Source organism: Hordeum vulgare, chromosome 3H (assembly GCF_904849725.1).
Source record: "Hordeum vulgare subsp. vulgare chromosome 3H, MorexV3_pseudomolecules_assembly, whole genome shotgun sequence".
Taxonomy (NCBI): Eukaryota; Viridiplantae; Streptophyta; class Magnoliopsida; order Poales; family Poaceae; genus Hordeum; species Hordeum vulgare.
Window position 1 is genome coordinate 194198403 of NC_058520.1, and position 72089 is coordinate 194270491.

Genomic DNA, 72089 nt, shown 5'->3' on the forward strand with positions numbered 1-72089 from the left:
TAATCGTCGAAGACTCGATCAAATGATCGACAAGCCAAGACTTCTCACATCACTTCACACCACTCCCCCTTGTTGTACGACGCTGCAGAGCTACTATCAAGTACCAAGGGTGACACCTCGTTATGTACTCCTGATGTTAGCTCCGACATGTAGTCAACTAGTGGTGGTTCACGGGGGGTGATTCCTCCTTTGCCGCGTGTGATAACGACTCTATCGTGCAACCCCTAAAGCGTGGACCATCAAGGGTGATTCCTCCCAGGTTACCTTGACGGTTACATCGTTCGGAAACCATCGAGGGTAATACTTGAGATCCCTCTGATGTTACAGCCACACAGTTACTTGACCTTACTACTAGGAACATGATGAAAGGTTTGTTTCGGGTGAAAACTCGTGCGGATGTGACGAGGCGTGGCCGGGGATTCTTGGCCCTTGCCACAGATCCTCGAGACGGGGTGATGGGAACACATATCATGGATTGTTGAATGTTGCCATAGTGTTAATTTAAATGCTAATGGGATTTGGGTATTTGGTCTGTGTTGGTCGTTGACCTTTTCGCACTAACCTTCACGTGGGAGAAGTTATGGGTACTCGACGTCATAGGATCTGTCGAAGCTCTTCAGACGTCAGCAATGGAGCAGCGCACGTCCGAGTGGTCCGCGTAAGCACTGATCTTGTATTAGAGGTGCGAGGACTGACCTCAACCGCCCACACATCATGCACGAGTGCAAAGGGTGATGGGCCCATGACCCTTGCGCGCTTAGGATTTAGACCGACGGGTTGGCCTCTTTGTTGAGCCTAGGTAGGGCTGCGACATGTTGATTTTTTTAGGCCGGGCATGATCCAATAAAGTGTGTCTGGCGAGAGTTTATCAAGCGTGCTGGGGAATTTGGTGCACCCGTGCAGGGATGAAAATTAACTATCCGAATAGCTGTGTCCACGGTTACAAGACGACTTGGAATTGTATCCCGATCTAATAGAACTAGAACTAATACTTAACTCGAATGTTTGACTCTGAGATTCCTTTCTCGCAAGGAGTCGACGAAGAATCTTTGAACGTGACTTAATTAAATATGATGCAAAAATATGAATATATATTTGCCTTATTGCTCTACACTCTTCTGATGCTGCAAGACACTGAAGATGCTAGTCTTTGATAGGACTAGTCCCTTCTCTCTATTGTCACATTGTTGCAGTCAGTCCACATATAACCCCCATTCCTTTGATAATGTTGCATTCATAGCATAGCTCTGATGTGTGTATTGCGAGTAATTTGGATGAGTACTCACTGTTGCTTTGCTCCCTCTTTTCCCCTTGATATGATTCCTGCGACGAGATGATGGAGCCCAGGAGATGGTGTATCCCGCCGACAATGACCACTACCCCCTGACAGTGCCTACTACTATGTCGAGGCTGCTCACGACCTAAAGTAGTTCAGGAGGTTCCTACGCATGAGGCCTAGCCTTGTTCGATCTATGTATCTTTTGTGCTAGCCTTCTCTAAGGAAAAACCTGTTTCTATGTGCCTACTCAGATATTTTTGCTTCCGCTAACTCATGTGTTTCCGAGCTTATGTATTCGAGCCCTCGAGGCCCCTCGCTTGTGATATGAAGCTTGTATGACTATTGTTTGTGTCCAGAGTTGTGTTGTGATATCTTCTCGTGAGTCCCTAATCTTGGTCCTACGCATTGCGTGTATATTTAGCATACGATCAAAATCGGGGGAGTCATAGTGGCCATCTGAGCAAAGGACAGTATGGCAGAGTGAGTGCTTTAGGATCTTCAAAGCTTATCTCGGACAGGTTGTCCAAGGTCAATGAAGGAGTGTCTACTCAACATGACTCTCAGGTTGATGTTCTTCGCAATCTCTTCAACCGCTTCAAAAGACTCGATAATGCGAGCTGTCAGCAAACCTTCAATTGCCTCACTAATATCTCCAATGAGCTACAGGCTCTCGGAGCCACACACATCACTGACCATGAGGTGGTGAAGAAACTGCGGAGATCTTTTGATTCTTTAGTGGATACACTAGTTCTGATGATTCAAGAGTGAAGAGACTACAAGTTACTAGATCCTACATATATTCTTGAGAGACTAAATACTCACGAATTCCAGTAAGCTGAGAAGAGAGATCTATATGGACCAAGCTATGGTAGACCTCATGCACTGAAGGCAAAGGTTGTTTCCTCATCTGAAGAAGAACAATCTAATTGTAGTCTTGGTGACCCTGAAGAACTTGGTCCGGAACTTGCTATGCTCGTGAGGAAATTTCAGAAGTTCCCCAGATGAGGCCAGTTCAGAGAATCTTCAAGAAGAGACATGAGAAAATCAGAATCTTCATCTAAGGACTACAAGAAAAGAACCTGACATAAATGCAAGAAGTCTCATCATTACATTGTTGAATGTCCTCGCTGGGTGAAGGAATCAAAGAAGAAGAAATACAAGGATGACAGTTTTGATGACTCAAAGAAAAAGAAGAAATCTTCAAAATCATCATCATCAAAGTCCTCATCACACAAGAAGAACAGTTTCAAAAAGGCTCAGACTCTTATTGGCAAGGAAATGGATTCTGAGGAAGAATATGAAGAGTGTGATGAAGAGGAAAGATGTAGGAGGAGTCAGAGTCTGGTGTGGCAGGCCTTGCCCTTGCTACCACATTTGTGAGCAAGTTCATCCTCGACCTCGAAGAAAATGACAACGTCAACAACACTGATGACTGCGACAACGACTTTTCTCCCACCTATTGCTTCATGGCAAAAGGTTCCAAGGTACCCAAACACACTTCCTCTTTCGACTCAAGTGACTGTGAACCTGATGACTATAAAAAACTGAGTTACTACAAGCTTGCTAATATTGCCACTAAGCAACAAAGTGATCTTGAAAAGATTCAGAAACTTATAGAAAAAAGTGATGGCCTGTTGAATGAGGAAATGAACCGGACTCAAACGCTGACTGATAATGTTCAAAGTCTTCAGTCTAAGTTTCATAGTCTTCAGTAATGTCATGGCACTCTCTTGGCTGATCATGAGAATATTTGTTATGAATTTATTCAAAGAAAGCAAGATCTTGAGAAACTAAGGGCGTCTCATGAGGATATTCGAAGTGAAAATAATTATTTGCTTGCTCAACAAATCAGTACCGCTCAGGAAGAATTCATTCCACCATGCATGAAATGCATCGAACGTGAATCTACTAATTCTTCACCTGAAAGTTCAAATGCTTCTATTGCTACAAATTCTTCAACTGTATCTATGGTTACAAATTTCTCACTTGAGGAAACCACAAATGTCACTCACAAAAATGCAGGGTTGAAGGAATTGTATGTGACAGGCATATACACAAGCCTAAAGGGAATCAAACCCTTTGCAGTGTGCTCAAAAGCAGATTCTGAACAGAAACCCTAGGAAAGAGGGCATTGCATTTGAGAGCAAATTGAATGTTGATGAACCATACTGGAAACCTAAGAAGTATCCCAAAACCGAGTGGGTTACTGTTGTCGGGCCTCTAGGGCCGAGGGTACCCAGGCCCATCGGCTTGCGGCCCCAGGCACGATGCGGCTTGGCGAGCCCGGTCCAGCCCATCGGCAAGCTCGGCAAGGAAGACCCTCGCGAGGGCCCCTTCCTCGCGAGGCAAGTGTTTAGGGATCATTGCCGAGGATCACTATGGGTTGCCTGCTGTAAGGACGCGTCCCAAGGCCACCCTTGAGGCTCTTGCGAGGAGGACTCGTCGAGGGCGACATGGCCTACGCCTCCGCGTGGGTGATGCAGGCTGCATTTGCGGCACCGGAGTGGTGCCAGCGGGCATGGCTAAGGAAGAGGGGCCATCTGGCGGGCTCCTAAAGCAACTCCCATAGGTTTCTCGATTGGTGCAAGAACACTAAGGATGGGGGCTTGGCGGGACGGAGGTCACCCCCGAGCCCACCATCGCGCCGTGAAGAGAGGCTTTTGCAGGCGAAGACCACCTTTGTCAGGGCAGACCGCGGTCCTATCCCCTTTCAAAATGTCCATTGTGGCAACCCCTCCCGCCAATGTTTTTGAGGGAAGAGGACCACGGCCTGTATAAAAGAGAGGCCTAGCCTCCGTAGTAAGGGTGTGATCCCCACCATATCCACTAGGGCAAGAACCCACTTTTGTACTCGTCTTCCACCTTCAAGCAATCCAGACAAGAAGGGGTAGAATTTTACACCACAAGGTGGCCCGAGCCTGGGTAAACTGCCGTCTAATCTAGTTCGCTTTCCTTAGCTCAAGCCACTTGAGAGTCACTATGAAGTTGACAGATAGAACATGGTAGGAGAGAGAGCGCACCCGAGAGTTCGAACCTCTTTGGGTCCGTGGAGCCCATGACATTTGGCACGCCAGGTAGGGGTGTGCAGACGCTCTTTGGCTCCAGTTTCGCTCCAGCTTCATCGACGTCATGGCCAATGCTCACTGCATGCGCCCTGCTGCGTACGTTGCTCACCCGCAAACGTTATGGCCACCACCATCTTCGCCCCTGCCGCTCACGGACAACACGGCTTCCTATGGCCACTGGCACAGCAAGGCGTCCGCCCTGCTGCGTACCCCGTGGTGTCTGTCTCAGCCTGCGTTCATGTGGGGGACCTGATCGCGTAGGACAAACTGCTCATGGCAAGCGAGCTGCTTCGCCACCGCCCGACGGACGAAGGGTACGACGCATGGGCGGACCACATTGCCAAACTCGTCACCGTCGCCAGGAAGGTTTTGGCGCCCTGCGCCCCGCTTCGGCCCCCACCACTGAAGGTAGGGGGCTCGACCAGCGAGACGCCCGCTCTCCCGCGTGGTGGCTCGCTCGGTCCGCAGCCCGAGGGTCCCAAGCACGGTCCGCCTCTCGGTGTACTCCTGCCCCTTCGGGTCCTGATAGCCGGCTTTGGGCCGCCGTCGGGCCCATGCACAGGCGCGCCCGAAAGAGTCGACGAGATGTTCTGCGCCTACCACAACGTGCACACTCACAATACGGAGGACTGTCGGGCGGTCGGGTCTTCGCCCAACGAGCATGCCACCCGGCGTTCGGCCCACGTCCACACCAACAAGACAGGGGGTGTTGCGGTTGGCGCCGATACCACAGGCCTCGCGCCCCCAGCCAGCACTCGCCTCCCTCCACCATAGGAGGCCACTCCAGGCGGTCGGGTCAGGCCAGCCTCGGGGGCTCCCACTTGTAAGCCACCTGGCCTGGTCGGGAGGATGAGTGGGCTCTCGACAACCAAGTGGTGCATCTCAAGCGTAGCGCCAGACGCAAGGGACATAGGAGTTCGCCACTCAGGATGCGTGCAAGTTGCATGAGATACGGGCCGGGCATGCCTCGCGAGGTGTCGGGACCTCGCGGGCCCTTGAAGCTTGAGGAGCTGGCCTTCACCCCTCCCGCGGGGATAGACCACTACAGCATGCATCGTCAAGCGGCTTGATGCTCTCGCGACAGCATGGCCGCCAGGTGACTTCTTGAGTAGTTCGAATCAAGTCCTGGTATTTTGTATCGCCCAAGCGAATGTTTCCTCAATATGTAATGAACTTGATTGACCTTCAGCTGAGATGGTGTCGTTTGCCTTAATCCTAAGCTTTAGTGTCAAGCCACCGTCATGCAACCGGACTCTTCAGGCCATATGGGGCGTGATGGCACTCACGCTTGGGCCATGAGAGCGATGCACTGACGTATGCGCTTCCTCGCCGAGGGGCGAAGAAGTGCCAGAGACGAATCCTCGGGGGGAGGGCCCCCACAAGAGCGCCCCTGTCTCCAGACCCCGCGTCACTCGCCTGGAGATGGGGGGTGGGAGTCGAACGCCCAGAAGAAGACCGTGACACTCTCACGTAATAATGAGTGTGATGTATACACCTCGGGCCCCCAAAGTGGAAGCCCACGACGAGTCGCATCGTGGCCACAAAGGAGGGTCCCCTCCCACGCCTAGTGGCAGTCCCCATGCTTCACACTAGGAAAGAAAACCATGACACTCTCACATAATAATGAGTGGGTTGTATATGCCCGGCCCCCCGAAGTGGAAGCCCACGATGAGCAGCATCGTGGCCGCGGAGGACGGTCCCCTACCACGCCTAGTGGCAGTCCCAATGCTCCGCCCTGGGGAAGAAGACGAAGGAGACACCCTCTGGTCTGCAACTAACACTTCTTTTAGGTTGACCCTTGCTGGATACGGCAACCGCATTTCTTCTTAGGTTGATTTGTGTTGGGCACGACGGACGCTTTTATTCTTTCCTTATTTCGACTTGTGAACGAGCTCACCGGGTTGGCCCGTGTTGGGTGCGGCAGCCGCACCTCTCCTTTTTTGGGCTCGCGAACAAGTTAGCTTAGGATTTTCTGGGGAAGGTCTTGGTTTTCTAGTTTTCGTGGAGCTTCCTTGGTTTTCTACCCTCTTACCATGCCCAAATGCAAGCGGGGGCGCCCAAATGTAGTCGAGCAAGCACGTGCCATTGAAACAAGGTGTTTTCTCTAGAGGACTTCCCTAAAGGGGCCTCGCGAGGCTGACCTTGCAAGCAGCAGCCTCTTGCGCAAGCCACCCACGCAAAGAAGGCGAGCCCCTAAGTGCTTTGCTTCGGGAGCCCTCGCACCCATGCTCGGGGGTTGGGCCCTAGCACCATGAGGCATCGGAGCAACCACGAAGGGAGTGCAAGCTCGACAGGGAGTACCAGGGGGAGTTTATTTTTGCCCCAGAATAGCCTTCAAATCAGTTTGGGGTGCGAAGGACATAACTCCTTTTGCTCCACCCCCCCCCCCACAGAGCCATCATGTTGCATTGGAGGGAAAGGAGGGCGGCACGAAAGAGAGGAAGCCAAAATCCCAAAGCACCACCGTGAGGCGGCCCGGGTTGAGCCCTCGCGAGGGTACCAACCTCTTGAGATTCGCACGGGTGATACGTCTCCAACGTATCTATAATTTTTGATGGTTCCATGCTATTATCTGGTCAAACTTTGGATGTTTTGTATGCATTTTATATATTTTTTGGGACTAACCTATTAACTCAGTGCCAAGTGCCAGTTCCTGTTTTTTCGGTGTTTTTAACCTTTTTCACAAGAGAATATTAAACGGAGTCCAAACGGAATATAACTTCCGAAAAGATTTTTTTCGGAACAGAAGATACGTAGGGAGCTTGAGAACCAAGGCAAAGGCTCCCGGGGGAGGCCACAAGCCCCCTAGCCGCAGCCTGGGGGGCACCTAGCGGGCTTATGGGCCCCCGTGGCTCCTTTGCCCTACTTCTTCCGCCTATAAATCCCCGAAAAATCTGAAACCACGGGAGAGAGCCACGAAAATACTTTTCCGCCGCCGCAAGCTTCTGTTTCCGCAAGATCCCATTTGGGGCACGTTCTGGTGCCCTAACGGAGGGGGATTCGGACACGGAGGGCTTCTTCATCAACACCATTGCCTCTCCGATGATGCGTGAGTAGTTCACCATAGACCTTCGGGTCCATAGCTAGTAGCTAGATGGCTTCTTCTCTCTCTTAGATCTTCAATACAAAGTTCACCATGATCTTCATGGAGATCTATCCGATGTAATCTTCTTTTGTGGTGTGTTTGTCGAGATCCGATGAATTGTGGATTTTTGATCAGATTATCTATGAATCTTATTTAAGTTTCTTCTGATCTCTTATATGCATGATTTCATATCCTTGTAATTCTCTTCGAGTTGTGGGTTTCGTTTGGCCAACTTGATTTATAATTCTTGCAATGGGAGAAGTGCTTGGTTTTGGGTTCATACCGTGCGGTGACCTCACCCAGTGATAGAAGGGGTAGCGAGGCACGCATCGTGTTGTTGCCATCAAGGGTAAAAAGATGGGGTTTATATCTATTGGATGAATTTATCCCTCTACATCATGTCATCTTGCTTAAGGCGTTACTCTGTTTGTTATGAACTCAATACACTAGATGCATGCTGGATAGCGGTTGATGTGTGGAGTAATAGTAGTAGATGCAGAAAGTATCGGTCTAGTTGTCTCGGACGTGATGCCTATATGTATGATCATTGCCTTAGATATCGTCATGACTTTGCGCGGTTCTGTCAATTGCTCGACAATAATTCGTTCACCCACCGTAATATTTGCTATCATGAGAGAAGCCTCTAGTGAACACTATGGCCCCCGGGTCTACTTCACATCATATTTTCACCTCCACACTTTTACTTTGTTGCACTTTCCACCTTCAGATCTCACCTTGCAATCAATCGTGAAGGGATTGACAACACCTTTGTAGCGTTGGGTGCAAGTTTGCTGTTTTGCGCAGGTACTTTAGATACATCCCTTGATACTCCTACTGGATTCATACCTTGGTTCTCAAACTGAGGGAAATACTTACTGCTACTATGCTGCATCACCCTTTCCTCTTCAAGGTAAAAACCAACGCAAGCTCAAGAGGTAGCAAGAAGAATTTCTCGCGTCATTGCCGGGGAGCATCAAGTCCAGAATAGTCTTCCTCCAACGTGTCAATTTCTAGCACTGTGGACTGTTCTAAGTGAAGCTTATCCAAGTAACTGTCGCAAACTCATCTCTTGCATCTACTTTTTTTGCCTCTCGTTTTCCTCTCCCCCACTTCTGAAAAACAAAAAATTACAAAAATATTTGCCTTTTTCGTTCACCCTTTTCTTTTGCTTGCTTTCTGCTTGCTTGTGTGGGATAGTCTACCTGTTCTCATGGCTAGACCTACCGCTTCGAAAGAAACTCCTGAGAGCGAGGTTCTCAATTTCAAACAAAATGAGGGAGAAAACTCGAAAGAAACTCGTAAGCAATCTACTACTGTCCTACTTCGCAGCTTTTATGTGGGTATTTCCCCTTGGAATAGGTATGTTCTTGACACCATAGTAGGCGGAAATTTCTTGGGTAGCCATCCGTTGATTCTTACGGTGCTTTAATAAAATTGCTAGGCCCACCCCCACTCATGGTTAAGGGAACTACCTTAACTTTGGAACATGTGATGCATAGGCTGGATAACATTGAAAATAAAGTTGCTACGATTGAACTCATTGAAAATTTGGATAAAAAGATCCACAATCAAATCACTCAGTACAGATCTAAGGTGGGAATGACTTTGAAAAATTAAAGGAGAGGGAACCCATAGTTAACGAAAAACTAGGTCATGATTCCGCTAGGATTGGCAAACTAGAGGATGTTATAACCAACTTGGGTTCCGCTTTTGCCACTCTGCAGAACACTCCAAATTTTGCCCACAATAAGGCCACCAAGTCTGTTTTTGTTCCTAAAAATAGTGGTGAACCATCTAGTAAGAGAGATGAAGATCTTAAGATGATGAGTGTTCACCCTACTTATGGTTTGAGCACCAAAGACGACGATACGTGATTCTATCGCCTTATGCCTAGCTAAGGGCGTTAAACAATAGCGCTTGTTGGGAGGCAACCCAATGAATTTATCTTTGCTTTTTGCTTTCTGTTTTATTGCGTCCACACCATAATAATTCTGTTATGATTGTGTTTTTTTTGTGTTTCTTTTTGTGTTTGAGCTAAGTAAAACCTTTATGACTAGTTTTAGTGATGGTTGTTTGATCGTGTTGAAAAAGACAGAAACTTTTCGCTCACGAAATTATTTTTCATTTTTATCCAGAAAGATATTTTGAGTTGATTCTTTTTGCTGCTGGTTGATATGCCAATTTCCCAAATTGTCGTAATTGTTCAGAATTTTTGAGATACCATAAGTATACGAAGTATACAGATTGCTACAGACTGGTCTGTTTTTGACAGATTCTGTTTTTCTTGTGTTGATTGCTTATTTTGATGAAACTATGGATAGTATCGGGGGTACTAGCCATGGAAAAGTGATAATACAGTAATACAACACCAATCTAAATATAAATCAAGTTCGCTACAGTACCTAAAGAGTTGGTAGTTTGTTTTCTTGTGCTAACGATATCACGAGTTTCTGTTTAAGTTTTGTGTTGTGAAGTTTTCAAGTTTTGGGTGATGTTCTCATGGACAATGGGATGAAGAGTGGAAAGAGCTCAAGCTTGCATATGCCCAAGGCATACCAAGCCAAATTCAAGGACACCAAAAAGCCTAAGCTTGGGGATGCCCCGGGAAGGCATCCCCTGTTTCGTCTTCAATCCATCGGTAACGTTACTTGGAGCTATATTTTTATTCACCACATGATATGTGTTTTGCTTGGAGCGTCGTGTATTATAGGATTCTTTTATTTTTTTTTCTGTCACAATCATCCTTGTTGCACACCTTTTTGAGAGAGACATGTACTCATCGTGAATTTGCTAGAATACTCATTGAGCTTTGCTTATATCTTTTGAGTTAGGCAATTTAGCTCGCATGTGCTTCACTTATATCTTTTGAGCTAGATAACTTTGCTCTAAGTGCTTCACTTAGATCTTTTTAGAGCACAACAGTGTCATATTTTGGAGAAATAAGAACTCTCGATCTTCACTTATATATTTTTGAGAGTGCTCTCTCTGAGTAACTTGGTAATTGGCTTGTGCTATGAAAGTAATCCTAAAGATGATAGGCATCCAAAGAGGATATAATAGAACTTCCATATTCATGTGCATTGATTAGTAAAGAGAAGTTTGATTCCTCTCAATTAGTTTTGAGACTTGGATGTGGTAATATTAGAGTTATGTTAGTAGGGTGTTGTGAATCTAGAAATACTTGTGTTGAAGTTAGTGATTCCCGTAACATGCACGGATGGTGAACCGCTATGTTAGGAAGTCGGAGCATAATTGATTTATTGATTGTCATCCTTTGTGTGGCGGTCGGGATCGCGCGATGGTTAACACCTACCAACCCTTCCCCTAGGAGTATGCATTTAGCACTTTGCTTTGATTGCTAATAAAAACTTTCGCAATAAGTATATGAGTTCTTCATGACTAATGTAAGTCCATGGTATAGATGCACTTTCACCTTCCACCATTGCTAGCCTCTCTAGTGTCGCGCAACTTTCGCCGGTGCACAAACCCACCATATACCTTCCTCAAAACAGCCACCATCCCTATCTATTTTGGCATTTTCATAGCCATTCCGAGATATATTGCCATGCAACTCCCACTGTTCCATCTCATGACATGTGCCGTCACTTTCATATTGCCATTGCATGATTGTAAGATAGCTAGCGAGATGTTTCAACGTCATACGCTAAGCTAGATCATTGCACATCCCGGTACACTGTCGGAGGCATTTCCTATAAGAGTCATCATTGTTCTAAGAATTGAGCTATGAGTAAATAAAAGTGTGATGATCATCATTATTAGAGCATTGTCCCATGTGAGGAAATAAAATAAAATGAAAAAGAGGCCATAGATGCCCACAAAAAATATGGAAAGAGGCCAAAGAGCCCAAACAAAAAAAAAGAGAAAAAGAGAGAAGGGACAATGCTACTATCTTTTTCCACACTTGTGCTTCACAATAGCACCATGTTCTTCATGATAGAGTGTCTCTTGTTTTGACACTTCCATATACTAGTGGGAATCTTCATTATATAACTTGGCTTGTATATTCCAATGATGGGCTTCCTCAAGATTTACCTAGGTCTTCGTGAGCAAGCAAGTTGGATGCACACCCACTAGTTCTCCTTTTGAGCTTTCACATACTTATAGCTCTAAGTGCATCTGTTGCATGGTAATCCCTACTCATTCACATTGATATCTATTGATGGGCATCTCCATAGCCCTTTGATACGCCGAGTCGATGTGACCATCTCCTCCTTTTTGACTCACAACCTCCACCACACTCTATTCCACCTACAGTGCTATATCCATGGCTCACGCTCAAACATTGCGTCATTGTTGAAAAAAGTTTGAGAAAGTAAGAGTGCGAAAAGAATTACTTGGCCAATACCGGGTTGTGCATGATTTAAATTCGTTGTGTGGGGATGATGGAGCATAGCCAGACTATATGATTTTGTAGGGATAACTTTCTTTGGCCTTGATATTTCAAAAGTTCATGATTACCTTGCTAGTTTGCTTGAAGTATTATTGTTTTCACGTCAATAGCAAACTATTGTTTTGAATCTTACGGATCTGAACATTCATGTCACATGAAAGAAGTTGCAAAGTACAAATATGTTAGGTAGCATTCCACATCAAAAATTCAGTCTTTATCACTTCCCTACTCGAGGACGAGCAGGAGTTACGCTTGGGGATGCTTGATACGTCTCCAACGTATCTATAATTTTTTATGGTTCCATTCTATTATCTTGTCAAACTTTGGATGTTTTGTATGCATTTTATATCTTTTTTGGGACTAACCTATTAACTCAATGCCAAGTGCCAGTTCCTGTTTTTCCGTGTTTTTGACCTTTTCAGATGAGAATATTAAACGGAGTCCAAACGGAATAAAACTTCCGGAAAGTATTTTTCCGGAACAGAAGATACGCAGGGAGGTTGAGAACCAAGGCAAAGGCTCCCAGGGGAGGCCACAAGCCCCCTAGTCGCGGCCTGGGGGTGCGCACCTAGCAGGCTTGTGGGCCCCTGTGTCTCCTTTGCCCTACTTCTTCCGCCTATAAATCCCGAAAAATCAGAAACCACGGGAGAGAGCCACGAAAATACTTTTCCGCCACCGCAAGCTTCTGTCTCCGCAAGATCCCATATGGGGCACATTCTGGTGCCCTGCCAGAGGGGGGATTCAGACACGGAGGGCTTCTTCATCAACACCATTGCCTCTCCGATGATGCGTGAGTAGTTCACCATAGACCTTCAGGTCCATAGCTAGTAGCTAGATGGCTTCTTCTCTCTCTTGGATCTTCAATACAAAGTTCTCCATGATCTTCATGGAGATCTATCCGATGTAATCTTCTTTTGCGGTGCGTTTGTCGAGATCCGATGAATTGTGGATTTATGATCAGATTATCTATGAATCTTATTTGAGTTTCTTCTGATCTCTTATATGCATGATTTCATATCCTTGTAATTCTCATCGAGTTGTGGGTTTCGTTTGGCCAACTTGATCTATAATTCTTGCAATGGGAGAAGTGCTTGGTTTTGGGTTCATACCGTGCGGTGACCTCACCCAGTGACAGAAGGGGTAGCGAGGCACGCATCATGTTGTTGCCATCAAGCGTAAAAAGATGTGGTTTATATCTATTGCATGAATTTATCCCTCTACATCATGTCATCTTGCTTAAGGCGTTACTCTGTTTGTTATGAACTCAATACACTAGATGCATGCTGGATAGCGGTCGATGTGTGGAGTAATAGTAGTAGATGCAGAAAGTATCAGTCTACTTGTCTCGGACGTGATGCCTATATGTATGATCATTGCCTTAGATATCGTCTTGACTTTGCGCGGTTCTATCAATTGCTCGACAGTAATTCGTTCACCCACCGTAATATTTGCTATCATGAGAGAAGCCTCTAGTGAACACTATGGCCCTCGGGTCTACTTCACATCATATTTTGAGCTCCACACTTTTACTTTGTTGCACTTTCCACCTTCAGATGTCACGTTGCAATCAATTGTGAAGGGATTGACAACCCCTTTGTAGCGTTGGGTGCAAGTTTGCTGTTTTTGCGCAGGTACTTTGGAGACTTGCCTTGATACTCCTACTGGATTGATACATTGGTTCTCAAACTGAGGGAAATACTTACTGCTACTGTGCTGCATCACCCTTTCCCCTTCAAGGGTAAAACCAACGTAAGCTCAAGAGGTAGCAATGGGCAACTGTTGTTGGGGGCTTCGCGACACGTCCGCCGGGCCGCGGCAAGGGGTTGCCCCCAGGGACTTCGCGGGAGACTCTGGTCATGGAAACGCGAAGCTGGGCTCCACACCTCCTCCCTGAGGGGGTTGCTGGACCGCGACCCAGACGCACGTCAGGAATAGGTCCTCAGGAGCTGCGTGATGTGGGCCCTCGTCAGCAATAATGCCAGAAGCGCATGAAGAAACAAAGACACCCCAAGCATAATAGGCAGCCATTACTAGACAGAAAAATAAGTTACAAATGCCTAACACCCCCACAGGCTAGCATATTGCACTACATGAAAAAGAAGACGATGCGAAAGAAGGAAGATCGGGCTCCCGAGGCACCACCACGAGGCGGCTTGGACGGGGCCCTCGCGAGGGCATCAGCTTCGCGGGGCTCACACAAGCAACCATCATCGGGGGCTTCGTGGCGCCTTTGTGGGGCCGCGTCATGAGGCTGCCCCCGGGGACTTTGCAAGGTGGAAGGCCAAGGGAATGTGAGGCTAGACGGCGCTCGAAATTGGGCGGATCCAAGGAGCGGGTCATGGCCCGCGGGCCTGCCCTCACACGCGACATCTTACTAGGGCCTCCGGCCACATCACCAAGACCCCCGGTGGTGGGCCCCTCGTGCGGGGCCTGGGCGCAAGCTGACAAGCATGCGAAGTCTGGAACACGACGCCTCGCAGCAGGACTCCGTGAGCAAGGCACGGTGCGGAAAAACAGCCTAGCCATGCGGGGGGTCTTACGCAAGAAGGAAGGTGTAGAAGGACGGCACAGGTCAAGGAGAGCAATGATGGTCGGCACTGCAAGCAGGCTTCAAGTCAACTCGCTCGGTGTGATCCCCGAGGCATTACGAGAAAAGGGACAATCCCTCGGTCTGCCATGCACCGTGCATCGAGCCTGGCCCATAGATGATTGGGCCCCGCGTCACTTCACCACTCTAATACGTCTCCAACGTATCTATAATTTTTTATGGTTCCATGCTATTATCTTGTCAAACTTTGGATGTTTTGTATGCCTTTTATATATTTTTTGGGACTAACTTATTAACTCAGTGCAAAATGCCAGTTCCTGTTTTTCCATGTTTTTGACCCCTTTCAGAGGAGGATTTTGAACGGATTCCAAACAGAACGAAACTGCCAAAAAGATTTTTTCCGAAACAGAAAAAGATCGGGAAGCGTGAGAATCAGGGCAGGGGGCCTGCACGGACCCCACAAGCCCCCTAGCTGCAGCCAGGGGACCCACGCCTCCCAGGCTTGTGGGCTCCCTAGGCCACCTCTACCCTAGGACTTTTGCCTATAAATTCCCTAAAATCCCAGAAAAAATCAGGAGATCATCGAAAGTACTTTTTCGCCGCCTCAAGCTTCTGTCTCCGCAAGATCCCATCTGGGGCATGTTCTAGAGCCCTGCCGGAGGGGGGATTCGGATACGGAGGGCTTCTTCATCAACACCATGACCTCTCCGATGATGCGTGAGTAGTTCACCATAGACCTACGGGTCCATAGCTAGTAGCTAGATGACTTCTTCTCTCTTTTGGATCTTCAATACAAAGTTCTCCATGATATTCATGCAGATCTATCCAATGTAGTCTTCTTTTGCGGTGTGTTTGTCGAGATACGATGAATTGTGGATTTATGATCAGATTATCTATGAATCTTATTTGAGTTTCTTCTGATCTCTCTTATGCATGATTTCATATCCCTGTAATTCTCTTCGAGTTGTGGGTTTTGTTTAGCCAACTAGATCTATGATTCTTGCAATGGGAGAAGTGCTTGGTTTTGGGTTCATACCATGCGATGACCTCACCCAGTGACAGAAGGGGTAGCAAGGCACGCATCGTGTTGTTGCCACCAAGGGTAAAAAGAAGGGGTTTTCATCATTGGTTTGAGATTATCCCTGTACATCATGTCATCTTGCTTAAGGCGTTACTCTGTTCGTCATGAACTCAATACACTAGATGCATGCTGGATAGCGATCGATGTGTGGAGTAATAGTAGTAGATGCAGAAGGTATCGGTCTACTTGTCTCGGACGTGATGCATATATGTATGATCATTGCCTTAGATATCGTCATGACTTTGCACGGTTCTATCAATTGCTCGACGGTAATTTGTTCACCCACCGTAATATTTGCTATTTTGAGAGAAGCCTCTAGTGAACACTATGGCCCCCGCGTCTACTCCACACCATATTTTCAGCCTTACTCTTTTTCTTCGTTGCACTTTCCGCCTTCAGATCTCACTTTGCAATCAATCTTGAAGGGATTGACAACCCCTTTATAGTGTTGGGTGCAAGCTCTTTTGTGTTTGCGCAGGTACTCTGGACTTGACTAGATTCTCCTACTAGATTGATACCTTGGTTCTCAAACTGAGGGAAATACTTACTCCTCGTGTGCTGCATCGCCCTTTCCTCTTCAAGGGAAAAACCAAAACAAGCTCAAGAGACAACAGAAGATCTCTGTCACCGTAGCACCCTCCCATCAGGCGAAGCTGTGCACAATGTGGGCCCAGGGGCTACTGTCGGGCCTTTGGTACCGGGGGTACCCAGGCCCGTCGGCTTGCGGCTCTGAGCGCGATGTGGCTTGGCGAGCCGGGTCCATCCCATCAACAAGCTCAGCAAGGAAGACCATCGCGAGGGGTTGTGCCTCGCAAGGCAAGTGTCTAGGGATCATCGCCGAGGATCACGAGGGGTTGCACGCTGCAAGGACGCGTCTCAAGGCCACCCCCGAGGCTTTCACGAGGCAGGCTCATCGAGGGTGACATGGCAGGGGCCCACGGCCCTCTGCCTCCGCTTGGGTGATGCGGGCTACGCAGGCGGTGCCGGAGCGGTGCCAGCGGGCATGGATAGGTAAGATTTCCACTTTTGTTCTAAGGAAGCAGGGCCAGCTAGTGGGCTCCCAAAGCAACTCCCAAAGGTTTCCCAATGTGTGCAAGAAGACTATGGTTGGGGGCTCGGCACGACGGAGGTCACACCTGAGCCCACCAGGCGCGCATGGAGAGGCTTTTGCAAGCAAAAACCACCTTTGTCAGGGCAGAACGCACTCGTGTCTCCTTTCAAAATGATCGTTGTGGCAACCCTTCCCACCAATGTTTTCGGGGGGGAGAGGACAAGGGCCTGTATAAAAGGGAGACATGGCCTCCATAGTAAGGGTCTGATCCCCACCATATCCACCGGGGTAAGAACCCACCTTTGTACTCATCTTCCACCTTCAAGCAATCCAGACAAGCAGGAGTAGGGTTTTCTACCGCAAGGTGGCCCGAACGTGGGTAAACTGTCGTGTGATCTAGTTCGCTTCCCTTAGCTCAAGCCACGGGAGAGTCGCTGTGAAGTTGAGAGATAGAATTGGGTAGGAGAGCGATCACACCCCAGAGTTTGAACCTCTTTGGGTCCGCGGAGCCCCGATTCCGACAACTACAAAAGTACCTATTGTTGATCCATCTACATTATCAGGCTTTGCATGTGAAACTTCATATTCCTCTGATGAGTAATTTGACTCTAACTATAAACTATTCAAAAATCAGAATGGTGAAGTATTTGTTAGATATGTTGGAACTAACTGCAGGAATGGACCATCCTTGAGGAAAATGTGGGTTCCCAAAAGAAGCTTGGAAAGTCTTCTGGTGAATGTCCTCATGACACCACCCGTGAAGAATAGGAACCCCAGATCAAATTCATCAAGTGTAGCAAAGTCTTCACGAGGATCAAATTCCGCATATGGTCAAAGTTCTCCTCGTACTCGTGCTAATGCTTCTAATATGTAGGGAAACTACAAAGGGACATGAATATGTGCTCTATGCCTCAAATCACTATGTTCATAAGTCCTCAAAGATTTTTTGTGCTTATTCATTTGAGTACACTAACCCCCTCCCCCTCCTATGAAACAAAGCGCATTAGCTTCAATGCCAAAATTCTCTTATGGTGCTCGGAGGATGATGAAATCTTTGCCACCCCTTTAGATGTGGGTGGTGAAGAAATTGAACTAATCACTTCCGCAGGTTAGGTCTCCACATGAACATCATCATCTGAAGCATTTGTAGAAGACCTGAAGAAATGTTTGAAAGGACGCAAGCTAATCATGATGAAATGATTATCATTTCACACATCCTCATATTGTCTTAACTCTACTATGTGATTAAATTGAAGTCTGATGAATTTGATATCATATTCTTCACTCTGAAGCATATGAGGTGGTAAGTTGTGCTAATTCATCTGTAGGATGACAACCCCAAAACCACTGAGTGGGTTCTTGATAGTGGATGTACAAATGACATGACTGGTGACAAGAGTTTATTGATGAACATCCCACTGACTCCATCACCACTGAAGCATATCACCTACGCACACAAAGGAAAAAAAGCAAGGTATTGGGCCTCGGTAAGGTGGCTATATCCAAGGACCGGCACATGGACAAAGTCATGCTTGTCGAATCCCTTGGGTTTAACCTTATGTCTATCTCAATACTTTTTGAGCTTGATATGATTGCCTTTGGCAAGTATCGATGCGTAGTCATCATGAAATATGACAAATCCAAAGTCTTTGAAAGCTTTAGGAGAGGAGACTTGTACATTTTTGATTTGTCTATGGGTCCACAGCCGGCTAGGTATCTACTTGTAAAAGCCTCACAGGGCTAGCTATGGCATCGATGACTTGCTCATGCAGGCATGAGGAATTTGCACACACTGGCGAAGAATAAGCATGACATTGGCATTGAAAGTGTCAAATTCCTCAAGGATCATCTTGTGTGGGGCTTGTGAGTCTGGAAAGATGACAAGATCCAAGCACCCCTCGAAGACTATCATGACCACCACTCGTTCTTTTGAATTGCTTCACACGGACCTCTTTGGACCTACTCATTATGCTACTCTAACCAATGCAACATCTCTATATGGCTTTGTCATTGTTCATGATTATTCATGTTACACTTGAGTGCATATTATCTAATACAAAACTAAAGTTCAGGAAGTCTTCAAATGATTTTCCTCAAGGGCCTTGACAAACTTTGACATCAAGATCAAGCACATCAGGAGTGATAGTGGGACGGAATTTAAGAATACTCGTCTTAATGACTATCTTGAGGAACTTGGTATTACTCATGAGTTGTCTACCCCTTATACTCATCAACAGAATGGTGTCCTGAGGAAAAGTCCAAACACTTGTCAAAGCTTCAGAAGCAAGCAGAAGCTGCTGTGAAGAAGTTCAATGAAGAATCTACTGCTGCTGCAACTGCCGGCACTTCCTCTGCAGCTGAGACTTCTGGTACGGTCATTCCTCAAATGAAGTCTGTGCCACCAAAACCAAAGGCTCCAAAGCCTCAAGAGAAAATGCCTCACAAAACTGCACTGGCATCAGCACCAAAACCCTCAGCACCCCAAAGGCTTCAAAGCCTGAACAGAAGCCGATAGTGAAGCAACTGCCCACCGTCTCCAGCTCCTCAGTCCCGTCTGCAACAAGCTCGAAGACAAAGTCTTCACCGACTCCTCTGAAGACTAAGGTGACTGCTGGGAGAGGAACAAGACCAAGCCCAAGCAAAATCATCAAGGTTCCTTCTGCATCCGAAGGTAGTGATGAATTTGATGATGACACTCTGCAAGCCATCATCACAAACAAGCAAGAGAGGGTAGCTCAAGCTTCTGGCAGCCCCATTCCTCTCGCCATGGACCCAAAAGTCTTCCTCGATTACATCAACATTTGGTATGAGGACCCCAACACTCCAATAGATGATTTGAAGCTTCCCCCAGGCATCAGCCACATGGTGGACACATTCATCAACGAGGCCAAGTGGAAGGAGCAGCAAGCCAAACAGGCCAAGGTTGCCAAGCTCAAAAAGGAGAAATTCCTCAGGCAGAATCTCCTCAACCTGACGCCTGATGCACTTGTGTCAATGCAGGCTGAATTGAAGACTTTGACTGACAAGTACTCTAAGCTTTCTGATCGTCAAAGTCTCAAACACGCCTTCATCAAATTTGCCACTGACGCAATTGATGATTACAACAAGAAGGCTGCCCCTCCAGTACCAACTCCTCAGCCTCTCATTGAAGAGCCAGCTGATGATACTGCTCATGCTGAGGAAATCCCTCAAGAAAGTCGTGCTGATGAACCGGCTATTGAGGAAATTACCAAGGAAAATCCAGTTGATGACTCTGCTACAGCTCGTGAGACTAACCCTGCTCCAGCTGCTGCTTCTAAGCCAGCTGATGACTCTGCTCCAGCTGGTGCTTCTAAGCCAGCTGATGCCTCTGCACCAGCTGATGAAATTGTCTCTGCTGAGAAAACACCTTCACCAAAAGCTTCAAAGGTGAAGAAAATGACTCCGTCTGCATCAGACGTGAAAAAGACCAGGGCTGCTGAAAAGGAAGCCAAGAAAGAAAAGCTTCATCAGCAAAAGAATCCACTAAGGCCAAGAACCTCAAAGCACTTGAAGAAAATGCACCTCTGGATCCTGTGCCTCTCAATAGCGCTCCATCATATGAGATGATCCCCTTTGCAAGCGAAGACAAGGAGCAAGGGGCAGATGAGGAAATGAAGAATGCTGAATCTGAGGAACATGTTGATGAGGAAATTCGCATTGATGACAGTCCTCAGCCCTCCATTCCTCCTGAAGAAACTGCACAACGATCAGCTGCACCAGCTGATGAATCTGCCTTCTCCACCAAGCAAGCTCCTCATGCTGACGAAGAACAACGTGAAAATCCTCAGCCTGATGAAAGTCACAATCCTGAGCAAAATCCTCAACCCGAGGCTCAGGCTGACCCAACTTCTCCTCCTGAGCAAAACCCTCAAGATGAGGCTCAGGATGAACCAATTTCTCCTCCAGAGCAAAACCCTCAACAGGAAGCTCCGGTTGACGACATTCCTCAACCAGAGCATGCTCCTCAGCCTGAAGCACAAGCTGATGAAATTCATCACCCTGAGGACCATGCTGAGGAAAATGCACTAGATCCAGAAAATGCCTTTGTCGTCCTCAACCCAGAATCTGCAATAGTTGTCTCTCCTCAAGTCAAGCCGCAAAATCTTCAGCCAATGCAGCGTCAGCCGTTCTCCAAGCGACCAAAGTTTCAAAAGGATTCCTTCTTTGAAGAACACATGTTCTTCATCGGAGAAAATCCCTATGACAAGCCTCGCATCATGCATATGAAGTTTTGGACAAGGACACAGCTCAACTACTATGCCTCTGTGTTGTGTGGAAGAAACAAGATTTTCTAGCACACGCACATTCCTCACGTTGAGCTTGAAGAAATTCCATGCTTTGCTACAGTCCTCAACGTCCTTTTTGAAGCTGGACTCCTCCCAATGTGCTCGGATATCTGTGATTGGAATAGTGAGCTCATTCTTCAATTCTATGCAACTCTTCACATCTTAGGAGATCCAACAGACATCAACACATGGGTGCTGGATTGGATGACGCAAACCACATACTTCAAGGCTCCTGCCAATGAGCTGCTGCGTGAACTACCAGTATCAATTCCCTCAGAGCAGGAAGTAAAGCTATATGATGAACGTGAGCTGGCTAACAAGATGATGGATGTCCTCATGAAGCCTTTGGCTAAGGGGCAACCACCAAGAACAACCTTCCTGGTCCATGAGCTGAAATATGAACCTAGGACGGTTTACAGAATCCTCTGCAGCGTTCTTGCGCCAATCAAGGGCCATGGTGATGAAGAAGACGTCGTAGGCATCATGAAGAATGTCCTCTTCAACATCATACATGGCATTCCCATCAACATTCATGATTTATTCTTGAGGACTTTGGCCGAAAATGCTATGGCTCCTTTTGACCACAATATATATGCTCCATGGATCATGAGATTCATCAGAACCAGGTCAGGCATCAACTATCACGCTGATTTCAACTACCTTATCGGTTATATGCCTCCTATAAGGGTCAACAAGAAGACTTTCGAGCCTATTGAAGGAAAAGGCAAGTCTGTCATAGATGAAGGCAGACGGCCCCTTGATGGCCAGTTCAGAGAGCCCGAAGCTTATTCTTCATGGGATGACACTGAAACCCATCCTCCAAGTCATGTTGCTCCTAGGGTGCTGAATACCAGAGAGCTTCTTCTCAGCCTTCACCAAATGGTGGATCGGAATCACAAGTGGGTCAAACGCCAATTCGGCGCCATTGTGAAAACCCTCAATGAAACGCAGAATGTTGTGAAGCTTAACCATCACTATCTTCATGAGGTTTTTGATCGCACCTGGGCCACCCTGGCTCATTTGAAGACTCCAGGAGAACTTGAAGAATTGGAGTTTGTGCGGGATTTCGACTGGTCGTGGCCACCAAAGAAGAAATTCAGGCCAATCCCAGTTCCAGACCTTGAGGACAGTTCGTTTTCTTCATTCCCCACTGCTAAATCAGATGAAGAACAACAAGACACTACCACCGGTCCAAGGAGGAAGTCTGCTCCCAAGAATCCTCACGCGTCTTCCTCAACTGCCAAGGAGTGAAAGTATTCACGGGCGTTAGTCCTCAGTTTGTCCCTTTTTTGTCACTTGATGACAAAGGGGAGAAACTTGAGAGTTAGTCTTCACGCGGGATATTTTGGGGGCTTATAAACTTTATTTAAGGTACAAACTCTCAGCTCTTCTGAAGTGTTTTATGTAATGAGTTGTAACTTAAGCCCGATGGTACTCTCGCACTTTTGAACGTTTTTCTTCGCATGCTTATTCCTCAAAAAATTAATGCATGCGCATTGGAATTCATCAGATACCATTTGTCATCATGCATCCTCAATTTCTTCATACTACATGTCGTATGTATGCATGATTTACAAGACTCGGGGGGAGATCTCCATGATATAAATCATCAATGTGCATTTGCTGTGAAAAGCAAAATCCTCAAGATATGCACATCTTCAGGGGGAGTCTCTCTAAATCTTGATTTCAAATTCCTCAAATGAGTATTTACACTTCATACGTTTATTCCCGTTGAAGACTTAACCTAATTGTCATCAACCACCAAAAAGGGGGGAGATTGTAAGTGCATCTAGTGCCCCTTAGTGATTTTGGTGGTTTGAAGACTTATATGTTAAGTATCTAATGTGTTCTTGAGTGTACACAGGATCTATAAGTAGCTGAGGAGTTTGATATATTTGATGAATATCGACCCCTAAAAACGTATATCTTCGGTTGAAGAAATTGGTCTGAAGCTGAAGAAATGAATCGCGAAGAATTTGCGATGAAATTGATATTCCTCATGAAGATATTGAAATTGAGGAATTCGGTGTGTCCTGAAGAAAATCAATCTGAAGACTTTGAAGCATGAAGATTTATCCTTTCTGTTTTATTTTCTTCACACTTGAGTAATAGGAACACCGTACTGTTAAAGGGGGTCGAGGTAACACACTGGAATGAATTTCCTCATGATGCTCAACCCAAGCCTAATCCTACCAAAAGCCTCAAGTGAGGAATATGAGAGACATGAGAACTCTCACAGTTGAGGGTCCCGACCGTTATCGATAGCCACGCCACATCATTGGTCTTATCCACACCAACAGTCATATTATTTAAGGGCATTAATGTCAAATCATGTCGGGATGCTCCCAGGCTATAAATAGCCGCCCCCCACAACCATTAGCTGGTTGGATGCTCTGTTAGAAACTGACACTTGTCATAAGAGCAACCCAAATTCCTCAGAGTCTTCAAGAGTAATTCATCAGTGAGGAAATACCCTAAACACCAAACCACAAACCGAGAACCAAGTGATTGAGCATCACTGAAGAAGTTGTTCTTGTGTGGGACTGAAGCCTTTTACCTTTGAGGACTGTGCATTGATACGTCTCCATCGTATCTACTTTTCCAAACTCTTTTGCCCTTGTTTTGGACTCTAATTTGCATGATTTGAATGGCACTAACCTGGACTGATGCTATTTTCAGTAGAATTGCCTTGGTGTTATTTTTGTGCAGAAATCAAAGTTCTCCAAACGTCCTGAAAATCTACGGGGAGCAGTTTTGGAAAATATAAAAAATATTTGCGCCAAGTTCCACCTGAGGGGGTGGGCCAGTGGGCCACAAGCCCTGGCTCCGCCACCACCCCCCTGGTGGCGGTGGGCAGGCTTGTGGGGCCCACACGGCTCTGCCGGCCCCAACCTTAGGTCTATAAGTTCACTTTCGTCCCAGAAAAAATAAAAAGAGAAGTTTTCGTCGCGTTTGCGATACGGAGGCGCCACCACCACCTGTTCTTCATCTGGAGGGCAGATCTGGAGTCCGTCTTGGGCTCCGGGAGGGTAAATCATCGCCATCGTCATCATCAACCTTCTTCCCTCTCCAATTCCATGAAGCTCTGCATCGTTCGTGAGTAATCTATTCGTATGCTCGCTAGGCGGTGATGAGTACGATGAGATCTATCATGTAATTGAGTTAGTTTTGATGGGGATTGATCCCTAGTATCCACTATGTTATGAGATTGATGTTGCTACTACTTTGCCATGCTTAATGCTTGTCACCTGGGCCCGAGTGCCATGATTTCAGATCTGAAATTATTATGTCGTCACCAATATATGTGTGTTTTAGATCCGATCTTGCAAGTTGTAGTTACCTACTATGTGTTATGATCCGGCAACCCCGGAGTGACAATAACCGGAACCACTCCCGGTGATGACCATAGTTTGAGGAGTTCATGTGTTCACCAAGTGCTAATGCGTTGGTCCGGTTCTTTATTAAAAGGAGAACCTTAATATCATGTAGTTTCCTTTTGGACCCCGCTACCACGGGAGGGATGGACAATAGATGTCATGCAAGTTCTTTTCCCTAAGCACGTATGACGACACACGGAATGCATGCCTACATCACATTGACGAACGGGAGCTAGCCACATATCTCTCCGTGTTATAACTGTTGCATGATGATGTGGGGACCCCGACTAGCAATTCGAGTTCGCCGTGCCCAGTGACCCCAAGGATCAATGTTCACTGAACACAGATACTGAGTGATAGAGTCTTACATCCAAGTACCAAATTATTACATCAAATGACCAGAAGGTCGGGTTCAAGAGCAAGGCCTAAAGCCAAATAAAGGGATACATCGAGTAGCGGAAACTCGTAAGGGCTAAGCGGTGCCCATGCCATCAAGCCTACACCGACAGGCATTCTGACTCGGAAGCGTCCTAGATCGCAGGTCCGTCTCCGACGGCGTACTCATCGCGAAACTCCGGTCCTTCCATGTCTGGTCAATAACATAACCAGTGGCAAGCCAATGAGTACTTTGAATGTACTCGCAAACAGCCCATGACATAAATGGTAATGAATGGCAGTAACATGCATCTTTAGTGGAATGCGATGAGGTGGTATGATCATGTATATGCATCAGGCTAAAGAATTACTTTTGAAGAACAGGTTACAGATATCATCATCTCTGCCAAGGGTTGAACACACCGGGTTCACCCTATATGCCAAGTCATCGGACTTGTCATAATCTCAAGGTATTAATGAGGGCTAAACCATCCGGGTTTACCCTATATGTCAAGTCACCGAACTTGATCATATTATTGTGATTATCATGATTATAACAACACCTTTTTAACACCACACACACACACTTGGTTTATGCGGAAACTCAGGACGTAGTTTAAGCAGCACCACCCAACTGTCCTTGACCGTGGACACGGCTATTCGAATAGTTTACACTCTGCAGAGGTAGTACGCTGGACCCACGAGAAACGGAATACTTCTGTGTCATCCACGACTCGCGGTATATCACATATACCCGAGGTAAGTATCCGATCATCATCTTTCCCCTGACGATACTAGACAAAGAGATCCACTCAATTGGTACCCAGCCCACATGTTGTACGTCTTACGAGCACCGACTCTGGACTATATCAACCATGCAGGGACCAACGGTGTACCTAGAACTCATAATAATGGCATAGTCATCCTACCTCGCACGACCCCATCACAAGAGTGACACCGATCACTCCCGCCACTAGTAATGTGGCTCTTTGCTAGCACCGACCAGAGTAATCAACAAAGCCTCGTCCCATAAAGGGGTATCGTGGTCGTACTGGGTAAGGTTGGGACGGTCGACACATCATAAATCTAATCCATTTCCAAAACCATACTCACACCAAAATCACCGGTGCATCACTTCGCCAAAAGTGATCACCAACTCATCATCACCTTCGGGCATTAGTGGCACCCGATGGGGTTTTCATAAACTCTTTATTTAACTCATCATCATGCTCATGATAAAATGCTCTATTATTACTTGTCAACTTGATGTGCCTTAACATTACTTGTCAACATGATAGTATCATGACCCTCACGGGGTCAAGCTCAATGCAGTGATTCTACTCTACTAGCCAACATGACAGTAGCATGATCCTCGTAGATGGTAGGCATGCTGATGCTCCGAGGAGCCATGTGAAATCACTACTATAATGCAAGGGCTTCGAAGAAGCCTTCGGTACCATCACATCAATGATGAACCGACATCGTGATTACATGCAACGGAAAATACTTACTATTCTAGCATGCATCATTTTATTTACTTAAGTCATGGAAAAAGGGCATGCTTGCCTTGGTTAGCTAGGTATCCGGGGTCTTCGAGGTCTTCCGCTCCGGATCCTCCGTCACTCGGTAATTCTACCGTCGAGAAAGGAATAAATAAATACTAGCTTTTACTAAAACAGTTCACAAAGTGCTTTTAAAAATGTTGCAAGGCTTGAATAAATCCAGGTTATTATTTTGAAAATTGTTCCCTACTGTTTTATTAGCTAAGCATATTTATTTAAAAGCAAACAGAAGCAAACAAGTGCTTTTTAATATCATTTTATTATACCAAAATAGTTTCTGTTATTGATAAATGTCAACTATTACAAAATCAAATACTACTCATTTTTAGAAAAATACTGGTGGAAGAATTATATTTTTCTACTGGCTAAATCTTTTTATAAAAATCATTTAGTTTGCTGGATTAAAACAAAACAAAAAAGGCCAGGGAAACAAATCCAGTCGGCCCAGCCAGCAGGCCTGGCCACCAGGCGCGCGCGGGCCAGGTTCAAACTTGACCTGCGGGCCCCTGGGGTCAGCGTCAGCGGCTGCGCGCGGTGGCTGCCCCAGGACACCGACAGGTGGGCTCCACCTGTCGGGTCCTTCTCCTACCTCTGGCCAGAGAGGTGGAGATGGACACCGGCGAGGCTTCCGTTGTTCTCAGGCCTAGCTAGGAACGGGAACGGGTTCCACGTGCCTCCGCCTACCTGCTCGTGGTCGGGACGTCACCGGAGGTGGTCTGGGTCGCCGGTGACGAGGTGCTCGTGGCGGAAGGGTTTCGGGTTCGAGTTGAACTAGGGGCTAGAGGTATGGATTTGCTCGAGAGAGTTAGGGTAAATGTTCCAGGTGTCGAGGGGAGTGTAATGAGAGGTCGGGCAGCGCAGGAGCCGGCGTGTAGCCGGAGATCGACCGGAGATCCGAGGCGGAGGGGCCTTGGTCGATCTCGAGCACCGGGGCTCTACGAGCTCGATTGGGCGGCTAGAAGTGTCTACTGGTTGTGCTGAAGCTGCTTGGAGGGTGCTGGAGAGCCGGGGGGTCTATTTATAGGCCAACGGCGGTGACCCGACTCGGGCACGCCGGTGACTCACCGTGGCACACGTGCAAGCACAGTGAGGTGCTGGCCGCAAAACCACGGGTTCGGGACGTGGTTTAGGGCCTCCTGATGCAACGGTCGCAGAGGGAAAGTGAGTGGGGACGAGCTGCAGCGACCGTGCATGCTCGGCCGCGTCGGGCGCGCACGGGCACGCGTCGCCTGAGCTCTTGTGCGAGGGGGAGAGGGTCCCTGGGGTAGCTTTGCACTGAGGGGCTGTCGGGGGAGTGCTTGGACACTACTGGGGAGGCTGGGACCGGCCGGAGCGTCGGCCCCTTGCGGGTGGCTCTCTGCAGCGCGCCCAGAGTGCAGTTTTGGCATGCCACGGCATGCTGGCTCGCTTTGGGGCACTTGGGACGTATCCTCCATGTCCTGAGTGTTGTTGGGAGTGTGCCTAGCCGTTGTGGTTTAGTGGGAGCTCGAGCTGGTCAAGGGAGCAAGGAACACTAGTGTTGCCAGTACTGTCCTACAGCTCAAATTGGAGTTCTTGTCACTTGTGCTTGGAATTGGGGAGGGGCTGGTTGACTGGGTGCTCAGGGTGTTCTGGTGCTCTAACCCACCAAGTTTGGGGCCTTGACATTGGGTAAAACAGTGGCTAGGAAGGTTTTTACCTTCCTGTCAATAGGTGTTCGACAGTGACTTGGGGTGCTTCCACTCCCCCACTGTAAATGAAACTTAACAGGTTTGGTCTTGGGGTAAAAACATGGGGTTCCACCAAATATGAGCTCCATTGAACAAGTTTGGCTTTGCAAACTTGAAAATGTCTCAAAGTGACCAGTACTGTCCCTTACAAAGGAAGTGTGGTCAAACAGAGTCTCACAAACCCCATTTTTTGTGTGGAGTCCTCATTTGGGGTGTTAAACACCTCTGCAAAGTTTCAGCTCTATTGGAGAAACTTTACAATGTAGAGTTGTTCCAACTTTACTCTGGACAGAGAGGGTTTTGGGCTCTCTAAGTGCACTTACCCACCTTGGATCAAGGTGAGATTTTTGGTGAGCACCTAATATGGTTTGGGAGGGCTCCTGTAATTTTATGGGAATTTACTGAGATACTTTCCTTTGGAAACATCTCAAAAATCTAAAACAGACATAAATGGTTTTCAGGGTTTTACTCAAATAATATTAATATAAAATAGGATTGAAAATCTTATGTATGGAAAATATATGTCCTTCTGAGCTTCCATGAATTTACTCAGAATTTCCTAAGGCAGGAAAGTAATTTTCCTTGTGGAAATATCATTACTGGCCTTAGAAATAGACATAGATATAAAATAGAAAAATAATATTTTAAATCACTAATAGTGTTTTTAATGAATGAAAATGATATTAGGATCAGATCACCAACTTTATTTGAGAGTGCCACTTGGCTTCATGAGCTAGTAGTGTATCCCAACATGATGAAGGTGATCTTGATGTAAAGGAAAAAGGGTTTTTGATGAGAGCAAAATAATAAGTTTTTCATGGGTTGAGTCATCAAACAAGCAAGCATACACTCAAACAAGGGTTGACATTGCACTCACAACATTGTTTGGAAAAGTTTTAACAAGCTCTGATTTTTGCAATACAGAAAACTTGGGGTGGAAAACAGGGTGTGACAGACCTATCCCCCTTACAAGAATCTCGTCCCCGAGATTCCTAAGCTAAGCGTTAAACTGCTCGGGAAATTCTGATCGGAGATAGTCTTCACGCTCCCACGTGGCTTCTGCTTCAGTATGGTTGCTCCACTGAACCTTTAAAAACTTGATGGTGCGGCTTCTGGTGCAACGCTCTGCTTCGTCCAAAATGCGGATCGGTCTCTCGTGGTAGGAAGATCTGGTTGAAGGTCAATAGCTTGATGATCAATTACCTTGTAAAGATCGGGACGGTTCGGCACTTGCAAACACTTCCTGAGCTATGACACGTGAAACACGTTGTGCACACCCGAAAGTTCAGGAGGTAGCTCCAACTAATAAGCTACTTCCCCGCGCCTTGTCGTGATCTTGAAGGGTCCAATGAACCTTGGAGCTAGCTTCCCCTTGACATGGAAACGCTTGGTCCCCTTGAGAGGCGTGACTCGCAAGTACACTTGGTCTCCGGGAACAAACTCCACGTTTCTGCGGCGAGGGTCCGCATAGCTCTTCTGCCTTGACTTAGCTGCCTCCAAGTTCTCTCGGATAAGCTGAACCTTGTCCCCTGCTTCCTGCAGTGCTTCTGTCCCGAAAACTAAACCTTCACCGGTTTCGGACCAATTGAGCGGGGTGCGGCATTTCCGCCCATATAATGCTTCGAATGGGGCCATTTGAAGACTGGACTGGTAGCTGTTGTTGTAAGAGAACTCAGCAAATGGTAGACAGTCTTCCCACTTGGCACCATGGGCCAAAACACAAGCGCGCAGCATGTCCTCAAGTATCTGATTTACCCTCTCGGTCTGTCCGCCCGTCTGCGGGTGGAAAGCCGTACTGAATGAGAGTTTGGTTCCGAGAGCTTCTTGAAACTTCTTCCAAAATCTTGAGGTGAACTGCGTGCCGCAGTCGGACACAATCTCTTTGGGGACTCCATGGAGACTCACCACTCGATGAATGTACAGACTGGCCAGCTGGCTGCCGTCGTAAGTGGTGTTAACGGGGATGAAATGGGCCACCTTGGTCAAATGATCAACTATGACCCAAATGGATTTATGACCCTTATTCGACCGGGGCAACCCGGTGATGAAGTCCATGCCGACTATATCCCACTTCCATTCTGGCACTTGAAGAGGTTGTAGCAATCCAGCGGGTCATTGGTGTTCAGCCTTGACTCGCTGACATACATCGCATTTAGCGACATAGGAGCCAATTTCCCTCTTCATGCCATGCCACCAGAATCGTTCTCGGATGTCTTGGTACATCTTGGTACCACCTGGATGGATAGAGTATGGTGTGTCATGTGCCTCTTGCAGGATCAAGTCCGTAAGTTCGGCCCTGTTGGGTACGCATAAGCGTTTCCCGTACCACAATACTCCTTGCTCATCAATCGAGAATCCTGGGGCTTTGCCTTCTCGCACCTTCCTCTTGAGGCCTTCGATACTCTTGTGCCCCTTCTGGGCTTCCTTGATGTCGTCTGCCAGAGTAGGCTTGACTTCGAGGTTGGCCAGGTACCCTGGTTCGACTATCTCAAGTCCTAAGCCCTCCATCTCTTCATACAAGGCGGGTAGCCTTTCCTTGAGCGCGACGTTCAAGGAGCCTGCCTTCCGGCTCAGGGCATCGGCTACCACGTTCGCCTTGCCGGGATGGTACTGAATGCTGAGGTCGCAATCCTTGATTAACTCAAGCCATCTCCGCTGTCTCATGTTCAGCTCTCTCTGGGTGAAGATATACTTCAGAATTTTGTGGTCTGTATATATCTCGCATCGCTTTCCCAGAAGGTAATGTCGCCACGTCTTCAGAGCATGCACTACCGCTGCTAGCTCGAGATCATGGGTGGCGTAGTTCTCCTCATGCAATCGCAGTTGCCGTGACAAGTACGCCACGACCCTGCCATCTTGCATCAGGACTCCACCGAGCCTGGTTCCCGAGGCATCACAATATATCACGAATTCCTTGTTGATGTCTGGGGTAGCCAATACCGGAGCGGTAGTTAGCCTCTTCTTCAACTCCTGGAAGCTTGCTTCACACGCCGGTGTCCACTCGAACTTCCGGCCTTTCTTCAAGAGCTGAGTCATAGGTCGAGCGATGCTGGAGAATCCCTCGACAAACTTGTGGTAGTATCCCGCGAGCCCGAGGAAACTCCTGACATCCTTCACGTCCTTGGGTGATTCCCAGTTGGCCACTGTAGAAATCTTGGACTGATCCACGGCTAAACCGCGTGCCATCAGGGTATGACCCAAAAACCCAACTTCGTTCAGCCAGAACTGACACTTGCTGAATTTGGCGTAAAGTTGGTGCTCTTGAAGCTTTCCCAGAACTAGCCTCAGGTGTTGCTCATGCTCTTCTTCGGACTTGGAGAAGATTAGTATGTCATCGATGAACACGACGACAAACTTGTCCAAATATTCGATGAAGACCTTGTTCATGAGGTACATGAAGTAGGCTGGGGCATTTGTCAAACCGAAGGGCATGACCGTGCATTCATACGGACCGTACCGGGTCACGAATGCAGTCTTGGGTATATCTTCTGGTCGGATCTTCAACTGGTAGTATCCTGATCGGAGATCGATCTTGGAAAATACCCTCGCCCCGTTTAACTGGTCAAACAGGTCTTCGATCTTGGGGAGCGGGTACTTGTTCTTAATTGTTACTTCATTAAGGGAACGGTAGTCGACACAGAGTCGAATGGTTCCATCCTTCTTTGAAACAAACAGAACAGGTGTCCCCAAGGTGACGCACTCGGACGAATGAACCATTTCCTGAGTTGCTCATCCAGTTGTTTCTTCAGCTCTGCCAACTCCTCGGAACCCATCCTGTAAGGCTTTTTATAAATAGGCCTCGATCCGGGCATAAGCTCAATGATGAACTCAATGTCTCGGTCAGGAGGCATTTCGGGTAGCTCGTCAGGAAAGACGTCCGGGTATTCACAGACTATAGGCACTCGATCAAGCTCTACCTCGGAGAGACTGTTGACTCGAGGTGCGTGAGCCGATACTGGTTCGGAGACGAACTTGACCTTGACCCCTTGGTTGCTTATCATGGTGATGGCTCTGTTGGCACAGTCCAAAAGACTCTGGTGCTTGGCCAACCAATCCATACCGAGGATTACTTCCACACCTTGTGATTTAAGCACAATGAGGTCTGCCAAGAAACTCGTCCCATTGATAACTATCTCGACCCTTCTACACCCTAGGTTGGTCCTTAATACTGCTCCTGGGGTTTGAATTGCCATCTGTCCACGGAGTAAAGTGGGTTTTAAACCACATTTCTCCGCAAACCCTTGAGTAACAAAAGAATGCGAAGCACCACAATCAAACAACACTCTTGCTGGAGTTGAGTTGACGAGGAACGTACCCAGAATGCAGTCCGGGTCTTCCTGTGCTTCTTCTGCAGTGATGTGATTGATCCGGCCCCTACCATTGAACTGTTGGTTGCGGGGGGCCTGGTTCCTCCCTGGTGCACCTTGACCGGGGCTGGGTGCATTGGGACGCGGTGCATCGGGCTTCTTGTTGGGGCACTGCCTGGAATAGTGCCCAGTCTGACCACACCCAAAGCCGGTGACTTGCCCTGGAGGGTTGGTCTTGACTCCGCCGTTGTTTGGCGGTTTGACTACTGGCTTGACTTGCTGTTGAGGCTGAAAATTCTGGCGGAACACCGGGTACTTGTACTGTTGCTGCTGAAAGTTGGGTCTTGCAGGTGCTGACTGCCACGGTCTTGGTCTTGCATTACCGGGTCCTCCACTGCCTATCAGCTTGCGCTTGCGGGTGTCGTCCATTGCATGACGCTTGTCTTCCAGCATAAGCGCTTTGTTAACCAACTCACTGAAAGTCTGGCAGTCGCAAACCACCAGCTGGTATTGCAGGGACTGTTGTAACCCTTCCATGAAGCGTTCCACCTTAGCGGCCTCAGTGTTAACATCTTCAGGTGCGTACCTTGACAAGAGATTAAACTTCGCAGGTACTCCTTAACAGTTCCACTGCCCTGCCTTAAGGCTCGGAATTCATGCTTCTTAATGGTCATCAGTCCAGGCGGAATGTGAGCCGCGCGAAATCCTTCCTTGAACATCTCCCACGTGACGACTTGCCCTGCCCGCATGATCTGGAATCCATCCCACCATGCCCTGGCGGTGCCTCCGAGACAGTGAGAAGCATAAAGGACCTTCTCATGATCATCGGTGCACTTGACCAGCGCAAGGAGGTCTTCAATGGTGCGAATCCAGTCATCGGCGTCCAGGGGTTCAGTCGACTCCATGAATATGGGGGGCGTAGTCTGCATGAACTCAGAAAGAGTAGAGCGACCACCGCCATACTCATTCTGCGGCGGGTTGTCCACCAGGACTTGGGCCAGCTGCTGGATAGCGGCATTGCTGGCTTGACGCTCCTCTCGAAGAGCTTGAAGGAACTGAGCCATCGTCAAGTTCTTAGGAGGAGGTGGTGGCGGAAGGTCTCTAGGCTGCTCGTGGTGACCTCCAGCGTGAGCTTCTCCTTCGGTTACCTGCGGCGTCCCTGAAGAGCCGGTGTCGGGGTTGCCGAAGGTGCTGTTGCGGGTTGCGTTCACCATCCTGTCATAGAAACAGACAGGTCAAAATGTCACCTTGCTCGGGAGTACAAGGATTAGCTCCTAGTTGGAGGGGGTCCAATACGTGCATGTGCCAAGTTTTTAAAACCAAAGTTTTTGACAAACTGGAAATTGCATTCATGACAACTAGGTGACGTAGTCACTTACAGACTGCCCAAGGCAATAGGTGACTTACATCAAGCACACATACGCAATTTAAAAACGGATACAAGGATACCCTATACTCGGGTACTCCGATTGCCTATGCAAAACAAATCTATGCGGCGGACTGCTCGGTCTCAAAGGCGGACTCAACAGGATCCTCATCTTCATCAACATCCTCTTCCTTTATAGGAGTGGAAGAAAGAATCCACATGTCTCGGCGTCTCTTGGGCGAGGCGGTGAAGATCTCAGTGTACTCTTCCGCTGTCAGGCGACGACTCTGAAGAGGGACTGCCTGGATGGGTAACACACCACCCCTAGTGGCAACAGCTGCCCTCCCTTCAGGTGCGCTTGACTTCTTTACTTTGCGGTTCTGCATCTTCTCTGTGTGGAGCAGGCCTTTGACTAGGTGCAGCTCTTGGCAAAGCTTGACTGATTCCTTAACCAGGAAGTGTGTCAGGGTGTCTAACGAGAGACTGAAGTAGGTCTGAAACCTCGGTGGCATCCCATCCTCCGTGGTGGGGGTGAGTGTCCAACTCCCATCCACTCCTTCCTTAATGAAAGGTAGATGACGAGTGACAGGCTCGTTGGCCATCTCAGGGAGGATGCTGCGGAGTTGCACGAGCGCCTCTCGTGCAACCGTCTCCACTGCCAACATCAGCTCTCCCATCTCTGGTCCTTCAAAGAACCAACTGGACGGGGAGTCATTAGCCTTCACTATCACGTCCACGTGATATTCCTTGGTGTCGGCGTTGACCCAATGCTCGTGGTAGAGGAAGATGGGTGTGCGTCGTACGTGGCACTTCTCGAGACAATCCACCAGAAGTAGTGGAAAGCCGGTCTCCAGAAGCGTCTCAGGTACAGCAGCCATCTACAAGGCATGGGAGAGAAGTCAAGAGGTTGTATGTGCAAGAGTCTTGTGCAAGGCTGGCGTCCTAACGTTCTTGGTTAACGTCCATGCTATCTAAGGCTTCCTATAGTCAGGATGGCTCTGATAACAGTTCTGTGGGGACCCTGACTAGCAAGTCGAGTTCGCCGTGCCCATTGACCCCAAGGATCAATGTTCACTGAACACAGATACTGAGTGATAGAGTCTTAGATCCAAGTACCAAATTATTACATCAAATGACCAGAAGGTCGGGTTCAAGAGCAAGGCCTAAAGCCAAATAAAGGAATACATAGAGTAGCGAAAACTCGTAAGGGCTAAGCGGTGCCCATGACATCAAGCCTACACCGACAGGCATTCTTACTCGGAAGCGTCCTAGATCGCAGGTCCGTCTCCGACGGCGTACTCATCGCCAAACTCCGGTCCTTCCATGTCTGGTCAATAAAATAACCAGTGGCAAGCCAATGAGTACTTTGAATGTACTCGCAAACAGCCCATGGCATAAATGGTAATGAATGGCAGTAACATGCATCTTTAGTGGAATGCGATGAGGTGGTATGATCATGTATATGCATCAGGTTAAAGAATTACTTTTGAAGAACAGGTTACAGATATCATCATCTCTGCTAAGGGTTGAACACACCCTATATGCCAAGTCATCGGACTTGTCATAATCTTAAGGTATTAATGAGGGCTAAACCATCCGGGTTTACCCTATATGTCAAGTCACCGAACTTGATCATATTATTGTGATTATCATGATTATAACGACACCTTTTTAACACCACACACACACACACTTGGTTTATGCGGAAACTCAGGACATAGTTTAAGCAGCACCACCCCACTGTCCTTGACCGTGGACACGGCTATTCGAATAGTTTACACTCTGCAGAGGTAGTACGCTGGACCCACGAGAAACGGCATACTTCCGTGTCATCCACGACTCGCGGTATATCACATATACCCGAGGTAAGTATCCGATCATCATCTTTCCCCTGGCGATACTAGACAAAGAGATCCACTCAATTGGTACCCAGCCCACATGTTGTACGTCTTACGAGCACCGACTCTGGACTGTATCAACCATGCAGGGACCAACGGTGTGCCTGGAACTCATAATAATGGCATAGTCGTCCTACCTGGCACGACCCCATCACGAGAGTGACACCGATCACTCCCGCCACTAGTAATGTGGCTCTTTGCTAGCATCGGCCAGAGTAATCAACAAAGCCCCGTCCCATAAAGGGGTATCGTGGTCGTACTGGGTAAGGTTGGGACGGTCGACACATCATAAATCTAATCCATTTCCGAAACCATACTCACACCAAAATCACCGGTGCATCACTTCGCCAAAAGTGATCACCAACTCATCATCACCTTCGGGCATTAGTGGCACCCGACGGGGTTTTCATAAACTCTTTATTTAACTCATCATCATGCTCATGATAAAATTCTCTATTATTACTTGTCAACTTGATGTGCCTTAACATTACTTGTCAACATGATAGTATCATGACCCTCATGGGGTCAAGCTCAATGCAGTGATTCTACTCTACTAGCCAACATGACAGTAGCATGATCCTCGTAGATGGTAGGATCAGCTCATCATGCTCATCCTCCGAGGAGCCATGTGAAATCACTACTATAATGCAAGGGCTTTGAAGAAGCCTGCGGTACCATCACATCAATGATGAACCGACATCGTGATTACATGCAACGGAAAATACTTGCTATTCTAGCATGCATCATTTTATTTACTTAAGTCATGGCAAAAGGGCATGCTTTCCTTGGTCAGCTAGGTATCCGGGGTCTTCGAGGTCTTCCGCTCCGGATCCTCCATCACTCGGTAATTCTACCATCGAGAAAGGAATAAATAAATACTAGCTTTTACTAAAACAGTTCACAAAGTGCTTTTAAAAATGTTGCAAGGCTTGAATAAATCCAGGTTATTATTTTGAAAAATGTTCCCTACTGTTTTATTAGCTAAGCATATTTATTTCATAGCAAACAGAAGCAAACAAGTGCTTTTTAATATCATTTTATTATACCAAAATAGTTTCTCTTATTGATAAATGTCAACTATTACAGAATCAAATACTACTCATTTTTAGAAAAATACTGGTGGAAGAATTATATTTTTCTACTGGCTAAATCTTTTTATAAAAATCATTTAGTTTGCTGGATTAAAACAAAAGAAAAAGGCCAGGGAAACAGATCCAGCCGGCCCAGCCAGCAGGCCTGGGCACCAGGCGCGCGCGGGCCAGGTTCAAACCTGACCTGCGGGCCCCTGGGGTCAGCGTCAGCGGCTGCGCGCGCTGGCTGCCCCAGGACACCGACAGGTGGGCTCCACATGTCGGGTCCTTCTCCTACCTTTGGCCAGAGAAGTGGAGATGGACGCCGGCGAGGCTGCCGTTGTCCTCGGGCCTAGCTAGGAACGGGAACGGGTTCCTCGTGCCTCCGCCTACATGCTCGTGGTCGGGACGTCACCGGAGGTGGTCTGGGTCGCCGGCGACGAGGTGCTCGTGGCGGAAGGGTTTCGGGTTTGAGTTGAACTAGGGGCTAGAGGTATGGATTTGTTCGGGAGAGTTAGGGGAAATGTTCCTGGTGTCGAGGGGAGTGTAATGAGAGGTCGGGCAGCGCAGGATCCGACGTGTAGCCGGAGATCGACCGGAGCTCCGAGGCGGAGGGGCCTCGGTCGATCTCGAGCACCGGGGCTCTGCGAGCTCGATTGGGCGGCTAGGGAGTGTCTACTGGTTGTGCTGAAGCTGCTTGGAGGGTGCTGGAGTGTCGGGGGGTCTATTTATAGGCCAACGGCGGTGACCCGACTCGGGCACGCCGGTGACTCACCGTGGCACGCGTGCAAGCACAGTGAGGTGCTGGCCGCGAAACCACGGGTTCGGGACGTGGTTTAGGGCCTCCTGATGCAACGGCCGCAGAGGGAAAGTGAGTGGGGACGAGCTGCAGCGACCGTGCATGCTCGGCCGCGTCGGGCGCGCACGGGAACGCGTCGCCTGAGCTCTTGTGCGAGGGGGAGAGGGTCCCTGGGGTAGCTTTGCACTGAGGGGCTATCGGGGGAGTGCTTGGACACTACTGGGGAGGCTGGGACCGGCCGGAGCGTCGGCCCCTTGCGGGTGGCTCTCTGCAGCGCGCCCAGAGCGCAGTTTTGGCATGCCACGGCATCCTGGCTCGCTCTGGGGCACTTGGGACGTGTCCTCCATGTCCTGAGTGTTGCTGGGAGTGTGCCTAGCCGTTGTGGTTTAGTGGGAGCTTGAGCTGGTCAAGGGAGCAAGGAACACTAGTGTTGCCAGTACTGTCCTGCAGCTCAAATTGGAGTTCTTGTCACTTGTGCTTGGAATTGGGGAGGGGCTGGTTGACTGGGTGCTCACGGTGTTCTGGTGCTCTAACCCACCAAGTTTGGGGCCTTGACATTGGGTAAAACAGTGGCTAGGAAGGTTTTTACCTTCCTGTCAGTAGGTGTTCGACAGTGACTTGGGGTGCTTCCACTCCACCACTGTAAATGAAACTTAACAGGTTTGGTCTTGGGGTAAAAACATGGGGTTCCACCAAATATGAGCTCCATTGAACAAGTTTGGCTTTGCAAACTTGAAAATGTCTCAAAGTGACCAGTACTGTCCCTTACAAAGGAAGTGTGGTCAAACAGAGTCTCACAAATCCCATTTTTGGTGTGGAGTCCTCATTTGGGGTGTTAAACACCTCTGCAAAGTTTCAGCTCTATTGGAGAAACTTTGCAATGTAGAGTTGTTCCAACTCTACTCTGGACAGAGAGGGTTTTGGGCTCTCTAAGTGCACTTACCCACCTTGGATCAAGGTGAGATTTTTGGTGAGCACCTAATATGGTTTGGGAGGGCTCCTGTAATTTTATGGGAATTTACTGAGATACTTTCCTTTGGAAACATCTCAAAAAGCTAAAACAGACAGAAATGGTTTTCTGGGTTTTACTCAAATAATATCAATATAAAATAGGGTTGAAAATCTTATGTATGGAAAATATATGTCCTTCTGAGCTTCCATGAATTTACTCGGAATTTCCTAAGGCAGGAAAGTAATTTTCCTTGTGGAAATATCATTATTGGCCTTAGAAATAGACATAGATATAAAATAGAAAAATAATATTTTAAATCACTAAATAGTGTTTTTAATGAATGAAAATGATATTAGGATCAGATCACCAACTTTAGTTGAGAGTGCCACTTGGCTTCATGAGCTAGTAGTGTATCCCAACATGATGAAGGTGATCTTGATGTAAAGGAAAAAGGGTTTTTGATGAGAGCAAAATAATAAGTTTTCCATGGGTTGAGTCATCAAACAAGCAAGCATACACTCAAACAAGGGTTGGCGTTGCACTCACAACATTATTTGGAAAAGTTTTAACAAGCTCCGATTTTTGCAATACAGAAAACTTGGGGTGGAAAACAGGGTGTGACAGATGAATATCATCCAAACAAATCACCGACCCATTGCCTACGAGTTTGTCCAACTGCTGTTGTTACTACTGTTGCTCCTACTGTTACTTGTCTTGCTCTGCTGCTGCTACTACTGTTGCTACTGGTGTTACTTGTCCTGCTCTGCTGCTACTGTTGCTACTACTGTCGCTTGCTACTGTTGCTACTTGCTACTGCTATCACTACCGTTGTTCCTTGCCACTGTCGTTACTCGCTACTTTGTTGTTACTACTTTGCTTGCAGATACTAATCTTTCAGGTGTGGTTGAATCTGACAAATTCAGGTGCTAATACTTGAGAGTATTCTCTCACCTCCCGTCGTGCGAATCAACAAATTTGGGTCGAATACTCTACCTCGAAAACTACTACGATCCCACGCGCTGGTGGGCGTCAACAACATTCTTCTAGTTTCGATTGTCGGAGAGTGCTAAGAGCATTCTTCTGGTGCCGTTGCAAAGCGGAAGAACAGTTGACATCAAGCATTTTTCTCACGCCGTTGCCGGGGAGGTATTGCTATATTCTCTGAGTCACCTTGGATTTATATCTGCCGATCACTATGAAGATTCTGAAGGATCCGAAGACCAAAGTCTTGCCCTCAACTACGAGGGGAGGTAAGGAATTGCCATCTAGCTCTGCACTTGATTCACCTTCAGTTATGATGAAGTTTGTGACATCACCTCCTGCTAGAAATCTTGATATGTCGCATGTGCTTGATGATGCTTATGATGCTACTGCTAGAGATGCTATGCTTGATACTATGCCCGATACTGCTTTGCATGATGATGCTAGAGATGCTATTTTGCGTGATGATACTATGCTTGATACTGCTTTGCCTGATACTGCTAGAGATGCTATGCTTGATACTGCTTTGCCTGATGATGCTAGAGATGTTATTTTTCCTGATGATGCTATGCTTGATACTGCTAGAGATACTACTTTGTCTGATGTTCCACTAGGAGTGTTCCTTGATGCTCATATTGCTAGAGTTACTCCCAATGCTCGTGATGCTTCTGATACTGCCGATACTATTGCGTGTAAGGATGCCTATGACGCTGAGAAATTACTTCTCAAGTGGAAGGAAAAAATCTCGGGAAGCTAAGATGAAATACGACCCGAAGTTTGCCACTTCACCTATCTTTATCACCGATAAGGATTATGAATTCTCTGTCGATCCTGAGATAATCTCTCTAGTCGAATCTGATCCTTTTCACGGTTATGAGTCTGAGACGGTCGTAGCCCTCTAAAAATCAATGATTCCCTCTGCGAAGGGCCTGTCTATTTATTTTCCTGTCGAGTCATCCTCCTCTTATATAAGCACCAATTAGAGAGCACCTCTGTCATTTTTATGCTTTGCTTTTGATTGACATTGAGTATGACTATGACTGGATCTTCGTTGCTATGAATTACAATGTTTAGTCAACCCTTGATCTTTGAAAGTGCTCTCATTTATGTTTTCTGGTCTCAGAAAGAGCTAGCGAGATACCACCTATTCATATTGCTTCATGCTTGTGTTGATTGAAGTGTTGGTATTTGAAACTCATTATTATTTGCTCGTTAGCTGATTATGCCATTGATATTAGTTTACCGTGAGACCTTTGTGTCATTTTCTTATGAGGTTAACTTGTGATCTCGCTGAAATTCTAGTTATGAGTTAGACATAATTGCAACAACAAGATCAAACAGAGTTTGTCAAAGTTTTTCTTTCTCTCTCAGTTTGTCAACTGAGTTGCTTGAGGACAAGCAAGGTTTTAAGCTTGGGGGAGTTGATACGTCTCCATCGTATCTACTTTTCCAAACTCTTTTGCCCTTGTTTTGGATCTAATTTGCATGATTTGAATGGAACTAACCTAGACTGCTGTTGTTTTCAGCAGAATTGCCTTGGTGTTATTTTTGTGCAGAAATCAAAGTTCTCCAAACGTCCTGAAAATCTACGGGGAGCAGTTTCGGAAAATATAAAAAATATCTGCGCCAAGTTCCACTTGAGGGGGTGGGCCAGTGGGCCACAAGCCCTGCCTCCGCCACCACCCCCCTGGTGGTGGTGGGCAGGCTTGTGGAGCCCACACGGCTCTGCCGCCCCCAACCTTAGGGCTATAAGTTCACTTTCGTCCCAGAAAAAATAAAAAGAGAAGTTTTCGTCGCGTTTGTGATACGGAGGCGCCGCCACCACCTGTTCTTCATCTGGAGGGCAGATCTGGAGTCCGTCTTGGGCTCCGGAGAGGGGAAATCGTCGCCATCATCATCATCAACCTTCTTCCCTCTCCAATTCCATGAAGCTCTTCGTCGTTCGTGAGTAATCTATTCGTAGGCTCGCTGGGCGGTGATGAGTAGGATGAGATCTATCATGTAATCGAGTTAGTTTTGATGGGGATTGATCCCTAGTATCCACTATGTTCTGAGATTGATATTGCTACTACTTTGCCATGCTTAATGCTTGTCACTAGGGCCCGAGTGCCATGATTTCAGATCTGAAATTACTATGTTGTCACCAATATATGTGTGTTTTAGATCCGATCTTGCAAGTTGTAGTTACCTACTATGTGTTATGATCCGGCAACCCCGGAGTGACAATAACCGGAACCACTCCTGGTGATGACCATAGTTTGAGGACTTCATGTGTTCACCAAGTGCTAATGCGTTGGTCCGGTTCTTTATTAAAAGGAGAACCTTAATATCATGTAGTTTCCTTTTGGACCCCGCTACCACGGGAGGGATGGACAATAGATGTCATGCAAGTTCTTTTCCCTAAGCACGTATGACGACACACGAAATGCATGCCTACATCACATTGACGAACGGGAGCTAGCCACATATCTCTCCGTGTTATAACTGTTGCATGATGAATATCATCCAAACAAATCACCGACCCATTGCCTACGAGTTTGTCCTACTGCTGTTGTTACTACTGTTGCTCCTCCTGTTACTTGTCTTGCTCTGCTGCTGCTACTACTGTTGCTACTGCTGTTACTTGTCCTGCTCTGCAGCTACTGTTGCTGCTACTGTCGCTTGCTACTGTTCCTACTTGCTACTGTTGTCACTACCGCTGTTCCTTGCCACTGCCGTTACTCGCTACTTTGCTGTTACTACTTTGCTTGCAGATACTAATCTTTCAGGTGTGGTTGAATCTCATAAATTCAGCTGCTAATACTTGAGAGTATTCTCTCACCTCCCGTCGTGCGAATCAACAAATTTGGGTCGAATACTCTACCCTCGAAAACTGCTACTATCCCATGCACTGGTGGGCGTCAACAACATTCTTCTAGTTTCGATTGCCGGAGAGTGCTAACAGCATTCTTCTGGTGCCGTTGCAAAGGGGAAGAACAGTTGACATCATGCATCCTCCAGACGGTTAGGCGTCATGGTCTAGAGCAATCCAGCAGTCAATTGTGGATCGCCAAGTGACCAAGTTTGTGAGGGTTTGGAAGTCTGCCCTGAAGACTTACCACGAGTGTTGGGCGAGGACTGTGTGTTCTTAGCCCAAGGAGAATACGGTAGGGACTGTGTGTCCCGAGACTGTGTGTCCTTTGGTTTCAATACCAAGCCGCTCCAAACCAGATGTACAACTATCACAGCAGTTGGAACTGGATCATCAACCACTGTCTTTACTGTGAAATGGGTTCTATTTCCTCAACTCTTTAGATTCCTCAGATTGTGTGTTGGTGATTTTCACTATCACTGTTTGAAGAATTTGCTGAAGACTTTCTCTAAAATTCCTCAACCCCAAATGCTTCACGCAAGTTAATCCTCATCTGTTTTCTGCGTGCCTGCATTCTGTGCAAACTATTTTCATATTCTTCATCCTGAAAAACTGCTGTAGTGAAACTTTGCACTCCTGATCCTTTGCTGTTTCCGTTGTAAGTTAGTCATCAGTGAGGAATTTCCTCAAAAGGGATTTCCTCAGTGATGAAATTTTAAAAATCTCCTATTCACCCCCCCCCCTAGTCGATATAACACACTTTTAGAAAAATATGTAGACTATATTATCTTTGGTTGTACTAACAAATGTTACAGTGAAGAATTTGCCTACATGATGGGTGAAGAATATCAAATGTCCATGATGGGGGCGTTGAAATTCTTCCTAGGACTAAAAATCCGTCAACAACGTAATGGCATCTTCATATGTCAAGAGAAATACCTCAAGGATGTCCTCAAGAAATTTGGCATGCATGAATGCAAAGGCATCAAAATTCCAATGCCCACCAACGACCACCTCTCCACTCATGAAAATGGTAAAGATCTCGATCAGCAGGTATATCGCTCCATGATTGGCTCTTTATTGTACCTATGTGCATCTAGGTCAGATATTATGCTTAGTGTTTGCATGTGTGCCCGTTTACAAGCAACATCGAAGGAATCACACCATAAGGCTGTGAAGCATATTCTTCGATATCTAGCTCACACACCAACACTTGGATTATCGTACCCCAAGGGCTCAAATCTTCATCTTGTTGGATATTCTGACTCTGACTATACTAGTGACCGTGTGGATCGCAAGTCAACATCTAGCACTATGTTGCCCCGCCTGATTACCACTGTAGCCAGACGGTCGCCGCGCATACCAGCCCAGGAAATCACTCTGGCATGCATGTTTACAACAAGCATCATGAACACATGCATTTCTATTAGTGGATATAAGAGTATTACATAATTGATCTCATGCCCTTAGTGGATAATATGGAAAGAAGGCTCAGTGTTAGTTCCTCCTTCCTGGCTGAGGGGGGGCATTTACAATATTTGAACTCAGCTCTGTCTTCAGTCCCTATCTTCTTTCTCTGCAGCTTAGATATTCCTCGAGGGATCCTCAAGGAGCTAGAAAGGATCCAACGACAATGCTTATGGAGAAAGAATGGTCAAGATCATGCCCCCTCTCTTGCTGCCTGGGACCTTGTGTGCAGACCTAAGATGAAAGGTGGGCTGGGGATCATGAATCTTGTTGTCCAAAATGAGGCCCTGCTGCTCAAACATGTACACAAATTCCTGAACAAAGCAGATATTCCCTAGGTCAAGCTAATTTGGAACACATATTACCACAACACAGTTCCCCCAGGTACTGCACTTTGTGGTTCCTTTTGGTGGAAGGACATCTGCAAGCGTCTGGATAATTTCAGAGTTGTTACATATGTTCAACCCAACAGAGGTGATACATTCTTGTTCTGGTCTGATTCCTGGTTGATTGGAGATTCTATCGGGCCTCTAGCTTCTAGATTCCAGAGACTGTTCTCTTTTGTTATTGATTCTTTTTGCACTGCTGAAGAAGTTTTCCATGCATTCCAAGAGAACAGTATGCTTTCCATGTTCCACTTGCCTCTCTCTGAACAAGGTTATCAAGAATTAGATATTGTCAACACTCTGCTCCAGGACATTGCTATAAACCATAATGCTGATGATATCTGGCTCTGGAGTAAAGATTCTAAGGCTTACACTGCCAAGAAGTATTATATTCATATCCACCAACCCATCATGCCAAACCCCTTGCTCAGCTGGATCTAGAAGAGCTGTTGTACTATGAAAATCAAGATGTTTGCCTGGTTGCTGATCATGGACAGACTCAACACTCAAGATATGTTGGAGAGGCATCACTGCAATGTGTCTAATTCAAACTATGTGTTATATGCGATGCCAGAACCAAAGAAGATAGAGATCATCTGTTTTTCAACTGTCTTTTCAGTACCAGGGTCTGGAATTACCTTCAGATATCATGGCAGGGACACTCCATGTGGACTACTTCTTTGGCTGCAAGAAGAGACTTTCATCATCCCTTCTTCCCTGAAGTTGTCTTCATTGCTTGTTGGAACATCTGGACTGTGAGAAATGCCAAAGTTTTCCATCATCAGCAACCCGGATTCAAAAAATGGAGGTCTAGCTTTATTCATGATATTTCTCTCCTAGCTCACAGGATTAAACCTAGTTTTAGGGATGATCTCCTTAGATGGATAGCTTTTTTACCTCCTTGAGGTTTGTATCTCTTACACCCCCCCTCCCTGCTATTCTTTTGTATATTCTTTTCCTCCCTTGTACATACAAACTCTTTTTATAGGAATAATAGAAAAGACTGTGGGGTGATTCCCTACAGTAGCCGATCAAAAAAACTACAAGGGTGATGGCAGCGGAAAAGCTCTATCTAAGGCAGCACGGTCTTGGTGCGGCTCCAATCCACAGGGATCTGACTAGGTTACTCTTCTAGCCCGTGAACGCTGCTGCTCCACGATGACGGACGACGGATCCTTATGTGAACCTGGCCATGTTAAAAGTCGTTGAGTACTTTTGAATGTACTCGCAAGCAAACCAAACTAACATATACACTAAGCAAAGCAATCTATGGCATTCAAGCATGCATTTGTTACTAAAGCAATATTAATTATCATGGCATAGCTTACCTATCTAGCAGGATTAAATGTTATGACATAATAGGATTATCCAGCAAGATAACTACTAAAGTAAATACGATAAGGTAAAGGATATTCAGTAAATGATTTATACTCCAAATATTCTCATGATCCAATCTGAATGTGATCCAAATCCAATCCGAATCATGTGGTCATCCGACCACGCATCTCATAGCCATCCCATGGCTAACATATCATAATCCTGACATCATATGATGTCTGCACAAGACGAGTTCTCCCATCATTATTATCACTGATACGGTTGACCACCTACTGAGGTCTGGACGGGCTGTCCAATACCGTGGACGCGGCTATTCGAATAGATTTTACACTCTGCAGAGGTTGCACACTTTACCCACACCATGGAACACTGACCTCGTGATCCCATTCGGGTGGACCAGTGTTGCCCCAACGAAACTTGTCTGACCCGTGACTCTTCCATCGTACCCCCGACATTCATCCTCACCGGAGTATAAATGTCATGTTTCCGGATCTGCACAACTCTGGAACCTAAGTCAACAACACTTAGCAGAATTCTTCAAGACATTAATAGCCAATTTCCTCAACATGAGTCATTTTTGAAAATCTTATGAGAACGCATATGACCTCTTCAAATCCTTCGCACCTATACTCCGTTCACACGTACAAAATGTCTGCTTGCGAATCTCTAGGTTCTCATCAACTTAACTCATTTGCAACATTTCTTGAAGAAAATTTGCACACCTCATCAGATTCCTCAAAAGTTCAAATTCCTCAAGTGAAGAAAATGGTTGAAGAAAAGAAACAACATAAGGGTGGAAAGAAGCCTGAGACGAACACTACTTTTGAAATACCTGAAGACATCTATGATGAATATTGCACGCCTGATGAAGAAATATATGGGAAGGAGACAAAGGAAAAACGCAAGACACGCTTGTAGAAAATCAAAAGGGGATGGTGAGGGAATGGAGGGAGTACAGGTGTGTGACTCCCAAGTACATGAAGAAATTTGCTTTGAAGCCTCCAGGCCCAAGACCTCCTCTTAGCAATCAACAAGTTGCTGATCCCACAAGCCTGGTCACTAGTGAAGAATTTCCTAAAGAATGGGCAAAGCAATAGGCTAAACTATAGAAAACTGTAAAAGGGGCCATGAGGAGATTCAATTTGGAGACTGCTGCTACAGCTGCTGCCTCATCCTCTGTTGTCGAGGTCTGTGGCTCTCAAACTTCTCTGAAGCGAGATTTGGTGAAGAAAACTGTTGTCAAGCCAAAGTCTTCAACTGCACATTCCTCATAGCAAATTCCTCAATCATATCCAAATGTGGCTGCAAAATCCTCACCGGCTGCCACAAAGTCCTCACTACCAATGCAACTGGAGACAAGCCAGCGTCCAATGGGTACTCCAATTCCCTCAGGACCCTCTACTTCTTTCTCTGCACACACTTCTTGTAGTGCAACCATGAAGAAAAAGATAACCGCTGGGCAAGGAAAAAGGCATAGCCCTAACAAGGTGGTCCTCAATGTTCCCTCTGGATCTGAGGAAGAAGAAGAGGCTAATGATGAAGTACTTGTTGCAATCATCAAAAATAAACAAGAGCGGGTTGCACACGCCAAAGGCACCAACATTCCCCTCACGTTTGATCCAAAGGTGGTGTTAGACTTCATTGACACCTGGTATCAAGATCCTCAAACTCCTATTGATGACTTGAAACTCTCACCTAGACCAAGCCATGTGCTGACGGATTTCATCAATGAAGAAAAATGGAAGGTAGAAAAGGCCAAAAGGACCAGAAAAGCACAAACTCAATAAGAAAGGTTTTTGAAGAACAACATCCTTTCATTGACACCAAATCAGCTTGTATCCGCACAAATTGAGATAAAAAAACCTCAGTGAAGAATTCGGTCGCTATCATGCGGACTGGAAGGGTGGAAAGGTTAGATTCGTTAACATGGCTACCAAAGCCATCACATACCACAACACCAGGGTTGCAACTTCAATGCAACCACAAAATCCGCAGGCCAGTTCCTCTGCTCAACTACCTGAAGAAACTGCCAAGGCTGAAGAAATTCAAGCGCTTGATGAATCTGGAAGTGAAGAACCTGCCAGGGCAGCTGAAGAAACTGTTGCGCCTGAAGAAACTGCTACTGCCATGCCGACTACATCAGTCATGCCTGAAGAATCTGCCCGTGCACCACAATGTTCAAAGGTGAAGAAAGTGAAACTTCCTTATGCATGAGAAGTCAAGAAAACCAAGGTTGCTGAAAAGGAAGCACTAAGAAGATAAAGGCATCAACAAGCTCATGGTCCTCATAAGCCAAACGCTTGTGGACTTCGACAAGTTCCTCAACTGCACCTATTGACGCCACTCCAATCAGCACGGTGCCCTCTTACGAGGTGGTGCCATTCGGTGCCAAACATGTCATCCCAGAAGGGGATGAAGAAACGGAAGATACTCGATTTGCTGCTTCCACAGAGCAGGTTGATGAAGAAATTAAAGCGAAACCTAATCATTCAATTCCTTAAGAATCAACACCACCTCCTCAACAGAGAACACGGGCGGGTGATGACGAAAAAGATTAAGATGGGGACATTGGATTCCAAACGCCTATTATGAACTATGACTATTGGGAAGAAGCTTATCCCAACTCACCCCTGGCAACTCCTCTTCCACAAAACCCTCAGTCACCTACAGTCACTGAAGAAGTTCATACAGTGTCTGATAACAAACACACTCCAATGAAGTCTATCCCGGAGAATGAATCAGCTGCATCAGCTGAAGAAACTCTGAATCAAGCTGCCACTAAGGATATTGCTGCACCGGTAATGGATGAATCTGCAAAGCACATTCCTCATACTGAAGAAAATGTGGCTGAAGAAACTGCTCCTACTCAAGGTGATGACACTTCTGATGAACCTCATGTTCAAAATCCTCAGTCTGTAGTGGTTGTGGCTCAAATTCCTCAGACTGAAGACCTCAGAATACTTGTGGGACGATTTAAGCCAATTCTTCAACCCAAGTCTCTCCAGCCTTACACTGGTACAAAGAGACCAAAATTCTAGGAGAGATTCTTTGATGGACATAATTTCTTCATTGGCGCAAGTCCATTTGACTCTCCGAGAATAAGGCGCAAGAGATTCTGGAATGGCGCACAGATGAACTACTATGGTGGTGTGCTCTTTAACAAGAATAATCTCTTTCAGCACCAGCAAATTCCTCATGCACACATGGAACTCATTCCCAACTTCCGGCCAGTCCTCAACATTTTGTATGATGGTGGCCTACTACCATTCCTCATGGACATATGTGACTGGAATGAAGAACTCATTCTTCAAATCTATGCTACTTTGCATCTCAGGTGATGCACAAGATGTAAATACTTGGGTTCTCAAATGGATGAGTGAAGGCACTCACTACACAACTCCTACCACGGAATTACTTCGTGCGGTCCCAATTCCAATTCTTTCAGAAGGAGATAGATGCATCTATGATGAATCTGAGTTGCCCGATCACCTAATGCAAGTACCAATGAAGCCCTTGGCTCCTGGCAAGCCACCAAGGACCACATTCCTCGTCAAAGATCTCCTCTATGTGCCCAGGACAGTATACCGCATCTTGACCAAAACCCTCGGTCCCATCAAGGGCCACAATTCCCAAGAAGAAGGCATTGTGGGAATCATGAAGAATCTGCTATTCAACACCATTCATGGGATTCCAATAAATCTTCACAATTTATTCATGAGGACTTTGGCCAATTATGCTATGTCACCTTTTGAGCTGAAGCCTTATGAGCCATGGATTATGAAATTCATGAGGGCCAAGTCCTCAATTCCTTACAATGCTGATTTGGAAAATCACTTCAGCTATTTGCCCCCACTTGAAGTCATCAAGAAATCCTTCGAGCTGATTGAAGGCAAGGGCAAATCAGTAATTGATCAGGGATTTCATCCCCTTGATGGACAATTTTGCAAGGCTACCTCCTACTCCACAAATGATGACACTTCATCACAAGATTGTTGCAAAAGCCTCAGCTAAAGCTCCTCGCGAGTCTGCCCTGCGCATGATGAGTGGCCGTGAGCTTCTGCTTAGTCTTCATCAAAAGGTTGATTGCACTCATAAGTGGGTAAAGCGTTAGTTTGGAGCCATTGTGCATGATATAAATGCTACACAAAACGCAGTGAAGAAAAATCACTATTATCTTCATGAAATCTTCAACCGCACATAGGCCATTCTGTCTCACCTCAAGACTCCCGAGGAACTCACTGAAATGGAATTTTAGTAAGATTTTTATTGGTCCTGGCCGCCCAAGAAGAAATTCAAGAAAGTTCAAGTTCCTCCCCTGGTAGCTAGTTCATATTCTTCATCACGCACAACTCATGAAGCCGAGGATCTTGATGACATTGTTGTCGGCCCAATCACGATGAACGACCCCAACAATGTTGACGCTACTCCCCCATCAACAAGTTGATATTCTTGAGGGGTGTTAGTCCTCAATTTCGTCCCTTTTCGTCACTTGATGACAAAGGGGGAGAAATCTGAGTTAGTCTTCAAGTGGGTCTACCTTATGGGCTTATGAACTTTTTTTGAAGTTGAAACTCCCGTTCTTGTGAAGTGTTTGGTTGTATGAGTTGTAAACTTATGACCCGTGGTGGTCTGACATTTTTGAACCATTTTCTTCGCATGCTTATTCCTCACATTGAATAATGCACGCATGCTTAAATTCGTCAAACACCACTTTCCAACATGCATTTCAATTTCCTCATGACATATGTTAAATCCTTGCATGGATTACAAGATATAGGGGGAGATCTCCATAGTATAAATCTACAATGTGCATTTGCAGACCAAAGCAAATTCTTCAAATGTGCACATCTTCAGGGGGAGCTTCTATATATCTTGCAATAAAATTCCTCAAACTATGTACTTACACTTCATATTATTATCTCTGTTGGAAACTTAACCTATTTGTCATCAATCACCAAGAAGAGGGAGATTGTAAGTGCATATAGTGCCCCTTAGTGATTTTGGTGTATTGAAGACTTACAGGTTAAGAAACTAATGTTTTTGTGAGTGTACACAAGCTCTATAAGTCGCTGAGGTGTTTGAGTTATTCGAAGAATATCGACCCCTAAAAATGAATCTGTTCGGCTAAAAACTTTGGTAATTCCTCAAAGATTTTGAAGGCGAGGAAATTGATGTGTTCATGAAGAAATTGATGTGAGGACTTTGAAGAGTGAAGACTTTTGTTTTCACAGTTTCATTTCCTTTCTTTTGAGTCATAGGACCACCGTAGTGTTAATGGGGGTCGAGGTAAAACTAAGGAAAAGTTTCCAAGTGATGCTCATCTCAAAGCCTACACATAACCAATCCTACGAGTGAAGCCTTTGGAAATCTTTTACAGTTTAGTCAAATTCTTGAGTGACAGAGACAAAGATCTTCTGGTCTCTGAAGAATTTGCTCTAACTAAGGAGTTGGGATTATCACAGTTGAAAGATTTCGACCATTGTTGCGTTGCACGCCAGCTCTCCCCAACCTTATCCACATAACGGTCATATCATTTGGGCATTTATGTCAAATCATGTCGAGATTGCTCCTAGGCTATAAATAGTCGCCTCTGTAACCACTAGCTGGTTGGCTGCTCCACGAGAGAAACTGCACTTGTCATTTGAGAGCAACCCATTCATCGAAGACTTTGATAAAAATCATCAGTGGGGAAAACCCCAAAACCCCGAAACCAAAACCCAAAAACCCCAAAGTGATTGAGCATCACTGAAGAGATTTTTCCTGTGTGGAACTAGCGCTTATTACCTTTGAGGACTATGCATCCTCCAGACGGTTAGATGTCATGGTCTAGAGCATCGAGCAGTCAATTATGGATCGTCGGGTGACCGAGTTTGTGAGGGTTTGGAAGTCCGCCCCGAAGACTTACCACGAGTGTTGGGCGAGGACTCTGTGTCCTTAGCTCAAGGAGAATACGGTAACACTACAGGAATCAGCTTCTTTGTCGTCTGCCATAGCGGACGACAAAGGGGTAGTTGATACGTCTCCAACGTATCTATAATTTTTTATTGTTCCATGCTATTATATTATATGTTTTGGATGTTTTATATGCATTTATATGTTGTTTTATATTATTTTTGGGACTAGCCTATTAACCTAGAGCCTAGTGCCAGTTTCTGTTTTATCCACACTTTTGAATATTGTAGATAAGGAATATTAAATGGAGTCCAAACGAAATAAAATCTCCGAAAAGATTTTTCTTGGACCAGAAGACATGCAACATGCTTGGAGTAGGGGGCAAGGCAGTTGCCGGGAGGCCACAAGCCTGTAGGGCGCGCACTGGGGGGTGGCCACGCCCCCTGGCTTGTGGGCCCCCTACAGGTCTCCTAACCCTAACTCTTGGCCCATAAATTCTCAAATATTCCATTTACGCCAAAAAGAGACACGAATATACTTTTCCGCCATCGGGAGCCTCTGTTCATGAGAGATCCAATCTGGGAGCCTTTTGCGGTAATCTGCCGGAGAGGGAATTGATCACGGAGGGCATCTACATCAACTCCATTGCCCCTCCGATGATGTGTGAGTAGTTCACCAGAGACCTACGGGTCCATAGCTAGTAGCTAGATGGCTTCTTATCTCTCTTTGATCTTCAATAACATGTTCTTCATGATCTTCATGGAGATCTATCCGATCTTTGTGGTGTGTTTGTCGAGATCCGGTGAATTGTGAGTTTATGTTCAGATTATCCATGAATATTATTTGAGTCTCTTCTAAATTCTTATATGCATGATTTCATATCTTTGCAAGTCTCTTCGAATTATTTGTTTGGTTTGGCCAACTAGATTGGTAATTCTTGCAATGGGAGAAGTGCTTAGTTTTGGGTTCAACCTTGTGGTGTCCTCACCTAGTGACAGTAGGGGTAGCAAGGCACGTATTGTATTCTTGCCATCAAGGGTAAAAAGATGGGGTTTTCATTATATTGCTTGAGTTTATCCCTCTACATCATGTCATCTTACTTAATGCATTACTCTCTTCTTCATGAACTTAATACTCTAGATGCAGGCAGGAGTCGACCGATGTGTGGAGTAATAGTAGTAGATGCAGAATTATTTCGGTCTACTTGATACATACGTGATGCCTATATGCATAATCATTGCCTTGGATATCTTCATAGTTATTTGCTTTTCTATCAATTGCTCTACAGTAATTTGTTCACCCACCATATTATTTTCCTTTATGAGAAAAGCCTCTAGTGAAACCTATGGCCCCGGGTCTATTTTCCATATCATATTTTCAGATCTATAAACCAAAAATACTTTGCTGCAATTTATTTACTTTAGTTTTACTTTTAGATCTATCAATATTTTATACCTATCTCTATCATATCTCATCCTTACAAATAACTCTCAAGGGATTGACAACCCCTTTATAGTGTTGGGTGCAAGTGTTTGATTATTCGTGTAGGTACTACTATTGGAGTCTCGCTTGTTCCTCTTACTGGATTGATATACTTATCTACTTCGCTGCATCACCCTTTCCTCTTCAAGGGAAAACCAACGCAAGCTCAAGAGGTAGTAGCAGTTCAGGAACGGCAAAGGGCTTTGTCGTCAACCTCCGGTCGGCAAAACTTCTACGACTACTTTTGTCGGTAAAGGCCCTTCTTTGCCGTGTGCCTATTGAAAGGGGACGACAAAGGGTTTTGTCGTCAGCCTGCCGTGGAAAGCAGATGGCAAAGCCCTTAGACGGCAGCCGACCGGCAACAACTCCGTTAGGTGGCTAACGGAGTATTTACCGTCTGCTGTATTTGATGGGTCTTTGTCGTCTGCCTTGCGGGGACCTTATAAGGACTGCATGTCCTTTGGTTTAAATACCAAGTCACTCCAAAAGAGGCGTATGAATGTCACACCTGTTGGAACTGGGTCATCAAATCATTGCATTCACCGAGTACCTCGTTCTACTTCCTCAACCCTTTCATTTCCTCATTTCTGTGTTGATGAAATTGATCGTTACTGTTTGAACAATTTGACTGAAGCTTTCCAATTTCCTCACCCCAAATTGTTCACTTCACTTGTTCTTCACCTGCATATCCTAAACACGCTACTTTTGTGGATTGTCTTTTTAATTTCATCATGACGACTATGATGTTGCTGTGTTGCACGCTCGCTTGAGTACTTGGTCCGATGCTCGCCGTTCGTGACTGAGCAATTTCCTCACAAGGAATTTCCTCGGTGCTGAATTCATAAAAATCGCCTATTCACCCCCACTAGTGGATAAAACACACTTTCAAAAAGGATTGGTCTACCTTGTTGCACCTTTGCTACTATTGTTTCTTGTCACTTGTTATGAATTATCTTGCTACAAAACAATCTATCGGTGTTACTTATAGCACTTGCAGAGAATACCTTGCTGAAATCTGCTTATCATTTCCTTCTCCTCCTCGTTGGGTTCGACACTCTTACTAACTAAAAGGACTATGATTGATCCCCTATACTTGTGTGCCATCACGCCACCTCTTGTTCTTCCTCGGGAGGGCTAACCTGGAGTCCATTTGGGGCTCCGGAGACGGGATTTGTCACCGTCGTCATCATCAACCCTTCTCCATCAACAATTCTATGATGCTCACCACCGGGTGTGAGTATTTACTTAGTAGGCTCGCTAGATGGTGATGAGGTTTGGATGAGATTGATCATATAATCGAGTTAAGTTTGATAGGGCTCTATCCCTAGAATTCACTACATTCTGAGATTAATGTTGCTATGACTTTGCTATGCTTAATGTTTGTCACTAGGGTCCGAGTGCCATGATTTCAAATCTAAACTTATTGTGTTCTTTGTGTATACAAAAAGTACTTGGATCCTATCTTGCAAGGTGTATGCACCTATTACGTGCCTTGATCCGCATACCCCAAGGTGACAATAATTGGGATTCTTTTCCGTGATTGTCATAGTTTGAGGAGTTCATGTATTCATTATGTGTTAATGTTTTGTTCCGGTTCCCTATTAAAAGGAGGCCTTAATATCCCTAAGTCTCCAATAGGACCCCTTGACTCCCCACTGATTTGTGTTGGTTTCCCTCTAAGCTTAAAGGGTGATGTAGCACATCGACGACAATTATTTCCCTCAGTTATGAAACCAAGGTTTGAATCTAGTAGGAAGATCCACAAGACTATGTAAGCGGTACCTACACACACATAGCAAATCCTCGCAACCCAACGTGTGTAGGGGTTGTGAATCCCTCATGGGTAAACTAAAAATTGATAGATGCAAATAAAGTGATGGCAAATAAAACACAACAAGGTATTTTTGGTTTTTTGGATAGTATAGATCTGAAAATAAAAGAGCAAATAAAATGGAAAAGCGAATAGCAAAATACAGATTGCAAATAGATGATGTGAAATAGACCCAGGGCCATAGGTTTCACTAGTGGCTTCTCTCAAGAAAATAGCAAATGGTGGGTAGACAAATTACTGTTGGGCAATTGATAGAAGAGCGAGTAATTATAACGATATCCAAGACAATGATCATGTATATAGGCATCATGTCCAAGACAAGTAGATTGATTTGTGCGTGCATCTACTTCTATTACTCCACACATCGACCGCTATCCAGCATGCATCTAGTGTATTGAGTTCGTGGAGAAACGGATTAATGTTTAAGAATGATGACATGATGTAGATAATAACTATTCATGTATGAATAGACCCCATCATTTTATCCTTAATAGCAACGATACATGCGTGTCATTTCTCTTTCTGTCACTGAGATTGAGCACTCCAAGATGGAACCCATCACAAAGCACCTCTTCCCATTGCAAGATAAAAGCTCAAGTTGGCCACACACAAAACAAATATCGGAGAAGAAATACGAGGCTATAATAATCAAGAATTGATATAATTTCATAGATCTGTTCATAAACTCACAATTCATCGGATCCCAACAAACACGCTGCAAAAGATAGAGTTACATCAAACAGATCTCCAAGAGACCATTTTATTGAGAAGCAAAACAAGAGAGAAAGCCATCTAGCTACTTCCTACGTACCCGTAGGTCTGATATGAACTACTCACGCATCACCGGAGGAGCACCAATGAGGATGATGAACCCCTCCGTGATTGTTTTCCTCTCCGGAACGAGCTCTAGATTGGATTTCATAGCTTCTGGAACTTGCGGTTGAAACTATTTTTCGTCGACTCCTCTAGGGTTTCTGGTATATTGGGGTATTTATAGAGCTTAGAGGTGGTGGAGTATGTGCCCGAGTCCCCCTCTACCCACGAGGCCATGCCAGGGGCCCTAGGCGTGCCCTAGTGCCTAGTGGGCTGCGTGGGCCTCTTCTGGTGATCATCCTTGCTCCCTAAGTTTCCTTCTGGTCCAAAAAAATCTCAAAAAAGTTTCATGGCATTTGGACTTCATATGGTATTGATTTTCTACAAAGGAAAAAACAACAAAAAACAGCAACTGGCACTCGGCACTATGTCAATAGGTCGGTCCCAATATTGATATAAAGTTGCTATAAAATGATCATAAAACATCCAAGAATGATAATATAATAGCATGGAACAATAAAAAATTATAGATACGCTGGAGACATATCAGCATCCCCAAGCTTAATTCGTGCTCCTCCTCGAGTAGGTAAATGATAAAAACAGAATTTTTGATGTGGAATGTTGCCTAACATGTTCATCATATTCTTTTCCTTTTTAGCATGGCCATATGGACTTGTAGATGATGCAAATTAATAGTCTATAATTTTACATGAAAACTTCAATACTCAAGCATATCAACAAGCAGCCAAGTCTTTCAAAATATCAATGCTAAAGAATGCTATCCCTGGCCCATCATGCTCCATCATTGATCCATTCATCCAACACATCCCAATATTAGCTACATCCAATGCTCAAGTATGATAATAGTGTTCCTTAGTTGGTGCTTTATAAGAGAAGATGGAGACTCAAATTCAAAAATAAAAATTGCATAAAGTAAATAGATAGGCCCTTTGCAGAGGGAAGCACAGATTTGTAGAGGTGTTAGAGCTCAAAGTGACAAATTTAGAGATAAAATATTTTCGGTGGTATGCTTTTCCTGTCAACGAAAATGACTAAGAGTTTCCAACATATCTCATGCTAAACAAATCATAGGCGGTTCCCAAACTAAAAATAAAATTGATTCCTTTTTCCACCATTCTTTCACATTCCACGACTAGCCGCATCCATGGCTACCGTCCATACCAACACTTTCCAAGGAATTTATTATTTGTCAACATAAAATAAATTTTCTTTGCATTTTGAGACTAGGCATCCCTATTACCACCATATTCTCAAGCAATGACAAGTGAATAAACACTCATCTTGAGAATAACCTATTTAACATGGAAGATATCGACCACCCCTCGCCTCTTCATGAGAGGTACACGCACACAAAACATAAATTTATTTCGAACATTAGAGTTGGCACATGCAACTTTACTTCGAACAACGTTGAAATACCGCATATAGGTAGGTATGATGGACTCATTTGGCACAACTTTGGGTTTAGGATTTGGATGCACAAGCAATATTCCTGCTTAGTACAGGTGAAGGCTAGCAAATAGATTGAGAAGCGCTCAACCAAGGAACAAAAATCATCATAAGCGGACACTAAACATAACTAACACCGAATAATGTAACACAAGTAGGATGTAATTTCGTAGCACAATTATCGACTTCATGTGCATGCATTGGGAATCACAAACCTTAACACCAATATTCTTATTAAAGCATAAATACTCATCAACATAACTCACATATCACTATCTTCATATCGCAAAAGTGTTGCAACAAATAAAGTTTAACATCCAAAGATCTTCATGAAACTTTTTATTATATCCTTCCTGGGTATCTATCACTTTGGGACTAATTTCATTTAAAGCTAATTGCCATTGCAAATAACAAGCTCTCAAACAAATATAAGTGAACATCAAGAGCACAAGTTTCTTTTAAAAAATTAACCCTCAAAATAATATAAGGAAGCAAGAGAGGATTTCTTAAAAAATTCTACTAACTCTCAGAATAATCTAAGTGAAGCATGCGAGAAAATTTCTTCAAAATAACAGCATCACCGTGCTCAAAAAGATATAAGTGAAGCACTAGAGCAATACCATGGGTCTAAAAAATTAAGTGAAGCATAAAGAGAGATTCTAGCAAATTGTAGCATAATTTGGCTCTCTCAGATAGGTGTGCCCAGCAAGGTTTATTATGAAAAACTAACCAGCAAATCAAGCAAAGACACATATAATACAAGATGCTCCAAGCAAAACTCATGATATGTGACAAATAAAAATATAGCTCGAAGTAAAATTGTTGATGGTTGTGAGAAGAAAGAGGGGATGCCTTCCGGGGCATCCACAAGCTTAGTTGCTTGGTACACTTTGGATATTACCTTGGGGTGCCATGGGACATCCCCAAGCTTAGGCTTTTATCACTCCTTATTCCTTCATCCATCATGATCTCACTCAAAACATGAAAACTTCAATCACACAAAACTCAACAAAACCTTCATGACATCCATTAGTATAAGAAAACTAAACTTTACTTTAGTTACTATTGAAAACCTATTCCAATTTTATTTTGCATTATAATTACTGTATTCAAACTTTACCATGGCTTATACCCCCTGATACAAACCATAGAATCATCAAAATAAGGACAGAACGCAAAAAAAACAGAATCTGTCAAAAAATAACAGTCTGTAAAGATTCAAATTTTACCCATACTTATGTAACTCCAAAAATTCTGAAAATTTAGGAGAACGTAGGTAATTTGTATATCAATCTAGTGTAGAAATTCAGACACTTTTGATGCTTCTGTGTTTTCTAGAATTGTTTCTACTGGACGCAAAAGTTTCTGTTTTTCAACAAGATCAAAGCAACTATCACCCCACATGATACTAAAGGCCTTACTTGACACAAACACTAATTAAAACATCAAAAACACATTCATAAGAGTAATTGTGCAAAAACTGAAGAACAGAAACCAAAAATGAAAAATAAATTTTATTCATTGGGTTGCCTCCCAATAAGTTGTTGGGAAACATTGCATGGGAAACAAAAAAATTCCTACGCTTCACCAAGATCAATCTAGGAGATGTCCATCTACGAGAGGAGAGATTGCATCTACATAACCTTTTAGATCGCTAAGTGAAAGCGTTAAAGAACGCGGTTGATGTAGTGGAAGATCTTTGCGATCCAATCATGATCCATCCCGCGAACTCCTAATCAAGCGCCAAACGGACGACACCTTCGCGTTCAGCACATATACAGCTCCATGACGCCTTCAACTCCTCGATCCAGCGAGCGATGGTGAAGTAGAGGTTTACTACTCCGGCACCATGATGGAGTGGTGGCGGTAGCAGTGGTGTAATTTCAGTAGGGCTTCGCCAAGCGTTGTCGCCATCGCTATGGTGGAGAATTACTACTAGAGGGAGAGGTAGGGCTCCACCCTCCCTATCCCTCTCTATTTATAGGAGGAAGGGGTAGGTAGGACTCAGCCTTAGCCCCTTGTCACGCCCAAGATGCGACCCTATCCTCAATTTGGCACGAGGGCCTCGTCAGGGATAGAAGCGCATCTCGTTGTGTCGCAAGAATGGATATCGCTACAAGTACATGTACTGAAAAGAAGAGATTTATATATACAGAATTGGCTTACACTCGCCACAAGCTACATCAGAGTCACATCAGTACAATACATAATCTTCAAGAATAAGAGCAGGGTCCGACTACGGACGAAGACAAACGAGAAAAGAAGAACGACGTCCATCCTTGCTATCCCGGGCTGCTAGCCTGGAACCCATCCTAGATCGATGAAGAAGAAGAAGAAGAAGCAACTCCAAATGAACAATCAACGCGCTCGCGTCGAGTAAGCTTTACCTGTACCTGCAACTGGTGTTGTAGTAATCTATGAGCCACAGGGGACTCAGCAATCTCATTTCCAAAGGTATCAAGACTAGCAAAGCTTAAAGGGTGAGGTAAGGTTAAGTGGTGAGGTTGCAGCAGCAGCTAAGCATATATTTGGTGGCTAAACTTACAAGTACAAGAAATAAGAGGGGGGAAATCTACGCATAACGGACGTGGGCTACTAATGATCAAATGAGTGATCCTGAACACCTACCTACGTCAGACATAACCCCACCGTGTCCTCGATCGGAGAAGGAACTCACGAAAGAGACAGTCACGGTTACACACACATTTGGCAAGTTTTAATTAAGTTAACTTCAAGTTATCTAGAACCAGTGTTAAACAAAGCTTCCACGTTGCCACATAACCGCGGGCACGGCTTTCCGAAAAGATTTAACCCTGCAGGGGTGCTCCAACTAGTCCATCACAAATTACCACAAGCCGCATGGAAATCCTCAATCACGAAACTCACGATCTCGTCGGATTCCCTAGTGGAAAACCTCAACTCTCATATTACCCAAAGCATCACCGGAATCCCGATGCACAAGATATTTCGTCAAAGGTAAAACTAATCCAGCAAGGCCGCCCGACGTGTCGACGATCCCGATAGGAGCCGCGTATCTCGTTCTCTGGACACGACGGATGAGCTAGACGTCGGGATTGCTAAACCTCTGGGTGACCAGGGGGCGCCGGACATCACTCAGCTGGGACCAACACTCATGAGGAGCACTGGCCCAGGGGTTGATTAAATTTCCTAGGGTTAATTACTCCCTATGCATCTCATTAGTTATTAGGCAAATGTAGTACCAAAGTTGGGCCTTGCCAGACCAGATTTAATCTAAATTTTTTTATCAAGGGGGTCCCCATAACAACCCCGATCGTGTTAGGAGCGCTCATTTATGGAACATAACACCAGTAGCTGCAACTAAGGGGGCAAAGGTGGAACAAAACACCAGGCTAGAAAGGCCGAGCCTTCCACCTTTTACCAAGTATATAGGTCCATTAAATTAAATAGCATTTAATATGGTGATATGACAAGGAACCCATGTTATCACATGGAAGCAACTGCACCTGCAACTAGCAACGCTAACACCATGGTTAAGCAAGCGGTAACATAGCCAATCAGTGGTTTGCTAGGTTGAACAGGTTTAGGTTATCATGGCATTGTTGAGAGGCTGATATTTAACATGTGGTAGGCAACGAGACATAATCGATAGAAGCGATTAAACTAGCATGGCAATGATAGTAATGATATCTGGGGAAATGGTCATCTTGCCTGAGATCCCGCTTGGAAGAAGAACAACTCCATGAAGTCGGAGAACCAACGTAGTCGAACAGGTCCTCACATTCTGACACGCTTGCGGAACTCTATCGAGACAGAGAAAACCAGAAACAAGCATCAACACAGATATTCACCACACGGTGCACAACATGATGCACAACCTACTATGATGGATGATCAGTTCACTGATGCAAGGCATGGCATGGCAATTCACCTCACGCAAACACTACACATTAAGTGAAGCTCGATATGCAACGAGTTGCATATCGACGAAACTCCACGTTTAATTATTTAGTTCACTTCCGTTTATTTACACGGCAATATTAAATGTGGTTAACATGGCAAGGGGTGAAACGGTGATTCTACATGGCATCCTAGACGGTTAACACGGGGAGCATAGATCGGAGCTACGTCACAAGAAACATGCAACACAAGTGAATTATGCCATGAATGCGTCATGCATGCAAGTTCATAACATCACGGCAAGAAGAGAAAAGAAGCATGTGTCGCCACGGCGAGCGAAAGGGAACCATGGCGGCAAGACGGAAACGAAGCCACGGCAACGTTCGTATCCCAATAACTCGACGAGATATCGGTGCCAACGAGTAGGGAGCGCTTGTGTGGGACATGCCAAATAATGATGGGGTGATCCCAGTTACCGGGTTCCCATGTGTCGAGAGCACGACGAAAAGGAAGACAACGTGCAACGGGAAAACATATGGCGCAAACATACGATACATCTCATACATCATAAGCATTTGGTACATGACACGTCCCTTCGGTATACCTTCGAAGCATGCATATCGGAGCGGTTCGGTTCGGTGATTGTTGCGGTCGTAGTGGAAGTCGTGGTACTCGGTTCTCGTCGACGGTAGTCGTACTCTTGCGTCGGTAGACGGGTCTTCGGCGACGGTAAACAAACACGGTTTGGATGATGTCCGGCGGTCATCGAGGACGTCGTGGGAGTAGTGGTGCTCACGATCTTCGACGACGGTAACCCGCGACAGCAGCAACATATAGCAGCTACGCGATAAGCTACAACAACTATCATCGGCAGCAAGCAGCAGCACCTAAGCAACTAGCAACACCAGGAAGCACTAAGCTACCTAGCCGTAGCAAGCAGCAGCCTCATGCCACGCAAGCAAGCAGCGACAAGCTCGGCAAACAACAGCAGCACAAACAATAGCAACAGTAGCGGGGCGGCAAGCAATAGAGCAGCTTGGCGGCGGCAACATCATCGGCCACGGCAATGACTAACAGCTACATCAGGCGGCAGCAGCTACAACTAGCAGCTGGCAAAAATCTACCTAGCAGCAACTACAGCAAGCAGCAGCAAAGCAGCAACAGGGACATGCATCGCAAGCAACTAGCAGCAACATGCATCAGTCGGCAACAGCACTAGGCAACGGCAAGCGCAGGCACAGGGGACTCCAGCAGCTAGCACAGCAACATCAGCGGCAGGGCGGCGCGGGCACTGGCCCCAGGGAGAGCAACGAGGAGGAGGTCGTGGCCCTGGAGGGCTCGAGGTGAGGGGGGACCTCCGGTACGGCCATGGTGAATGGTGGCAGGGGAGAGGCATAGGGAAGCTCGGGCGGCGATCGGAAAAGCGGTGCAGGCGGGCGCGGGGCTGGCGGCGCTGGGCTAGGGTTCCGAGGGGGAAGAGGAGGCGCGGCAGGCGGCGCGGGAGCTTCTCCCTGAGAGCGAGGGGGAGGGGCATCGGGCTGGAGGAGGGAGACGCGCAGGGGAAGACGAGACGGAGAGAAGGGGATCAGAAGGCTGTCGCTAGGGCACGGGACGAACCGCCTGGGCTTGGGCCGGCTCGGCAGGCTGGCTGGGCTCCTCCTCATCCCCTCCTTTTGGTTTTTTTCTTTTTAAAAACAGAAAACTCTTACAAAATAAGATGATTTCACAAAAGAAAATTGACTCCTTTAAAACATACCCCAACTATAAAATAGATTGGGCATTTTTTAAAGAAAAAATGAAACATTTTTGAAGAATAAAATAAAACCCCTTTTCTAAATAAAATGAGACTCTATTTTTGAAAATAAACAAAAGGAAAAAATTAAAGGAAACCCAAGGGGTTGCCCCCACATTTAATAAAAGGATTTTAAAAGAAGACGAACGTTTTAAAGGGGGTTAAAACTGAAAATTTCACGCAGCCACAAAAGAATAAGAGAGGAAAGAGAAGGGAGTTTTCCTATTGCACGAAAGACTCCGAGAGCACTTGAAGCACACACACTCAAAACACCTCACGCAATAGATGATGCAAGATGCCATGATGCAAACTACATGATGATGCCACAAAATAAAATAACCACACGACGGAAATGGGAATAAAGGGGAATCTTCTGGAACATCGGCATCGGGCTCTCACACCCCTCCTCCAAGGAGGGTGGGTTGGCCGAAGTGGAGAGGAGTCCTCCTCCCACAAGGGAGGTCGACACCCTAGGGAGGACACCTCCTCCACCAAGGCACCTCCTCCCACCTACCCTTGGGCGCATGGGCCTCTTGGGATCGGCTACCCAAGACCACTAGGGGTTGGTGCGCAACCTCTTAGGCCCATGTGGCCCCTGGGGTGGGCGGGCCCCTCCCGGTGGACCCTCAGAACCCTTTCCACGGTCCCGGTAAAATACCAAAAAACCCGAAACTATTCTGGAACCCGGATGCCACTTTTCTATATATAAATCTCTACCTCCAGACCATTCCAGAGCTCCTCGTGACGTCTGGGATCTCATCTGGGACTCTTAACAACCTTCAAACACAACACTATAACTCAACTACATCTATATCATCACCGAATGTTAAGTATGCACACCCTGTGGGTTCGAGAACTATGTAGACATGACCGAGACACCTCTACTGTCAATAACCAATAGCGGGACCTGGATGCCCATATTGATTCCCACATATTCTATGAATATCTTTATCAATCGAACCTCGATGTCAAGGATTCAGTTAATCACGTACGTAGTTCCATTTGTTCATCGGTACGTTACTTCCCCGATATTCGATCATCGGTATCTCCATACCTAGTTCAATATCGTTACCGGCAAGTCTCTTTACTCATTTCATAATACAAGATCTCGTGGCTAACTCTTTAATCACATTGCATGCAAGATCATTGTGATGTTGTATTACCGAGTGGGACTTGAGATACCTCTCCGTCACACGGAGTAACAAATCCCAGTCTTGATCCACGCCAACTCAACAAACACCCTCGGAGATACCTATAGAGCACCTTTATAGTCACCCAGTTACATTGCCACGTTTGATACACACAAGGTACTCCTCCAGTGTCAGTGAATTTCATGATCTCATGGTCATAGGAACATATACTTGACATTCAGAAAACAATAGCAATAAACTAACACGGTCATATGCTACATTCATAGTTTAGGTCTTGTCCATCACATCATTTTCTAATGATGTGATCCCGTTATCAAATGACAACTCATGTTTATGGCCAGGAAACCTTGACCATCTTTGGTCAATGAGCTAGTCCATTAGAGGCTCACTAGCGACACGGTGTTGTTTATGTACCCACACATGTATTTGAGTTTCCAATCAATACAATTCTAGTATGGATAATAAACGATTATCATGAACAAGGAAATATAATAATAACTACCTTATTATTGCCTCTAGGGCATATTTCCAATAGTCTCCCACTTGCACCGGAGTCAATAATCTAGCTCACATCACTATGTGATTTACATTGTAATGTATCTAACACCCATACAGTTCTCGTGTTGATAAGGTTTTGCTCGTGGAAGAGGCTTAGTCAACGGGTCTGCGACATTCAGATCCGTGTGCACTTTGCAAATATTTATGTCCTCCTCCTTGATGTAATCACGAATGGAATTGAAGCATCGCTTTATGTGTCTAGTTCTTTTGTGAAACCTTGGTTCCTTGGCTAGAGCACTGGCACCAGTGTTGTCACAGAACAGAGTCATTGGATCGAGTGCACTGGGCACAACTCCAAGATCTATCATGAACTCCTTCATCCAGACACCTTCTTTAGCCGCCCACGAGGCAACTATGTACTCCGCTTTGCATGTAGAATCAGCTACCACGCTTTGCTTGGAACTGCACGAGCTTACCGATCCCCCGTTGAGAATAAATATGTTAGAGTCACCCAGATCAATGTCGCAGCTTGAATCAACGTTACCCTTTACGAGCTCTTGATCACCTCCAAACGAGAAACATTTCCTTAAGTCTTTTTCAGGTACTTCGGGATATTCTTGACCGTTGTCCAGTGTTCCATTCCTCGATCACTTTGAAATCTTCCCACCATACTTATGGCAAGGCTGACATTAGGTCTTGTGCACAACATTGCATACATGATAGAGCCTATGGCAGAAGCATAGGGGACGACACTCATCTCTTCTCTATCTTCTGCAGTCACTCGACATTGAGTCTTACTCAACTTCACACCATGCAATACAGGCAAGAACTCTTTCTTGGACTGATCCATTTTGAACTTCTTCAAAACTTTGTCAAGATACGTGGTCTGTGAAAGTCCTATTAAGCATCTCGATCTATCTCTATAGATCTTGATGCCTAATATGAAACCAGCTTCTCCTAGGTCCTTCATTGAAAAAATCTTATTCAAATATTCTTTTATGTTTCCCCAAAAATATGTATTATTTCCAATCAGTAATATGTCATCCACGTATAATATTAGAAACGCTATACATCTCCCACTCACTTCTTGTAAATACAAGCTTCTGCATAAACTTGTATAAGCCCAAACGCCTTCATCACCTCATCAAAGCATTGATTCCAACTCCAAGATGCTTGGACCGGTCCATAAATGGATTGTTGGAGCTTGCATACTTTGTCAGCATTCTCTCGATTGAAAAAACCTTTCGGTTGCATCATATACAACTCTTCCTTAAGGAAACCGTTAAGGAACAATGTTTTAACATCCATCTGCCAAATTTCATAATAAAAAAATGCAACTATTGCTAACATGATTCAGATGGACTTAAGCATTGCTACGGGTGAGAAAGTCTCATCGTAGTCAACTCCTTGAACTTGTGAAAAAACGTTTGCCACAAGTCGAGCATTATAGATGGTGACATTACTGTCTGCTTCCGTCTTCTTCTTAAAGATCCATTTATTCTGAATGGCCTTTCGCCCTTTGGGTAATACTTCCAAATTCCATAATTTTTTTCATACATGGATCCTATCTCGTATTTCATGGCCTCTGACCAATTGTTGGAATACGGGCCCACCGTCGCTTCTCCATAGCTCGTAGGTTCATTGTTGTCCAACAACATGATTGTTGAGACAGGGTTACCGTACCACTCAGGAGCAGTGCATGCCCTTGTTGATGTTGGGGAACGTAGCATGGGAAACAAAAAAATTCCTACGCACACGAAGACCTATCATGGTGATGATCATCTACGAGAGGGAGATCGTATCCACATACCCTTGTAGATCGCTAAGCGGAAGCGTTAATAAACGCGGTTGATGTAGTGGTACATCTTCACAATCCATCCCACGAACCGTCCCACGATCCGTCCCACAAACCATCTCACGATCCGTCTCAAGATCCGTCCCACGATCCGTCCCGATCAAGTGCCCAACGGACGGCACCTCCGCGTTCAGCACACGTACAACACGATGACGATCTCCACCTTCTTGATCCAGCAAGAGGGGGCGGACAGGTAGATGAGTTCTCCAGCACGGCGGTCTGGTGGTGGTGGTGGTGATCTATTCCTGCAGGGCTTCGCCTAAGCACCGCATAAATCCGGTCTAGAGGAAGAACTACGAAGTAGAGGTTTAGGGTTGCACGTGGCAAAGTTGTGTCTCCAAAACCCTCAATACCTCTAGTATAAATAGGAGGGAGGGAGGGAGTGAGGAGGCAGCCTCAAACCCTCAAGGTTTGGCCGAAATTGGAGGTGGAGGAGTCCTACTCCAATCCTACTAGGAGTAGGATTCCTCCTTTCCACTTGGAAACCCTTTCCACCTTTGGGTTTTTTGCCTCTCAAACCTCATGGGCCTTAGTGGAAGCTTATGTCAGCCCACTAGGGGCTTGTTTATATCCTCCCACAGCCCATAAGGTCCCTCGGGGCGTGACACCCCTCACGATGGTCCCCGTACCCTCCCGGCACTCCCGGTACACTACCGATGAGCCCGAAACTTTTCCGGTGACCAAAACAGGACTTCCTAGATATCAATCTTTACCTCCGGACCATTTTGGAGATCCTCGTGACGTCCGAGATCTCATCCGGGACTCCGAACAACCTTCGGTCACCAAAACATATGACTCAACTATACCGAAACGTCACCGAACCTTAAGTGTGCACACCCTGCGGGTTCGAGAACTATGCAGACATGACCTGAGACACTCTCCGGTCAATAACCAACAACGGGACATGGATGTCCATATTGGCTCTGACATATTCTATGAAGATCTCTATCGGTTGAACCTCTATGTCAAGGATTCATATAATCTCATATACTATTCCCTTTGTCCTTCGCTATGTTACTTGCCCGAGATTCGGTCGTCGGTATCTCCATACCTAGTTCAATCTCGTTACCGGCAAGTCTCTTTACTCGTTTTGTAATACAAGATCTCGTAACTAACTCCTTAGTCACATTGCTTGCAAGGCTTGTTGTGATGTTGTATTACCGAGTGGGTCCCGAGATACCTCTCCGTCACACGGAGTGACAAATCCCAGTCTTGATCCATGCCAACCCAACACACACCTTTGGAGATACCTGTAGAGCACCTTTATAGTCACACAGTTACGTTGCTACGTTTGATACACACAAGGTATTCCTCCGGTGTCCGGGAGTTGCATGATCTCATGGTCATAGGAACGGATACATTGACATGCAGAAAACATTAGCAATAAACTGACACGATCATATGCTACGTTTATAGTTTGGGTCTTGTCCATCACATCATTCTCCAAATAATGTGATCCCATTATCAAGTGACATCACCTGCCTATGGCCAGGAAACCTTGACCATCTTTGATCAACGAGCTAGTCAACTAGAGGCTCACTAGGGACAATGTGTTGTCTATGTATCCACACATGTATTTGAGTTTCCAATCAATACAATTCTAGCATGGATAATAAAAAATTATTATGAACAAGGAAATATAATAATAACCAATTTATTATTGCCTCTAGGGCATATTTCCAACAGTCTCCCACTTACACTAGAGTCAATAATCTGGTTCACATCACTATGTGATTGCAATGAACCTAACACCCATACAGTTATGGGGTTTGATCATATCTTGCTTGTTAGAGAGGTTTTAGTCAATGGGTCTGAACCTTTCAGACTCGTGTGTGCTTTACAAATCTCTATGTCATATGATAGATGTTATTACCACGCACCACTTGGAACTATTCCAAATGACTGCTCCACTATACGAACCTGGTTTACTACTCATAGTTATTCGGATTAGTGCCAAAGCTTGCATCGACGTAACCCTTCACGACGAACTCTTTAATCACCTCCATAATCGAGAAAAATACCTTAGTTCACTAGTTACTACGGACAATTTTGACCGATGTTCAGTGATTCAATCCTCGATCACTCTTTGTACCCCTTGATAGACTCATGGCAAGGCACACATCAGGTGCGGTACACAGCATGGCATACTTTAGAGCCTACGGCTAAGGCATAGGGGACGACCTTCGTCCTTTCTCTTTCTTCTGTCGTGGTCGGGCTTTGAGTCTTACTCAAATTCACACCTTACAACACGACCAAGAACTCCTTCTTTGTTGATCTATTTTGAACTCCTTCAAAAAACTTATCAAGGCATGCATTTCATTGAAAGTTCTATTAAGCGTTTTAATCTATCTCTATAGATCTTGATGCTCAATGTTCAAGTAGCTATATCAAGGTTTTACTTTGAAAAACTCCTTTGAAACAACCCTGTATGCTTTACAAAAATTACTTCCAATCAACAATATGTCAACCACATATACTTATCAGAAATTCTATAGTGCTCCCACTCACTTCCTTGAAAATACAAGTTTCTCATAAACCTTGTATAAACCCAAAAGCTTTGATCATCTCATCAAAGCGTATATTCCAACTCCGAGATGCTTGCACCAGTCCATAGAAGGATCGCTGGAGCTTGCATACTTGTTAGCATCCTTAGGATCGACAAAACCTTCTGGTTGTATCACATACAACCTTTCCTCAAGGAAAACGTCGAGGAACCAATGTTTTGACATCATATGTGCAATATTTCATAAATAATGCATCAACTGCTAACATAATTCCAACAGACTTTTAGCATCGCTACGAGTGAGGAAGTCTCATCATAGTCAACTCTGTGAACTTGTCGGAAACCTCTTTGCAACAAGTCGAGCTTTCTTAAATGGTGACTTTCCCCATCATTGTCTGTCTTCTTTTAAAGATCCATCGGTACTTAATAGTCTTACGACCATCAAGTAGTTCTTTCAAAATACACACTTTGTTTTCATACATGGATCCTCTCTCGGATTTTATGGCTTCCAGCCATTTATCGGAATCCGGGCCCACCATCGCTTCTCCATAGCTCGTAGGTTCATTGTTGTTCAACAACATGACCTCCAAGACAGGGTTACCGCACCATTCTGGAGCAGTACGTAACAGGAACAACTTCCTGTGCCCTGTTAGGTTTGAAGTAACTTGATCTGACGCTTCACGATCACTATCATCAGCTTCCACTTCAATAGGTGTAGGCGCCATAGGAACAACTTCCTGCGCCTTGCTACACACTGGTTGAAGTGACAGTTCAATAACCTCATCAAGTTCCACCACCCTCCCACTCAATTCTTTCGAGAGAAACTTTTCCTCGAGAAAGGACTCGTTTCTAGAAACAAACACTTTGCTTCCGGATCTGAGATAGGAGGTATACCCAACTGTTTTGGGTGTCCTATGAAGATGCATTTATCCGCTTTGGGTTCGAGCTTATCACGCTGAAACTTTTCCACATAATCATCGCAACCCCAAACTTTTAAGAAACAACTGCTTAGGTTTCTCCAAACCATAGTTCATACAGTGTCATCTCAACAGAAATACGTGGTGCCCTATTTAAAGTGAATGCGGTTGTCTCTAATGCATAACCCATAAACGATAGTGGTAATTCGATAAGAGATATCATAGTATGCACCATATCCAATAGGGCGCGGCTATGACGTTCGGACACACCATCACGCTATGGTGTTCTAGGTGGCATGAGATGTGAAACAATTTTCACATTTGTCTTAATTGTGTACCAAATTCGCAACTGAAATATTCATCTCTATGATCATATCGTAGACATGTTACCCTCTTGTCACGATGATCTTCAATTTCACTCTGAAAATACTTGAACCTTTCAATAATTCAGACATGTGTTTCATCAAGCAAATACACTAGTATCTACTCAAATCATCTGTGAAGTAAGATCATAACGATATCCACTGCGTGCCTCAGCACTCATTGGACTGCATACATCCAAATGTATTACTTCCAATAAGTTACTTTCTAGTTCCATCTCACTGGAAAACGAGGCCTTCATTCATCTTGCCCATGTGGTATGATTTGCATGTCTCGAGTGATTCAAAAACAAGTGAGTCCAAACGATCCATCTGCATGGAGTTTCTTCATGCGTTTATACCAATAGGCTTGGTTTGCATGTCTCAAATGTTTCAAAAATGAGTGAGTACCAAGATCCATCCGCATGGAGCTTCTTCATGCATTTTATACCAACATGACTCAAACGGCAGTGCCACAAGTAAGTGGTACTATCATTACTACTTTGTATCTTTTGGCATCAATATTATGAACATGTGTATCACTATAATCGATATTCAATAAACCATTGAAGGTATTTATTCAAGCAAATAGAATAACCATTATTCTCTTTAAATGAATAATCTTATTGTAATATACACAATCCAATCATGTTCATGCTCAATGCAAACACCAAATAACAATTATTTAGTTTTAACACTAATCCCGATGGTAGAGGGAGTGTGCGATGTTTGATCACATCAACCTTGGAAACACTTCCAACACATATCGTCACCTTGCCTTTAGCTAGTCTCTGTTTATTTCGTAGCTTTTATTTCGAGTTACTAACACTTAGCAACTGAACCGGTATCTAATACCCTCGTGCTACTAGGAGTACTAGTAAAGTACACATCAATATCATGTATATCAAATATACTTGTGTCGACTTTGCCAGCCTTCTCATCTACCAAGTATCTAGGGTAGTTCTACCTTAGTGATCGTTCCCCTCATAACAGAAGCACTTAGTCTCGTGTTTGGGTTCAACCTTGGGTTTCTTCATTAGAGCAGCAACTCGTTTGTGATACGTCTCCATCGTATCTACTTTTCCAAACTCTTTTGCCCTTGTTTTGGACTCTAATTTGCATGATTTGAATGGAACTAACCCGGACTGACGCTGTTTTCAGCAGAATTGCCATGGTGTTGTTTTTGTGCAGAAATGGAAGTTCTCGGAACGTCCTGAAAATTTGCGGAGAATATTTCTGGAAAATATGAAAAATACCTACGAAAAGATCCATCGAAGGGGACGGGCCAGTGGGCCACAAGCCCTGTCGCCGTGGCCCCCCTGGCCGTGGCAACCAAGCTTTTGGGGCGTACGTGGCTCTGCCGCCCCCAACTCCAGTGCTATTTATTCCCTTTCGTCCCAAAAAATCAGGAGAGAAGATTTCATCGCGTTTGCGATACAGAGGCGCCGCCACATCCTGTTCTTCATCTGGAGGGCAGATCTAGAGTCCGTTTTGGGCTCCGGAGAGGGGAAATCGTCGCCATCGTCATCATCAACCTTCTTCCCTCTCCAATTCCACGAAGCTCTTCGTCGTTCGTGAGTAATCTATTCATAGGCTCGCTGGACGGTGATGAGTAGGATGAGATCTATCATGTAATCGAGTTAGTTTTGACGGGGATTGATCCCTAGTATCCACTATGTTGTGAGATTGATGTTGCTACTACTTTGCCGTGCCTAATGCTTGTCACTCGGGCCCGAGTGCCATGATTTCAGATCTGAAATTATTATGTTGTCACCAATATATGTGTGTTTTAGATCCGATCTTGCAAGTTGTAGTTACCTACTATGTGTTATGACCCGGCAACCCTGGAGTGACAATAACCGAAACCACTCCCGGTGATGACCATAGTTTGAGGAGTTCATGTGTTCGCCAAGTGCTAATGCGTTGTTCCGGTTCTTTATTAAAAGGAGAACCTTAATATCCCGTAGTATCCATTTGGGCCCCGCTGCCATGGGAGGGATGGACAATAGATGTCATGCAAGTTCTTTTCCCTAAGCACGTATGACTACACACGGAATGCATGCCTACATCACATTGACGAACGGGAGCTAGCCACATATCTCTCCGTGTTATAACTGTTGCATGATGAATGTCATCCAACGAATCACCGATCCATTACCTACGAGTTTGTCCCACTACTGCTGTTACTTGTTTTGCTGTGTTGCTGTCACTACTGTTGCTGCTACTGATGTTACTCGCTACTGTTGCTACTTGCTACTGCTGTCACTACTGTTGTTCCTTGCCACTGCTGTTACTCGTTACACTGCTGCTACCTGCTACAATACTTTTTCTCGCACCGTTGCCGGGAAAGAATATTTCCCGTCCATGGGCAACTTCTGGCGC